General features: G+C 39.6%; 1 protein-coding gene across 2 annotated transcripts; it reads right to left on the bottom strand.

Annotated features, from left to right (window-relative positions):
* Window positions 1-1,659: 1,659 nt before the first annotated feature.
* On the bottom strand, window positions 1,660-27,358 carry SRP9 (signal recognition particle 9). 2 transcript variants are annotated; one of them, XM_020982161.2, is made up of 3 exons: window positions 27,153-27,350; window positions 7,847-7,915; window positions 1,660-2,748 (listed from the first exon to the last, which is right to left on the bottom strand). In XM_020982161.2, exons 1-3 carry the CDS (start codon window positions 27,222-27,224, stop codon window positions 2,629-2,631), a joined length of 261 nt encoding a protein of 86 aa, XP_020837820.1. In that variant the 5' UTR covers window positions 27,225-27,350; the 3' UTR covers window positions 1,660-2,628. The 2 variants fall into 2 exon arrangements, 1 of the variants encoding a protein (XP_020837820.1); XR_013487295.1 differs by lacking the exon at window positions 1,660-2,748 and adding an exon at window positions 23,128-24,308 and having other exon boundaries at window positions 27,153-27,358.
* Between the last annotated feature and the right edge of the window lie 44,731 nt (window positions 27,359-72,089).

The raw sequence follows: 72,089 nt of genomic DNA on the forward strand, positions 1-72,089 counted from the left end.
ATATAATTAAAGACTGCTGTTAAGTGCTAGGTTTTCTTAAAAGGGTAACAGAAGGTCTTATCAGCTATAAAACATTGCCAACATTGCCTCTAATGAATGACTAAGAAAAACATGAGCTGTGACTAATGCACTTAAGACAAAAAATTGGCAGGATAGGTGGGGGGGAGAGGAGGGAAATGCCATTTACATTCATGAATATATAGCCTTTAGTGGATTTTTGCTCCAAGGAGTATAAGAAAAAAATTGGAAGAAAAATGGAAATAAAAATGAAATTACTTGATTCTCCCATGTATTTATTTATACAGGTACCACAGGACCTTCTCAAAAGGGCTGCCTACAATACTGTGTCTAATATACCTGAGAGGATTCTGTGGCTATAGACATGGTTTTACTGAGGAAAAAACAAAGCATTAAAAATAAATAAATAAAAACCTTTCCAATAAAGAAGAAACTGCTCAGGTGAAGGGCATTGTGCTATTCAGAACAGATTAAAAACATTTTCACATCTTTTCTAATCTTCAAGATTAGAACTAATCTTGCTGTAAACTAATATTTGCTTTTTTTCAGTACTGCACAACTACAATGAAGAAGGAAAACTATTTAAAATAACATAAACTTAGTTTTAATCCTGTTAACCCAAGAATCTAATTGCTGAATTAAAGTTTATTATGTAATACATCTAATTTCAGGGGAAAAGGGAAGATAGGGTATAGATTAACACACTAATGCCTTTAAATTTTTTTCTTAAATTTAATGTGCTATCATGTAGAAAATAGCCAGTGTCTTCTACTGAAGTATGTGTCTATTACCACCTTGGGCTGCTTGGGGTACAAAAGAGACAAATGGTGCAATGGACCAATTTCTTTCACATAACATTTGCTAAGTTGTAAGAATGAAGTTTAAAAACAAAACTAAAGAGGACCCAAATAGCATCAAGAGTGAATCTGATAGTTTTATATTAATTTTAACCCTAGTAAAAGTATTATTCTGTATTATTTTAATGCAAGAAAATAATCTTGCCTATAACATGCAGGAAAAAACCCCAACATATAATATTTAGTACTGCGGGATGAGGACAAGGATATAAAAACACATACGTAAGTATTGTTCTAGTGGCATTACTTATCCTTTAGGCAAAATCGACTTTTAATTGATTTTTAAAAATCTGTAATTCCTGAAAAATAAAAGTTTCCAACAGAAACATTAAGATTTTTACATTGTTTTTTTCTTAATTTTTTTTATTTTTGCAGACTGCCAAAACTCAAATGGCTAATGGCACTTTACAATGCTGAAACAATAGCCAAGTTAAGTGTCTGACAAAAATATTTTAACGTGACATCTTTAAAGTTGAACCTTCATTCTGATGCTGGGCAATTATTTAAAAATTGAGGGTTTGGGGCTTTATTTTTTATTTTTTTGGGAGAGGGACAGAATACACCTGTGAATTTAATGGCATGGGGAGCTCCCTCTATACATAGCAGCATCTACTCTGTGACAGAGTCTCAGAGAGACATCAGAGGGCACCAAGACTTTAAATGGTGTACAAAGTAGGGAGATGGCCTGGGAGTCAGGAACACTGGTTTCAAATCCTGCCTCTGACACAGACTTGGCTGGGTGACCTTGGACAGGTGGCAACAATAGAGGTTACAAATACAAAAATTATCAATCCTCAGTGATTTACTTGTAGTTCATTAGCCATCACAATAGATAGTTACAAGAGCTATATCATTTTTAGCACCTCCGTTACTTCTAAGAAGTTAACAAAACCAGAAAAAAAGAGTATAAATAGGTTATACATAGCTATACTGTTCGATTCATCCTTAGCCCTCTGAGAAACTTTCTATAAGTAGACTAAGTATAACAGAGGCTTCTGTAATAACAATTTTCAGTCCTTTGGTGGATAGTGGTCACTCATATTCATTTATAAAAAAAATTTCTGATCACAGACAACTGGATTCAAAAGTTATGTTCTTATCTTGAATTATAAGTTCAATGAGATAATGGACTCTTTTAGGGTTAAAAACAGTATAAATCTGGAAAGCACATCCATATTTTAGGTATGGCTTCAAAGAAGATATATAACATTTCTACAAATAATTACCTTCATTATGATGCAAAATTAATTTCTGTTAGCATATCTTATGTTTATTGGTCAGAAATGTGTTTTATCAGACAAAATTATATCTGTAGAGAAATACATTCAATAAAAAGACCTTAAACTCTAAGTTAAAGATGAAAAACAAACTAAACAAACAATATTTAGCTTTCTTTAAAGGCCAGATGCATTTCACAGAATAAAGGTGGCCAATCTCTCCTCTTCAAATTAGTGGTACAAATTTACAAGAGATCATATTTACAAATTTTGCCCAACATCAAATAACCTGTAAAAACTTTTCAGCTTGTTTTAAATTTCAAAAATAAATAGAAGCTTTCAACTGAAAGCATATATATATTTATAGCTAGCTGAAGTTAGAATTTTTTTTAAGCTACACAGGAAAAAAATGCTCTCAGGCTTTTTAAAGGGCCCACTGAGTTATATAAAGCCTCTTCTGTCCCAACATTTTCTTGAATTCAAGTGATATTTTCTTCCTTAAAAACGTGACCACCAGAGCTTTCACTTCAAACTATTCAATCCGTTTCCATGGCAGCACTTCGGGATTCCTTAGCTACCATAAGTCGCATTAGCTGACTATGGAACTTCTCAATCTTTTTTACATCTTGGGCCTGGTCTGTCCTGTATACCAGACACTGCAAAACAAAACAAAAAGTAGAGATTAACAAAACATCAATTTGGAATGTGATTTCTTATCCTTTAATATTAGGTACTTACAACTTCCCCTTGAAAATGTAAGGTACTAACACTATATGAGATTCTGCCACTTATAATACTGCTATTCCTACTGAGGAAATATTAAGAGCTATGTACTTAAGCTTCCCCAAATTATAATCTATGCTCTCAATTCTTTTTCTTTAAATCTTGATCATCTTATAAAATTCTCAATGCCATTATAGCAAAAAAAGAGCAATCATATCCTAACACTTGAGAATACCTCCCTCAATGCTGTCCAGTTAAAAAAATTATTTAGATTTTGCTGTATCCAATGGAAAAAGGTCAATGCCCAGTTTTTCTTACCAAATCCATTAATGAGTCAGTAATGTTACCATGGGAGAAATCAGGTAAATTTTGTGACCCACTTTTCTTCTCTAAGAAATTAAGAATAGGACAAAATAACTAGAAGGTATTGGGTTCAAGCCCTAGGCCTGAGGTCAACCCAAGGCCTGAATTAAGGCAGATAAGTTGCCTATTCTACTATTTTGCCATTAGAAATTCCACAAGCTTCCTCAGGAGCCTGGATCCAGTATTTATTTCCCTGACAAAGAGTCCTAATTTTCCCTTACTATCAATTTCCTCTTATAAGTTTTCCTTTAATTAAGTTCATTTCTTTTTTTTTTTTTCATTATGGATAAAGAACTAGTTACTATTATAAGAAGTCCATCCCATATTGTATTAAGATTATCAAAACATTTCTTAGGTTTTTTCTCTTGTCCAAAATAAAAAATTCACCTTTACCTTCTGCTCAGAAAACTATTTTCTGACTCTCAGTAATTCTGAATGACCTCGTTTCCTTTGTAAGAGTAAAAACCGTGATAGGAGTGGGGAGCCTTAACTTAATTTCACCTGACCCACAAAGTGTTAGTCCCATGAATGTCTTAAGTGACAAAAAAAATTTTTTAATCTTTGGAAATCTGCTTTAAAAATTACAAGATGATACCATATACACTCAATTGGGTACAGAAATCTATCTTAACCTACAGGAAAACAGGGGGGAAGGGGATAAAAGAGTGGGGGGATGATAAAGGGGATGGCAGATTGGGGGATAGGGTAATCAGAAGCAAACACTTTTGAGGAAGGACAGGATCAAAAGAGAGAACAGAATAATGGGGGGGGCACGGAATAGGATGAAGGGAAATATAGTTAGTTTCCCACAACTTGACTACTATGGAAGTGTTTTGCATGACTACACATGTGTAACCTGTATTGAGTAGCTTGCCTTCTCAATGAAAGTGGGTAGGGAGGGAGGAGGGGAGAAACATTTGGAACCCAAAGTTTCAAAAAAAAATGTTAAAAATTGTTTTCACAAGCAACTGGGAAATAAGATATACAGGCAATGGGGTAGAGAAATCTGTCCTGCCCTGCAGGAAAATAGAAGGGGAAGGGGATGGGGGCAGAGATGGGGGGGTGATTGAAGAAAGGCGTATGTATTCAGAATGCCCCATTTTGGGGCAGGGAGAGAAAATTTGGCACTTAAAATCTTATGGAGGTGAATGTTGAAAACCAAAAATTAATTAATCAAAAATTAATTAATTAAAGAATTACCAGATGGAGGCATTATTCTATGAATGTAAAGGTCCTAGATACTGTATTCACTCCTTCCACATCCTTTCTCAAACTGGCCATAATATAAAATTTTAGCTCAAAACCAATTCATTGATCTGAGGTTATTCATCCAGCAACTTCCACCACATAGAACACGTTTGAGTATAGGGGCAACTAGCACAACCCTCATTAATAATGACTGTGGGCATTACTATGTTACAGCGTGATCTAACAAGATGATTATAATAATGATCCTTAGTCATCCCTTGATGTTATTGTCAGTATATTTTAAGAAGGCAGAGAAGCCTGTGATAGATTTTCAACAGATTTCTAACCAGAATGTTTCAAATCCCAGATCTACTGCTGAACAGCTTCTTATCTGTAAACTGAGTAGGTTGGATTAAATGATCTTTTAAGTTTTTTTCCAACCCTCAACTCTATATTCTTTTGAACATCCCAACCCTCCAACCTTCCACTCCTAAATAAGTGGTTCAACAGAAAAAAGGCTTGACACTTCTTCATGGACTCAATATAAGAAGAGTTCCCATGAGCCCTTGATCTTTTTTGTGTTATCCATCCCTTTGGCAGACTAGTGGAAACCTATGGATTCCCCCTTCTTGGCATGTTTTTAAATGCATAAAATAAAATATACAGAACTATAGAGTCAATTATATTGAAAAACAGTTATCAAAACAGTTTTGAAAAAGCTCTGGTTCAGACAATGCTGACTATACCAAGATTATTTTCAAGATGTTACAAGCCATGAACTCTGGTGCCTCTTAGTAACATCAAAACATTACCAACTCATTCAACTTTTGTTATAATATATCTCCTAAGTCTGTCATATTTTTTCTAACCAATCTCTCATGTCTATTTTGATTCCGTTCCTATTGAGTTTCATCCTGTTCCCAGAGAACAATTCTTGTCAATTAATCAAGATGCTGAATTTAATTTCTTTATTCTAAAGTGTATAGCAATTCCATTAAGTGCTATATGTAAACAATAAGCATATTATTATTTCCTTCGTTTAGGTCTCTTATACAAGTATTAAGTAACAGACTCTAGGACTAACCCTTTGGCCCACCACCTGATAGACCATACACTACTCTACCTATTGATGACCAAATGGTGTCATTCTATGTGGTTGTGCACATGCCTGGCAGGAACAGTTTCACAATTCTATCTTCTTCACTTTTTGAGAATGTCATCGAGGTACTATTGAACACTCTAATGAGGTACAAATTAAGTAAGTTATATTTATTGCTTCCCTCTTGTCTTCATAACCCAACATTCTAACCACAGAAGGAAATTAAAAACAGTGACTTAGGATTGTGCAATATTAAGCAATTTTTAAAGTACCCTGTAATTGCCATCAACTCCTGCTGACCAAGATATATTCAACTTTCTATATTGCATACATATATACTGCATAAGCAAGCACACGTGCACAAGAGTGCTCACGCATGCATGCATACGTGCGTGCGCGCACACACACACACACACACACACACACACACATACACACACACACACAGAGGATTATGACAGAAAAAGATCTTGGGACCACACAAGTCAACCACAAAAGCAAGACATTGGAATGCACAAATGAGAGTTTAGAATGACATGTAGAACTGAAAGAAATTATTCAATCTGGAAATGAAAGGCTTCAATAACAGCCATTACATATACAAAACACCACACAAGGAACTATCTGTTGGCCACTAAATCCAGAACAAAAGGAAATAGGTTTAAGTTGGATGTAGTTATTAGTAGATTTATAAGTGAGAATTGCATAAGAGTAAGAACCACTAGACAATGCATAGATTTTTATTATGCATAGATTTTTCACTGTCAGGGTCCTTTTAGGGAGATAGATTAGATATTTTTGGTTCTTTTAAATAAACAAAACCAAAACAGCATTTACATAGCACTTTTGGATTTACAAAGTGCTTTACAAATATTATCTCATTTAATTCCCACAATAATCCTATAAGATAGGTATTATTATTATCCTCTTTTTACAAATGAAGAAACTGAGGCAGAAAGAGATTAAGTGACTTGATTAGGGCCACAAAGCTAATAACTTTATCTGAAGCTGAATATGAACTTAGATCTTCCTGACTCCAAGTCAGGCACCCTATCCACTATAACAAATAGCTGCCCCAATTTGCAATACATTCCTCTGTGAATAGTTTTTAAAGTTCACTGAGAACATTAAACAGGAAAAATTCATCCTACCAAGCATGTCTTACCACATGAAACAACACATTTTCAATAAAAATCTTTTCTATATATAATACTTATATCTATAGTAGCCCTCTAGATTACTGAGATATTACATTATCATTATTAGGGGGAAAAGGTACTGCCTTTAAAGATTAAACTGTCTATATATTAATTATTTCCATGTCCATGTTCTAATTCTTATTACAGAACATATTTTTCATTCTGCTACTTATGTATCCTTGGGCTAAACATAACCTTTCATTTTCTTATCAGTAAAAAGAGATCAAAAAAGGACTTATCCAAGCTCTAAAATTCTATGCTTCCTCTTTAAGAGATGGAGCTCTTTGTTCTACAACAAATTAATCGCAAGTAACCATCAAGATTTTCTTTACATTAATATTCAAGGTTCTAATATATTCCACTTCTTGCTTTAAGGAAGTGAATCCTCCACCCCAATTTAACAGCCTGTTCTCCAAAGAGCTGATATAATCATTAAAAATACAAAACTTTGGGCATCACTGAGAAAGCATTATAAACACGAAATGTATGGTAACACACAACCAAGATAACATTAACAATAACTGAAAACTTCTAGGGGATAAGTTAGTCCCTAAGCAGAGGTTTTTAACCTTTTTTGTACCATGGACCCTTCACTTTGGTAGTCTAATGAAATCTATGGATATCATCTTAGAAGGTTTTGTTGCCTACATTCACAGTTGAAGGAAATGCTAAATTTCAGTTGGAGGTTAAAGATGTAATTTTTTTTTCCCCACCCAAATTCACAGACCACCTGAAATCTATCTAAAAGGACTATGGGACTTCAGGTTAAGAACCTCTATCATAGAGGTTAGAGAGTTCTAAGTAAGTAGAGATAAAAACCTGGTATCTGCTTCCTAACTAAATAATCTAATCCCTGTTATATGTTCTAATTACGGTGCTGCCACAGATTCTGTTCTATTTATTCTAGTGTACTTTGAGGTCTGGCTTCTACATTCCCTTACATGAAGATGGTCAAAAGACAGCAATTACTAGCATGAACGTGGCATGCTATAATAAAGAAGCAAGTTGAATTACTTTTCCAACACCCCATAAAAAAATTTCTGGAACAATGTTCTGAACTTGGAACAGAGAACAAAACAAACATCTTTACAGAGTAATTTGCATAAAGTCTATGATTAATTCTTAACAAACGGTTAACCCAGGAAACTCAAACTTGCACAATGAATAAAAATGTATACTTACAACTAAATCATCTGTTACTTTGATACACAGATTCCCATCTGAGTGCCTATATTTGAGAACCACACGTGCCTGAAACAATACAATTTTAGAAACAGTGAAGACAGTTGATTTTTTTTAATGAATTTAGCTATAATAAAACAGATCTTAAACATTATCTTTGGTACCTACTTATCACTCATAATCTCCCCTTCTCACTAAAACCAAACCATCTAAAAACGTATACTTTTTAGTAGAAACACCACCTTTTCTTATTTTAAGTAGATTTATATAATGCTGGTATCCAAATATAGCAGCTTTTTGGGGGGGTTATTTTTATTACCATAAAGACAAAAATTTTTACTGGAACAGGGAATCAAGTTTGAACTGAAAACAGACCTAACATTGCTGTGCTTTCCTAAGATTAGTGCTAATGAATGACATGGGAAATACAAAGTTTTTAAGCGGAGGATAGGTTCAGATGTCATTCTTAACCAATTCCTCCCAATTTAATGGTTGTGTGCCACATCCAAGCTCTTCTCACATTTTGCACAGCAAAGAAATAAAAAGCCAGAGATATAAATCAATTAATCAACAGCCATCCTTACTCTCATTCAGTTCTTTTAAATAAATGTTTACAGCTCTCACTCTTCCAGATTAAAGTCCCACCTAGATGATCCATCATGGCCTCAAAGTGACCCCAAATTACCCAACGGATAAATCAACTGAGCATAAATTCTGGTACACCCAAGTGGAAAGGCTTTATATGAACCCAATAATAGCCTGTATTTTTGAAGGAAAGGCTAGCTTAATTTGCAGAAGACCATTCCCAAAATGATGGCTATAAAATGAAATTTTTAAAATCAAGTTAACTAATGAACATCCTCTACCAAGGTGGAATGAGGTCATGATCCATGCCAGTGACAGTTAATAATCCTACCAAGAAACATTACTGATCTTCTGAAGTTGAAACTTTTCATTTTCTCCCATTATATATTTTATAAAATGTTAATGGAATTGTTATATTTGTATACCTATTCATGGTAATATTGTTCAATATAGTTAAGTTCTTTGAGAATTTGGATTATGCTTGCCTTAGTAAAAAATGGCATAGGTACATATATTTTAACTGAATATTATTTAACAGGTAACTGAAGCAACTATTTGGCTAGATGTTGTAACAAGCATTTATTAAACACCTACTGTATGCCAGGCACTGTGGTAAACTCCAGGGATACAAAAAAGAGAAAAATTAGCCCTGCTCATTCTAATGGGAGAGAAAACATGCAAACTATGTATATAAAGGATAAATTGGAGATAATCAATCGACAGAAAAGCACAAGATTAAGAGGGATCTGGAAAAGTTTACTGCAGAAGATGGGGCTTTAGCTGAGACTTGAAGGAAGCCAAGGAAGTTAAGAAGAGATGACCGAGAACTCTAGATATGGGAGACAACCAGTGAAAATGTCTAGAGCCAGAAATGGAGTATCTCATTCAAGGAAAAGCAGCAAGTAGGCCAATGTCCCAAAGAGTATGTGAGGGTTGTGGGGGTGTGAGAAGTAAGAAGACTAGAAAGGTAGGAAGGGGCCACATAATGGGTGGACCAATCAGAAGATTTTATACTCAATCCTGAAGACAATAGGGAGCCACTGGAGTTGACCTGAATGAGGGTAGAATTGTGAATACTTAAACCTGTGTTTTAGGAAGATCAATTTGACAGCCTGGAGTGGGAAGAGACTTGAGGCAGGGACCAAATCAATAGGCTACTGCAAAAATCCAATTGTGAGGTGATGAGGGCCTGAACCAGGGTGGTGACAGAATCAGAGGAGAGAGGAGAATACACATGAGAAACGTTTCAAAGGTAGAATCGATAGGAGTTGGCAATTAACTGGATGAGGGAGGAGGGTGAGATTGAAGAATGGAGAATCACACCTAGGTTGTAAGCCTGGCTGACTGGGAGGAGAAACAGGAAAGTTAGGAAGAGGGGAGGGTTTGGGAACTTGGGGAAGATAAGGAGTTCTATTTTGGACATGTTGAGTTTTATAAATCAGTTCAAAACATTCACTAGGCGGTTGGAAACACAAGACTAGAAGTCAGCAGAGAAGTTAGGGCTGGACAAATAAATTTGAGAATTATAAGCATAGAGACAATAGTTGGAACCCTGGGAGCTAATGGTACCACAAAGGAGAAGAGAAGAGCAGAGCACAGCCTAGGACAGAATCCATGGTGAAGAGACATGACCTGGATGAAGATCCAGTAAGTAGCAATACTTCTCAGAAAAGTAGGAAATCCAAGAGACAGCAATCTCACAAAAACCTAGAGAGAAGAGAATATCAAGGAGAAGAGGGTGATCCACAGTGTCAAAGGCTGCAGAAGGGTCAAGAAAGATAAAGATTGAGAAAAGGTCCCTTGACTTGGCAATTATGACATCATTGGTAAATGGAGAGAGTAGTAACTCCTCAGAACATGCACAATAAGCTTAGGCAATACATGAATTTTTCCAAGCAGGTAAAGCTGAAATTGGAGACAGGTCAGAAGGCTATTTCTAATACATATCCACATCAACCTAATACTGATCTTTAGGCTGGCTGTACTACAAGATGTACAATGTCAGTATATTATTTCCAAAATGAAAAAACATTCAAAATCATAATTTTCAAGAAAATTCCCAGAAGAAAAAAAAATCACTACTATGAACTCTCCCACTCATTACAGCTGACCTGCTGCTCTGTCTACTAAACACAAACATCAAAAAGAATGGAATAACTTCACTAATTTTACAGCCTACCAAAACCAATTCAAGTATGACATTCACATTTAAAGGACCCCTTTATATTTTATATATTACATTTTCTAAAGAAAACAGCTAGTGTCACATTAAGTCTATTATGTAATATATAATACTTATCGCATCAGAATTTTGAGAACTATAACCTCCAAGATTAACAACGATTTCTTTATTGCTAAATCCAGGACCCTTTTCTTAGTCCTCATCTTTCTTATCTCTTCTTTATTATTTAACACTAATCATCAATTATCTTCCTGAACACTCTCTCCTCCCAGGGTTTTCCTGATGCTGCTCTCTTCCTGGTTCTCCCCTCCTATCTGTGCAACTGCTTCTCAGCCTCTTTTGTTTTAGCATGCATTCCATGTCCCTCATCAGTAAACCTACCTCAGTTCTTTGTCCTTAGACCCTTCTTTCTTTTCTCTCCAGATATTCTTTTTTTGTTCATGTCATCAGCAACCATGAACTCAATGTGAAGTCTATAAATGACTCTCAAATTTACATATCCTGAGTTTACCTCCACATCTCACATCCATCTCAATCTCTCTACTCAGATCACCAATATCCTAGCGCAGGCCTTAGTTCTGATCACTTCTGACCTAACTGGTCTCCTTATTTCTATTTTCTCCTTTCCAATCCATCACCCATAGATAGGGCTGTCAAACTGAAACACAGTTCTGATTGTCATTCCTCCTCACGAGGCTTCAGTGTCTCCCTATTGTGCTTTAGAATAAAATGCAGGCTCGTGTCTTCTTTCACAACATGACTAATGTGGTATTGTTTTGTGTAATTGAACATGTATAACTCATACCACATTGCTTACTATCTCAGGGAGGGGGGAAGTGAGAGAAAAAGAAAATTTGAAACCTCTAAATTTTTAAACCTCCAAAATGTTAAATATGATTGCACATGTATAACCTATTATCAGATTGCTTGTCTTGGGGAAGGGGGAGGAAGAAAAATTTGGAACTCAAAATCTTATTTAAGAAATGAAAGGAAAAAAATGCTAGGGGCAGCTAGATGGGACAGTAGATAAAGCTCTGGCCTTGGAGTCAGGAGGACCTGAGTTCAAATCCAGCCTCAGATACTTGACACTTACTAAATGTGTGACCCTGGGCAAGTAGCTTAACCCCACTGCCTCATCAAAAAGAAAAAAAATGCTAGGGACGCAGTAGAAAAAGTACCCTCCCTGGAGTCAGGAGGACCTGAGTTTAAATCTGGCTTCAGACCAGACACTTGACACAAGCTGTGTGACCCTGGGCAAGTCACTTAACCCCAATTGCCTAAACAACAACAACAACAAAAGAATACTGAAAACTATCTTTACACGTAATTTGAAAAAAAAATACTATTCACACACAAAAAAATTAAAGTGTTTTGCAAACCTAAAAAAAAAGAAAATGAATGTTAAAAATTGTCTTTACTTGTAACCAGAAGAAAATAAAATATTTTAAAATAAGAATAAAATACACAAACCCCTCTATTTGGTATATAGAGCCCTTCACAATCAATATACACTCTTTCCAAACAACTGTATGTTACACCTTATGTTCCAACCATATCACCCTACTTGATATTCCTTGTACTGTTTATTCCGTCCTCCACCTCATGCCTTTCTTTGCAATGGCTGCCTGGAATGCTCCACTTCCTCATCTCTTCTGCCTCTTGCAATCTCGAGCTCCATTCAAGAGAGTTCAAACATCACCTACAAAAAGCGTTTCCTGATCTTTGCTGTATTTACTTTTTTATCTTTGCATATAGTGTATGCATGTTGTTCCATACTTTCTCTCTCAGATGCTGGCTCTTGAGCCCAGGGATTATTTGCCCCTCTCTCTTTGTACCCCAGTGTTTGGCATGAGGTGGGTGCTTAATAAATTTTTGTTGAATTGAATTAAACCTCTTAACTTAGGGAAAGGACAGAGACTGTCCTATTTTCCAAGGAACCACATACATGACAATAGGGAGTGTAGATACCATACTCGGCCTACCACCATCACACTTAGACAGGTTTTCACTAGTTCTCATCCCATCACAGGGTAATGAAATATGTGTACATGTGAAAAGACACACACACACACACACACACACACACACACACACACACACACACGTTTAATCAAAGCCCCAACTCATTCTTCAGAGCACTGTGCCAAGAAGACAGTAGGAGTGGTAATGTAATTTCATAAAAGACTAACTCAACTTTAATACAATGCTAAGGAATGTTTTCAAGTCTTTGTGAGGTAAAACAAATACAATTTGCAAGTACACTTTTACATACATATGAAGTCTTGTCTTGATAAGACATTTATCACTCTAACATCTTCAACTTCATTCCTCTATATCCAATCTAATGCTAAGTGTAATGCTTTTAACACAGTATAGTTAAGTGATCAAACTATAATTTAGATTTTGGCATGTGGCTCTAAAACGAAGCGTTTCCTACAGGAGTTCAGGATGAGCTCCACTGGTAAGGGTTAATATTCCTTGCTTTAAGCACTGCAGCAGTGCTAGTCCCATGCTTTGACTGCTTTAAATTGTTCTACATTCAGTGAGCTGTTTTTAAATTACTTAGCATCTACAAGTCAGTAACAGAATCTTTTAAAATGTATGTTACTCCAACAAAAAAAGTATAAATTGGTCTCAATGTGGATACAATAACTTTTGTAGCAATCCTAATGACTAAATTTTAAAAAATTAAGAGTATTAGAAGCTCTACATTCCTTTTTCTCCAAAGAGTGATAGCAGAAAAAGTAAGCCTTCTATGTAATTAGCACAAATACTAGCTGGAAAGCAAGAGGAGGGAAAGGAAGTAAAGAAGCAATACAGGTTAAGCACCTGAGATCTTTTAAGTGGTAAAACTATGATTTACACATGTGTTTAACACGTACTAAGTGTAAGACACTGTGCTGACGTCAAAAGACACAAGGCAAAAGGGAAACATTTCCTACTCCCTGGAGGTACTAAGCTTTTTAAAAATTTACTTAAAAATTTCCAAAACATTACACATTGTTGTTCAGTCTTACCCTATCTTTATGATCCCATTTGGCAAAGGTACTGAAATGGTTTGCCATTTCCTTCTCCAGCTCATTTTACAGATGAGGAAACTGAAGTAAACGGGTTAAGTGACTTGTCCAGAGTCACACAGCTAGGAAGTGTCTGAGGCCAGATTTGAACTCAGGGAGATAAGTCTTACAGTATTCTGTTACATTCATATATTACAACTCGTTCAGCCATTCTCCAGCTGATGGGCAACCTTCAATTTCCAATTCTTTGCCTCCACAAAAAGAGGCACTAGAAATATTTTTGTACATGTCAAAGTCAAAAGAATGAAAAAGTAGAAAATGTGAAATATCTCATTGGAAAAACAACTGACTGGAAAATAGACTGAAGAGAGATAATTTAAGAATTACTGGACTACCTGAATACCATGAAGTTGTGGGGATGCTCATCAATTGGGAAATGGCTGAACAAGCTGTGGTGTATTACTGTGCTTTAAGAAATGATGAGGGGAAAAAAAAGAAATGATGAGAGATTGGATATGGAAATCTATCTTACCCTACAGGAAAATAGGGGGCGAAGGAGACAAGAAAGCAAGGAAATGACAGAGTGGAGGGCAGATTGGGGAAGGGAGTAATCAGAAGCAAACACTTCTAAGGAGGAACAGGGTCAAAAGAGAAAACAATAAATGGGGGGGGCGGAATAGGATTAAGGGAAATATACTTAGTTTTTCACAACATGACTACTATGGAAGTGTTTTGCATGACTACACACGTATAACCTGTATTGAATTGCTTGCCTTCTCAATGAGGAAGGGAGAAAATTTGGAATCCAAAGTTTTAAAAACAAATGTTAAAAAACTGTTTTCACAAACTGGGAAATAAGATATACAGAAATCTATGCTGCCCTACAGGAAAATTGAAGGGGAAGGAGATAAGAGAAGGGGGGGAGAGATAGAAGGGAGGGCATATTAGGGGAAGGGATATTCAGAATGCATGCCAACTTGAGGTGGGGGGAGGGACGAGATGGGGAAAAAATTTTGAACTCAAAATCTTGTGGAAGTGAATGCTGAAAACCAAAAATAAATAAACAAATAAGAAATGATGAGGGGAGTGGTTTTAGAAAACACCTATATGAAGACCTACATGAACTGATGCAAAGTGAAGTGAGAAAAGCTGGGAGATCATCAAGCATAGTAACAGTAAAGTTGTAATGATGATCAATTGTGAAAGACTTGGGTACTCTGATTGATAGAATGATCCAAGACAATTCCAAAGGGCTCATGATGAAAAAATGCTTTGTTGTTATTCAGTCATGTTCAACTCTTCACGACCCCATGGACCATATAACACTAGGTTCTTCTATCATCCACTATCTCCTGAAGTCTGTCCAAGCTAGTATTCATTGTTTCCATGACACTATCTATCCAACTTATTCTCTGTCGTCCTCCTCTCCTTTTGCCTTCAATCTTTCCCAACATCAGGGTCTTTTCCAGTAAGTCCTGTCTTCTTATTATGTGGCCAAAGTATTCACACTTCGGCTTCAGTATTTGACCTTCCAATGAACAGTCTGAATTAATGCCTTAAAATATTGACTTGATCTCCTTAGGGTACAGGGGACTCTTAAGTCTCCAGCACCATAATTTAAAAGTGTCAATTTGGAGGTGCTCAGCTTTTCTTACAGTCTGGGCTCTCAAAGCCATACACTGCTACTGGAAAAATCATACCTTTTAACTATATAGACCTTTGTTGGCAAGCCAGTGCCTCTGCTTTTTAGTAAGCTGTCTAGATTTGCCATAGCTTTCCTTCCAAGGAGCAAGCATCTTTTAATTTCACAGTTGCCGCTGCCATCTGCAGCAATCTTTGAGTCCAAGAATATAAAAATTTGCCACTGCTTTCATGTCTTTTCCCCTCTATTTGCCAAAAAGTGAGGGGCCTAGTTGCTATGACCATAGTTTTTTTTGATGTTAAGCTTCAAGCCAGCTTTTATACTCTCCTCTCTCGCTCTCATCAAGGGGCTTCTTAATTTCTCTTCACTTTCTGCCATCAGAATGGTATCATCTGCACATCTGAGATTGTTATTATTTCTCCCCACAACCTTACTTCCCAGTTTTTGATTCATCCAATCTGACATTTCAAATGAATGTAAAGACATAAGTATAATATATAAGTATATATATGTAGGTATGTGTATATATGTAAAAAATGCTACCTACCTTCAAAGAGAGAACTTAGGAACTCTGAGTGCAAACTGAAGTATAAATTTTTTTTTTTTGCTTTTTAGGGAGGCAATTGGGGTTAAGCGACTTGCCCAGGGTCACACAGCTAGTAAGTGTTAAGTGTCTGAGGCTGGATTTGAATTCAGGTCCTCCTGACTCCAAGGCCAGAATTCTATTCACTGCACCACCTAGCTGCCCACAAAGTATAACTTTCTCTGGTTTTTTTGCCTTTTTTTTTTTTTTTGCAATATGGCTAATACGGAAATATGTTTTGCATTATTTCACACACATAACTGATATCAGTGTTGTCTTCTTGGTGGGTGAGGGAGAGGAAGGAGGGAGAGAATCTGGAACTCAAAATTTTTAAAAAATAGTCAAAAAATAAATTTGGGAAGGGAAAAAAGAATTAACAGCTTGGAATAACGGGTACAAAAATCTTACAAAAGAAAATAACTCCTTGAAAATTAGAATTGATCAAAGAGAATCTAATAACTGCATGAAATATCAAGAAATATTAAAACAAACTCAAAAGACTGAAAAAAAAAGAAAATGTGAGGTATCACATACCAAAAATAATTATCTGGAAAACAGACTGAGGAGAGAAAGATCATTGGACTAGGGGCAGCCAGGTGGTGTAGTGGATGGAACACCAGCCCTGGAGTCAGAAGGATCTGAGTTCAAATGTGGCCTAGACACACAACACTTACTAGCTGTGTGACTCTGGGCAAGTCACTTAACCCCAACTACCTCACCAAAAAACAAAAACAAAAAAATCATCGGACTATTTGAACTCCATGGTCCTAAAAAGAGCCTGGATATCATATTTCAAGAAATCATAAAAGAAAACTGGGAATTTTGTAGAATCCGAGGGCAAAGAAGAAAATAAAACATCTACTAGTCAACTTCCTGAAAGAAACCCCAAAATAAAAACTCCTAGGAACTCCCATTCAAATACCAAGAAGCCATAGTCAGGGTCACACAAGACTTAGCCACCACTATAAAGGAGAGAAGAACCTAGAATAAAATATTCCACAAAGCCAAAGAGCTAGGCTTACAATCAATAAAAACTTGCCTAGCAAAACTAAGTATAATGCTACAGGGAAAAAAATTTGACCTTTGATGCAAAATAGAGAACTTTCAAGTATTCCTGATGAAAATACCAGAACTGAGTAAAAACTTTGACATACATGCATAGGAGTTAAGAAAAGCATAAAAAGGTAACCATTCACAAGCAATCACAAGGAACTAAACAAAGTTAAAATGCTTACATTCTTTTACGGCAAAATGATATATGTATCCTCTCAGAACTTTTATCATAATCGGGGGTCACTGAGGGAATCTAGACAGAGAAGCTGGAAGTGACTCAGGTATGTCCTGATTAAAAGAAAATGGAAAGGGTGGGAAAGTGAAATATACTGGTAAAGGCTTAGGTAAGTTAGAGGAAGAATAGGTAAAGTTATCTAACATAAATGAAGTGCATAAACAGAAGTCAATACAATACTGAGGAGAATGTGGGGGGGAAGTAGGCAACATGAACTTCACTTTCATCCAGAAGTGGTCTAAAAAGAGTAGAATATATATAACTACAGCTGGGTAGAGAAACACATTTCACTCAAAAAGGTAACAATAGGGAAAGGGACAGAAAAAGAGAGAGCAGATTATGGAAGGGATTAGACTGAATCAAAACAATCTCTAAAAGACAGGGTGGGGGGAAAGGAAGGAAAAATACAATAGGATGGAGGAAAATGTACCAATAACAATCATAACTGTGAATGTGAATGGGATGAATTCACTCATAAAACAAAAGAGGGTAGTAGAAAATAGAATCCAATAGTATGTTGATTACAAGAAACACATTTTAATCAAAAAAATATAGTTAAAATAAGAGGCTGGAGCAGAATCTATTATACTTCAACTGAAATAAAAAAAGTAGGCACAACAGGTATGAACGTAGATAAAACAACAGTAAAAACAAACCTACTTAAAAGAGATAATAAACAAGGAAACTACACTTTGCTACAAGGTACCATAAACAATAAATTAATACCAATAATAAAAATATACGACTCAATGGCATACTGCCTGAATTCTTTTGTGTGTATGTCTGAATTCTTAAAGGAAAAGTTGAATGAGTTAAAGTGAGACAAATAATACTGAGGCCTCAATTTTTTCTTCAAACCTAGATATGATACATCTAACCAAAAGAATAAGCAAAAGAGATAAATGACTTGCATATAACTCCAGAAAAGTCAGGTATAAAAGACCTCTGGAGCATACCAAATGGGAAAAGAAAGGAGTATACACCCCTATTTCTCAGTGATGCATGTATCTTCACCAAAATTAACCACATGTTAGGACAGAGAAATTCCATAAACAAATACAGAAAAGCAAAAATTAAATACCACTTTTACCTACCACAATGCAATAAAAACTACATTCAATAAAAAGGCTTTTTAATAAAGATTAAAAATTAACTGGAAACTAAATAACTTAATCTTTAAAAAATGGATGGGTCATAAAACAAATCATAGAAACAATAATGTCATTTAAGAAATGACAAAAATGAGATACCATACCAAAATTAGGTGAAAATTTGTATTTCTAAACCCTTTCATCAATAAGAATAAGAACAAACTGGATGTGCAACTAAAAATACCTAGAAGCCCAACATATAAACACCCACCAATGTAAAAATCCTGAAAAACCAAAGGAGACAGTAACAAAAATGGAAGGGGAAAAAAAAGCACTGAATTAATAAATAAAACTAGGAGCTTGTTGGGTTTTTTTTTTTGAGAAATAAAAAAAACAAGAGAACAGATAAAGCGTTAGCTATCTTGATTAAAACAAAAACAAACTGACAATATCAAAAAATGAAAAAGGTGAATTCACAACCAGTGATGAACTAAAACAAATTAGGAGCTATTTTACCAAACTTTATGTTGACAATCTAAATTAAATGGATGACCATTTACAAAAATATAAATTGTCCAGATTAACAGAACAGAAAGAGTATTTAAATAATTCTAGAAAAAGGAATTGACTAGGGAGAAGCTAGGTGGAGCAGTGGACAGAGAACCAGCACTGGCCCCGGAGTCAGGAGGACCTGAATTCAAATCCAGCCTCAGACACATAACACTCACTAGCTGTGCGACTCTAGGCAAGTCACTTAACCTCATTGCCTAGCAAAAAGAAAAAGAAAAAAAAAGAAAAAGGAATCGAACAAGTTATACATGTAAGGTCATAAGCTAGCTACACCTGAACTAATGTGGAAGGGCAACAAAACTCGAACTGCTAGCTAGAATGCTTACCTCGATGTGTAGCTTCTCAAGTCCTATATCCCCAATAATAACGTATATATCATCATCTGTTTGCTCCTTAGGTTTTTGTAAATGCCAAGTGCCAGACTGAGCATGAGACTCCCAATGAAGTTCCCCTAGCCCCAGCACTGTCTACACTCAGAATTCATATGGAGAATTCAAGAGGAAAGTGGTAAGTCTTTAAAACAGAGGCTCTGTTGTTCCCTCTGAGGGACAAGACTCATGACCACTCCCTTCTTTGCGTAGGTCTCACAAACCTATAAAACTGGTAGAAAGCCACCACAGATACTACAACCCCCTCCAGGGACTCCTGACAGGGATTACACAAAGTACACCTAACTCAACAGAAAAAAAGTCATGGGGCACTAAAACAAATAAGTGCTTATTAACATATGATTAAAAATGATTATGAAGTAGAAATAGTTTGTTGCAGTCTGAGCTTCAACAGATTTGAGCAAAAAGGTCAATATCAACACCAAACTAGAGGGATATTGGTAATTACCAACAGCCACAAATTGACCTTTTTAAATAACAGAAAAGATATCAAAAGAGAAGTTTCCACAAAAATTAAATCAATATGTTACAAGGAGACCCAAAAAGCTGAAATGAGACATACGGCAACCAAAGACAATAATGACTTAAGAGTATAAATTCATTTGGAAAACCAAGAGCCAGCATTATCTGTAATGGGGATAAGCTAGAGACCATTTCAATAAGATCAAGGGTAAAACAAGTATTAACATTACTATTCAATATTATGCTAGAAATGTTAGCTACAACAATAAGGGAAAACAAATGAAATAAGCAGAGGCAAAGAGAAAATAAATTATCATTTTTTAAGAAAACATAAGGAAAAAAGGAAGATCATAAACAGTACCAGGAACATGCAAATGATCAATTTTGTGATTTCCTCAGGTCAGCCCAAAACTATAGCCTGAGACACATAAATTAAGTGACTTTCCCCAGGCTAATAAAGATAAGCATCTAAGGCAGGATTAGAATCCAGGTCATCTAGTCCAGCAGTCTATACACACTGCATTGTGAAGCCACATAAAAAGCAAAGAGTAGTAGAGGCAAAAACTCTTAGGAACCACAAGTCACCAACAAATCACCAACAGGAACACTTATGAGAAAACTGGAAGAACAAATTGAAGAAAAATGGAATAAATTTGCAAGCATTTTTATAATGAATTATTTTCATAATTTATTGCAATGGAATAACTATGTTTCTACTCTAACACCTTAGTCATTGATATGCTATATGAGGAAGAGAAATGTCATTTATAAAAACAAAATAAAAGCAACTTGAATGGGCTACGTATACAAACCATATTAGACACAACAATTTTAGAAAGATTGAAGGATTTTTTAAAAAATACTAATAACAAACCAAACAACTGAAATCAATGACATAATATTACTCCTGAAAAACATGATTTCTTCCTAAAGTGCAGGTACAACTATGTTACCCGCTACTGAACAAACCCCAATGGTTCCATATTGTTTCTAAAATTAGCTCCAGATTCCTACTTGGCATTTAAAGGCCTTCCCAATCTGGACCTAACCTTATAAATATATTAACTTTCTTCACACACTCTACAGTCAAGCCAAAATGGCCCATGCATAATTTAAGATAAGAAAAAATTCCTTAATAAATCACAGAAACGGCTATTCAATGATCCTTTGACAAAATCAAGGAAAGCATGAAATAAGGAAAATGTATGTTCACCCAAGGTCTTCACTTCTATCATGAAAAATGTCCTCGGTGAAGTCCAAATGGATGAAGTGCTCCCTTATAGAAAGTAAGGTTCTCTGGATACTCTTGTTCAAAGAATTACATCAAGTAATAAGTAATTATATCAAGCCCCAAAACACTATAGGACCTCATCAATGAAATTAATGACCACTCAAAAGAGATCAGTCTAACAACTTCTCCATGAAAAAATAAATGAATGAAGAATACCTACTGCCCAAATAAGCAGCTAGTTGGGAGGAATCTATGAATTAATGCAACAGTGCACCTGTCAGTTTGTTTTTGTTTTAATCAAGACAGCTAATGCTTTATCTGTTCTCTTGTTTTTTTTATTTCTCAAAAAAAAAATGGAACAAACTGAGTGAAGAAATTAACAGGAGGAAAACAGCACAGCAGGTTAGACTGCATTTGGGAAACTACAGCATAGACATTATTTAATGATACCAAGCTACTCTCCCAAAATAAAAATCAGTCATCTGATGATCGTTGAAGCTGTGTGGCTGAGTTCTGCCAGGGAGAAAGAATATAAATAGAAGACTACCAAGGACTGAGCACTGGACAATATTCTTAGGGAATAAGAAGAAAATATAACAAAGGGAACAGAAGTAGTTGGAGATGCAGGTAGAGAACTAGGAAAGAACGATGACACAAAGAACAAGGAGAATTTTTGAAACTTTTCTTCAAAACAACTTATTTAACACTTATATTCAAATGTCTGTATATCCTCAAGTTTATCAGCTTTATTTATATCTTAGATTATAGAACAGGACAGCATGTCTATATTTCTCTTTATGTGATACCTGGTACAGTGTCATTTGCAAATAGGTATTTAATAAAAGTTTTTATTAAAACTCTCAAGGCTCTTAGGCTAAAACTTAGGGAAGATGTATCAAATAATCAAACCATAAAGGTAACAAATGTTGATGCAATTGCACATTACTACACTCCCTACACCTACACTTTCTCAAGTTTGCTCCCTTACCTCTCAAATTATCATACCTTATCTACTGAACTGTTTCTTCTACTTGGAAAACAAAACTAATTGATGTGAAAGTGAGTGGTGGCACAGTGTATAGAACACCAGCCCCGGAGTCAGGAGGACCTGAGTTCAAATGTGACCTCTGACACACAACATTCACTAGCAGTGTGACTCTGGGCAAGTCACTTAACCACAATTGCCTCACGGAAAAAAAAAGTGAACACTTTTTTTTATTTTTACATATAAATTTATTTTTAGTTTTCAACATTTACTTCCACAAGATTTTGAGTTCCAAATTTTCACCCCATCTTGCCCCTCCTCCCACCCCAAGATGGCACGTATTCTGAATACCCCTTCCCCTAGTCTGTCCTCTCTTCTCTTCTATCTCTCCGCACCTTCTCTTATTCCTTTCCCTTTCTATTTTCCTGTAGGGCAGGATAGACTTCTGTACCCCATTTCCTGTATTTCTTATTTCTCAGCTGCATGTGAAAACATTTTTTTTAAACATGTGTTTTTAAAACTTTGAGTTCCAAATTTTCTCCCTTCCTCCCTCCTTACCCACCCTCACTGAAAAGGCAAGCAACTCAATATAGGTTACACATATGCAGTTATGCAAAACACTTCCATAGTAGACATGTTGTGAAAAACTAACTCTATTTCCCTTAATCCTATCCTGCCCCCCCCTATTCTATTCTTTCTTTTGACCCTGTCCCTCCTCAGGAGTATTTGCTTCTAATTACCCCCTTTCCCAATCTGCCCTCCTTTCTATCATCCCCCTCTTCTTTTCTCCTCCTATTTTCCTGTAGGGTAAGACAGATTTCCATACCCAATTGAATGTGTATGTTATTCCCTCCTTAAGCCAAATTCTAGGAGATTAAGATTCACTCCTTCCCTCTCACCTTCCTCCATTTCCCCTCCACTGTAAGACCCTTTTCTGTTTTTTTGAGATAATTTACCCCGTTCTACCTCTCCCTTTCTTCTTCTCCTAGTATAATCCTCTCTCATCCCTTAATTTTATTCTCCAGATATGACCCCTTAATCTTCAACTCACCCTGTGCCATCTATCTATCTATCTATCTATCTATCTATCTATCTATCTATCTATCTATCACATCTGTCTACATACATATAGTTTTTTCCCTCCAACTACCCTAATACTGACAAAGGTCTCATGAGTTATAAATATCATCTTTCCATGCAGGAATGTAAACAGTTCAACCTTAATAAGTCTCTTATGATTTCTCTTTCCTGTTTACCTCTTCATGTTCCACTTGAGTCTTGTATTTGAAAGTCAAATTTTCTATTCAGCTCTGGTCTTTTCATCAAGAATGCTTGAAAGTCCTCTATTTCACTGAATGGCCATTTTTTCCCCTGAAGGATTATACTCAGTTTTGCTGGGTAGGTGATTCTTGGTTATAGTCCTATCACCTTTGCCCTCCGGAATATTATATTCCATGCCCTGCAGTCCTTTAATGCAGAAGCTGCTAAATCTTGTGTTATCCTGATTGTGTTTCCACAATACTTGAATTTTTTCTTTCTGGCAGCTTGTAATATTTTCTCCTTGACCTGGGAACTCTGGAATTTGGCTACAATATTCCTGGGAGTTTTCCTTTGGTGATCTCTTTCAGGAGGCAATCAGTAGATTCTTTCAATTTCTATTCTGCCCTTTGGTTCTAAAATATAAGGGCAATTTTCCTTGATGATTTCTTGAAAGATGATGCATAGGCTCTTTTTTCTTGTTGACACAGGATGTCTTCTGTTCTGCTCCAGCCCTGGGTGGGCAAAGTCCTTAGTTTGGCATTGATCTAAGCCAACCACTCCTGCTTTGGGTCCTGGGGAATGGGCCCAGAGAGGGGGTAGTTAGAGGCAGCTTTATAGTTCTGGAGTAGGGGGCTAGGCTGCCTCCTCCCCAGCTGCTATCTTCCCAGGGCCAGGATACTCCCTGCCCCTTTCTGCTCAGTAGACAAAGGTCTCCTGGGAGGCATAAACCACATAGAGGAAACCATCTTCACCCTTCTCCTGCTCGTAGATCTCCCGAGATGGGTGTGGAGATGCTCACCATGCTGTGCTAATTCACCAGCAGGAAGAAGACCTGAGTGGGGTTAAGTTGGAGCCTGCAGAGGATGATAACTCATGTTGACATGGTCAGGGACCAGGAACTTGGTCTTGTCCAAGACAGGCAGCTGTTTTTCCCCTTTGTATCGCTCAATGATCACCAGCATCTTACTGCGGTGCTGCTCGCGGATGTGCTGCACTTCCTTGCATCTGTCGGTGAAGCTTCGCCACTGCTTGAAGGGCTGATTGGAGGGCATTGCACCGGGGTCCTGGGTCGGGGTAGGGTGGGAAGTTCAGGGCCAGGAATCTGGGTGTCGCCACTGCTGCTCCGGGTTCTCTGCTGCGCACACTCGGGCTCATTCTGGTTCTCAAACTCGAGCAGCTGTTGCCCAGAGGAGATGGTAACTGAGTTCAAGCGAATACATTTTTAAAAGTAACTATTAACACCCCTCCTCTCAATACTATCATTTCTTAGTCTCCCAAATGCTAATAAAAAACCCAGGAGACTCAGAAACAAGCTAAAAACAGCCCCGATTTTAGACCCAAAGTCCACTAGTCTCAAGAAATAACTTCTACTCTGTAGATAATCCTGGGTCTTTATAATGGCTGTAGACATTTTAACATCACACCATGTCATGTGCAAAGTAAAGCTAACTAAACTCTGGTGCCAGGTCATTATTTGTTTCCAGTTTTATCCCAAACTACGGAAGCAACAGAAACCACTTTGTTTTTCCTGACTATAGCCAGACAGCATTTACTGTCTTAGTAACCTGAAAAGATAATGCCCCCAGGCCTAGCCAATTTCATTCAGAAGGAACAACATTATATTTCTTGGGTACTAAAGAGACTTGAGTTCTATTCCCAAAAGAAATGGGCTATTGGCAGCCAAAGCTACACTCCAGCTCCTAGGAAGCCCAGAAAGTATTTTTCTACATACGCTCAAGTCCCCTCTTTGAGCCATTCCAAATTATTATTGCAGGGTATTAGAAACAAAATTTGGAATCTCTACCTGTGAATGGGAACCAATTCCATAATGTAGTATGCTGTGTTCTCATTCTTCCTTTTGTTTTAAAATCAAACCAAACCAAAACCTACCACCTTTCCAGCTTTTGAATTTGGAGGATAGCTCTTAGACCCTAAACAAATTTGCCCAGCTCTCTATAAACACCCTCAAACATACCAATCAATTAGTATTTATTATGTATGGTTCAGTCATTTGTACTTCAGTAAACACTATCTCAGAGCCAGTTAGGTGGCATAGTGGATAAAGCGCCAGGCCTGGAGTCAGGAATAATTTATTTTCCTTAACTCAAATCTGACCTCAGACACTTACTAGCTCTGTGACCCTGGGCAAGTCACTTAGCCCTGCTTGCCTCAGCTTCCTCATCTGTAAAATGATTTGGAAAAGAAAGTGGCAAACTATTCTAGTATCTTTGCTAAGAAATGGGGTCACAAAGACTCAGACATGACTGAGCGCGTGCTTGCACGCACATGCACGCACACACATTATCTCAAACAAAATATTAAAGCACTTAAAATACTTTAAAATATTATATATTAGTTATCAACATTCCTTGTTTAGAAATTTTAAGTTATTAGAACTTCTCCAATAAAGTTCTGCTCCAATGTCTCTTCCTGTAGGTGGTAACCCTGGGTTCTAGAAGGTTGTGTGCCACGGAGTACAAGTACTAGTAGATAATGGCAAAATAAAAGATCATCAAATTCCACCTGCAACAAGACTTTCTATCTTTAGTTTTAGGACTGACCTAGCTAAATTCAGAAAAGTTTATCAATAAAAAGGCTGGTCACTAAGTGATGAATTATTTTGACTACAGCAGCTAATCAAATTGTCCACAGAGAACTGCAAGTGATCTTCAAAGGTGGAGACAATAATGTGCTACCTAAAAAATGTACTACCTAAAAGGAAATCCACATCTGGAAAATGTGCTTCCTACATAAAAAGAATGAATTAATTGATCTTTCGCAATACTGAAATAGTATTATTAGAACCTAACTCATTAAGCTTAAATTTATTCTGAATAATTTTTTTTTCTTGCATAGAAACTATACTCTTAAAAAAGAGAAGAGAGGGAAGACTGGAATGTCAAATTCCCATCACCATCAAATGAAACTAGTCTTGACGACCTCTTGCTGTTTGTACTTCCTTCTCCAAGAGGACCATGACATCAAGAGATGATGCCATGACTTCCAAGTGAATTGGATTTAAGTGAGGCAGGGCTGTGCAAAGTCACCAGCCTCACTTTCTCCTCTGGAGCCATCTGGATCCAGTGGAAAGATATATATATCAGAAGGATGAGAGAGGGATGGCCCAGGATGCAGTGGGAGGCCATGGCCTTTTTAAGCTAAGGTCTTTAACAGGTCTCAGTTCGACAGAGGCAGCACCAATTCAGTGATTAGGACTAAATTAAAAAATGAGACAAAGAATGGCCTCTTTAAAAAATAAATAAATAAATCTGGGAGGGGAAGACACTCAGGGATTCTGGCCAAAACAGGAACATTTCTTATTTACAATCACTGTGAACAAATCAGGGCCCAAAGAGTGACCGAGTAGGGCTTGGTCTGGGACCAGAGTGATTTGGGGTTAAGGCTGGAGATGATCTCCTAGAACCCTTTCAACTGTAAATCATGTGATTCCAATCTGATTTTCCTGACTAGTTCAATTACTAACACTTATTAAGGTCAGTTGCTAGGCTTCTGAGAGGGATGCAAAGATTAAAATGAAACGGTTTTCCCTGAAGTAGCTTACTTACTTATTCTACTTGGGTACGCAGATAAGCACATAAAAGACCATTTGGGGAGAAATATAGCACCCACAAGAGGTGACACAGAACAGGAATATGCTTTGCCCAGGAGATGCCCCCGAGTTGTGCCTTCTGAAGGCTCATTTCGTACACTGTGCCCAGGCCTACAGAGGCAGTCTTGAAGGGCTGCGAGATATGTCTCTGGCTCTACCAACAGGAAGGGCTCCCACATCTAACGAATTGGTGGATGCGGGGCGAGGAAGGAGGACCGAACTACTGGAAGATAGACCCAAAATTAAGTAAAACCTTGTTACCGACAACAGACTTTGGGAAATAAATGCGCTCGGCCCCTGAAGGGAGTGGGGAGTGGGTGGTGGGGCTGGGGTAGGCCGCCCACCAGCATCTTCTTGAGCTGCACGGCAGAAGAGCCTTGGAGGGATGCCGCGGCAGTGGGCTCACATTACCTTCATGGGATCGGCGAGGTAGAGCTTCTCGGCCGCGCGGCTGAATTCCTCCCAGGTCTGGTATTGTGGCATAGTGGGACCGGAGCGGCACGAGTAAGAAGAAAAAAGCCAACACTCTCGAAAGCCGCTCAGCCGAGTCAGCGATTCCCCTCACAGACACTCCGCGGCAAGATGGCGACGCCACCTCTCAGTATTGGCCAGTACCAATGGACGGTGACGGAATGGGTTTGTCCAATCAAAAGGCATCATGTAAGGGGGTGGTGGTGGTGGAGAGTCACGTGTTTATATGACGTGAGACGTGTAGTACGACGAACTGCCGCAGAGGCGGGAGGAAGTAGAGAGGGAGGGGGAGAGGGAGAGAGAAGGAAGCGTTCTCACTTATTGGTCTGGAGCTGTTAAAAGTAATGTGCCATTTCCTGATTGCTTCTTTCTTAAACCTTGGTGACAGGGGACAGATTTGCCAGTTTCTCACCCTAAGGTGCTGCCGCAACCCGCAGACAGAGAAGGGTGAGACCGAGATACTGCTCTATTTAGTCATTGCGTATTTTTTTAAGCACTTGCATACAGTAGTCGCTTAATACATGTTTATTGAATTGAGTTCTCCCAATACTGTAATGAAAGAAGAAAAGAGAACTTCTTTCTCTAATGAAGCGGTTCTTCAACTTTTTGGTCTCAGGATCCTATTACACTCTCAGAAATTATTAAAATTATTACAAACCCCAGAGCTTTTATGTGAGTTATATGTATCAGTATTTACTATACTAGAAATTAAAATTTTTTAAAATAAAATTTTAAATATTAATTTAAAAGTAATCATAAACCTGTTCCATGTTAATAACACTTTTTGGTTTTTTAATATATTTTTATTTATTTCATTAAACATTTCCCAATTATATTTGAAAAAAAATTTTAACATTCATTTTTTAAAACTTTGGGTTTCAAATTCTCACCCTCCTTCCCCCAAGCAATATATCAATTAAACATGTGAAGTCATGCAAAACACATTTCCCTAAGTGTTGCAAAAGAAAACATACATACAAAAAAAAAAGAAAATGAAAAAAGTATGCTTCAATCTACATTGAGATCATCATTTTTTTACTCTGTAAGTAGATAGTGTTTTTTCATCATGGGTCCTTTGGATCAGTCATGGATCATTATATTAATCAGAATAGTTACTGAAGACTCAGAAAAGAAAATTCTCTCCATCAAAGTTCTTGGCACTGTTAAGCGGTTCAATATTAGAAAAAGAGAGAGATTTTAAATGAGTGGATTAAAGAAGACGATTTGCTTGCTGTTGTACCTTAAGAGCCATGAAACTTCATCATCTGACTTGCAGCTACGTCTGTTGTCTCCCTTTATTAGACTGAGTTCCTTGAGAGCAGAGACTATCTTGCTTTTCTATTTGTTTCTCTTACGTTTAGCACAATGTTTTACAAATTTTGTTGTTCAGTCATTTCAGTTGTGTGCAACTTTTTGTGATCCCATTTGGGGTTTTCTTGGTAAAGGACTGGTTTGCCATTTCCTTCTCCAGCTCATTTTACAGATGAGGAAACTGAGGCAAACAGTGTTAAATGACTTCCCAGGGTCACACAACCAGGAAGTGTCTAAGGCTGGATTTTAATTCAGGTCTTCATGGCCCCAAGCCCTTCCTAGCTGTCCTGTTTTATACATAGTAAGGGCTTAATAAATACTTTTTCATTCATTCTAATTCAGGCTACTCTTCTTATTTGTTTTCTTAGTATGTTAACAAATCTACTAGCTGAGGACAGAAAGATTTTGGTAGACACTCTATAATTCCCTCTGTAGCTGTTATCTAGCCTTCTTGTACCCCTAAATCTGTTGAGTACCAATATCTTGGGATTTTTATAGGTATGCAAGATGATGTGTTGGCAAAATAAATTCACAGTTTCGCCCAAGAAAATTTAATGGGAATTATCAGCACATTAGGGGGCACCTAGGTGGCACAGTGGATAGAGCGCAGGGCCTGGAGTCAGAAGGACCTGAGCTCAAATCCAACCTCAAACACTTACGGTGTGACCCTGGGCAAGTCATTTAACCGTGCTTACTTTTATTTCCTCATCTGTAAATGAGCTGGAGAAGGAAATGGCAAACCGCTCTGGTATCTTTGCCAAGAAAACCCCAAATGGGGTCACAAAGAATGAGATGCGAGTAAATAATCAATACATGACTGTTAAAGGAAACTTCCTAGCTCAATACAAATATACCAAGCTAGTAGAAGAAATATTAACTAAGTAATAAACATACAAATTTACCAAAAATGATTCCTTCATAATGAAATGCCATCCTTAACAATAAACCTAAAAATATAAGGCACAAAATTATTGCTGAAAAAAGATGACAATGGATTAGCATAATACCTGTCATCGACACAATGAGGGCTGCCTAGATGCAAGATCACATGGACTTTCTAACTTCTAACAGAGAAAAAAGAAAGAAGAAAGATACTTCTAATTATTCTGTTCACCCCCCAACCCCCACCCCATCCCTAAGGGTAGCTTTCTAACCACCTCTGTGAGCAAAGGAGGAACCTAAATAGAAAGTCTATTCAGGTTGCTACCGCCTCCTGTGTAGGCAGAAAGGAAGAGAAAAAGTAAGGTAAAGAGGAAATACTCCAGAAACTTGACATGAAACCTCACCTACAATCAAGCTGGATCCTCTTCTTCTAGAGGACCTTCTTAGCTCCTCTCTGCTAAGGGTGAGACAGTACCTCTCTGCCTTGGCAGATCTGCCAGTAGAAGGAGCTAGTTTGGAATGAGAGGACACAGACTCCAATTTTTAAAAAGCCACCTGCCCCAATTCAGTCCACATGTGTTACTGGGGTTACCACAATATTGAGTCAAGATGAACCTAGCCCATTTTACAATGGAAAATCATCCTCTCATAACCAACATGGAGCAATGAAATATTTGATCCAGGGTGCCAACATTCGAGGAGATGATGCTTTTCCTCCATACCAGTTGCATCAAGTGGCATAGTGCCAGTGGAGGACCACAAGCCATGAAGATCTACTAAGGGAGAGAAAGCACACTTTACCACATATCAGTGCCTTGGAAAAGGAAATATGCATTCCCCACTCAGGTTCTAAAGCAGTTATACTTTTATCTGTGGGCCTGCCTTTTCCTACTGGTGCTACTATACCTGAGGCAGACTACCTGCCTGACATTTGCCCCAGGTACCTACATCATATAGGACTACCAGGATTAGTAGCAACATACATACTAGCCTCAATGTATCCTTAGGGCTCTGTCTCACCTACCTCCTCTGAATTTGCTCCAGGTGCTAGAATTCTTTAGTACAACTTAATGTGACCCATTTCAGAAATATTCCTGTACTGGTGGAAGTTGTGTGAGAGAAAAAAGGGTGCTTCCTCCCTATTCAAAAAGCTGGCAAGTATTTGTTGTCGAACCTGACACCACCAGGAACGATGGGAAGTTGAGGCCCTGCTATAAGGAAATCAAGAGTTTTCTCTCTGAGATAATTGACTTTTTCATTGTTAATTTGTTTACATCAGTTAAACTCCCTTAGGGAACAATTATTGTGTGTATTGTCAGTTCTTTTAATCACTTCACATTTTTCTGTATCAATGGGATAGATAGATAACGGACTTCATTTGTTTAGGAAGCTCCCAGATTTCATGGCTCCTGGTAAGAAAAAATTGCACCTCTTCTGCAATTTATAATCTTACAGAGCTGCCTTGAGCACTGAGAAGTTAAAAGACTTTCCCAGGGCCACACAGTTCTGTCAGAGATCAAACTTGAATTCAAATTTTCCAGGCTCCAAGGCTGTCTATTATGCCAATTTGTCTCTTAGGCAGTGTGAATGGCTTGTTTAAGTAAGCTCAGTTGGAATTTTTTAAATTGTATGCCATACCTTCTAATTTTTTTTTAATTTTACGTTGATTTTGATCTTTGCTTTAAAAAGTAGATGGTCTGACTGTACACAAGTAGCTGATTCAGAAATAATTCCCACATCACTGTAACCTATTATTTCCCATCTATTAAAATATACTCTTTCATTTTGAGGAGTGTTGTGCAGTGACCCCTTGCTCTACTTCAGAAGCATATTTGTGACATATAGGCATGAAGATTCAACGCAGACATTTGGCCCTTTTTATTTCTAAACCTGAACCATATTTTCCAATATATCTTCTACCATCTTACTCTATGCCTACCTTTGCATCAAAACTGCCCTTTAAACTATATTTTGATTTAATGGGGAGAGTATTACTGACTTTCTGTATCTCTTCATGTTCTATAATGGATGTTGGCATATAAGCAGCAAATGTTGTCATGGTGATCTTCTTACAAATGTTCATCATGAACACCGCAACATTGTATTGGAATACTCCTTGCTCATCATTGTCATTTCCAGTCTCTCCCTCTACTGCCATTACTCAGTAACTTCTCCTCCCCTAAAGTTGATTCAATCCATATTTATCACCCAATCAGGATTCTGGTAGCTGTTATCTACTATCCCCTGGACATTCTGCTGGTCCCTTGAACCGTTCTCTTTCCTTCCTTGATTAGTCCTCTATCTCCTGTCTTTTGTGGCTAAACTTTTAGACAAAGACATCTACAACTGATGTCTCCACTTCCTTTTTTGCTCTTTTAAACTATCTGACTTCTAATGTCATTAGTCAACTGAAACTTGCACTGTTCAAAGTGTTAAATCAATGATCAAGTGATTAAGTAAATGAACAGAATTTATTGTCTTGCTATATGCTTGGCACCATGCTCCATGCAGAAGACAATGTCCCTGCCCTCAAGGAGCACACATTCCAAGGATGGAAATAACATGTAATCAATCAATTAATAAATATTTATTAAGCACCTACTATGTGCCAGGCACTATGCTAAGTTCTAGGGATACAAAAAGAGGCAAAAGACAGTTCCTGCCCTCAAAGACCTTGCAGTCTAATGGGAGAGACAACATGCAAACAAATATAAACAAAGCAAACTATATACAGGATAAATGTTGTTGTTCGTCCTTCCTTTTGGAAGAGGACTAATTGCAACACAGGGTGGTGTCTTGACTTACTCTCGAATTGGATTTAAGTGAGGCAGAGTTGCACAAAGTTGTCAGCCTACCTATCTCTTCCAGAGTCATCAAAGGCCAATGGAAAGACAAAAGTCAAGACAACTGATGGTGGCTCAAGATGCAGTAGATGATCTTGGTGTCTTCAATGTCAAACCCAAGCTCTAATGCCTGCTTCAGCTGCCTTAGTGATTGTTTGAACAAATTGTTCTCATCTGCCCATTTGGCCAGGGGTAGTCTTCACATGCTTGGGGTAGACATCCCTCTAACTCACTGATGTATTTGAGCCCTGTTGGTTACCTTCTACCTGGTTTAGCCCTGGGATGTGGCCACTGTACATGCTACAGCTTCTTGGACCCACAGGTAAAAGTCGAATGAAAAGTGGACACCAAAGGTGGATGAGCAAGCAGCCCTGAAAAGGGCTTAGCAAGCCCTCACACCAGTGATGATACTCTTCCCTGAACACTCCACACACTCCAGTGTTGTCTTCTAGAGTAATAGGGAGGGTAGGAGGGACAAAGGTGCAGAGGGAAAGATAATGAGTTCTATTTTGAACATATGGGGTTTAAGATGTCTACTGAACATCCATTTCAAGATGTCTGAAAGGCAGTTGGAGATGGGAAATTGCAGGTCAGTAGAGAGATTAGGGCAGGATAGAAAGATTTGGAAATCATCAACTTAGACATGGTGATTAAATCCACGGTTGCTGATCGAGATCACCAAGTGAAATAGTATAGAGGAGGAAGAGAAGAATGCCAAGGACAGAACCCTGAGGGATTGTACTATGTACAAACAAGATATATACAGGATAAATTGGAGATAATGTCAGAGGGAAGGTACTAGCAGTCAAGTGGATCAGGAAAGTCTTCTTGAAGAAGATAAGATTTTAGCTGAGGCTCAAATGAAGCCAGGGAAGTTAGGAAGTAGAGATGAGGAAGGAGAGAATTCCATGCATAGGGAACAACCAGTGAAAATGCAAAGTCAGAAGATGGAGTATCTTGTGTAATAAACAGTGAGGAGTCCAGAATTGCAGACGGATTGCAGAGGGCAGTAATATGTTAGAAGACCAGAAAGGGAGGAGGGGAGCAAGTTATAGAGGACTTTAAAATCTAAACATAGGATTTTATATTTAATCCTGGAAGTAATAGGGATCCACTGGAGTTTATTGTCTGAGGGATGTTTGGGGGGTGGGAGAGTTGACATAATCAGACTATGCTTTAGGAAGTTCACTTTTATAGCTCAGTGGAGGATGGTCTAGAGTGGAGAGAAACTTTCAAACAACTATTGTTAATAGTTGAGGTGTGAATTGATGAGGACCTGCACTAGGGTGGTAGCTGTGTGAATGGAGAGAAGGGATTATATGTCAGAGATATTGTAGAAGGTCATTTGAAAAGATTTGGCAAAAGATTGGATATGGGAGGCTGAGAGAGAGAGTGAGGAATTGAAGGTGACACCTGGGAAAATAGTTGTACCCTAGATAGAAATAGGGATGTTAGGAAATAGGATAATGAGTTCAGTTTTGGACATGTTGAGTTTAAGTTGTCTTTGAAATATCCACTTTGATATATCCTGTAGACAGATGGAGATGTGAGATTGGAGGCCGAGAAAGAGGTTAGGGCTGGATAAATAGATCTGAGAATCATCTGCCTGGAGATGATAACTGAATCCATGGGAACTGATGAGATCACCAAACAAAATAGTATAGAGGCAGAAGAGAAGAGGGCCAAAGATAGACCCTTGAGGTACATCTACCATTAGTGAATGTGACCTGGAGGCAGATTCTGCAAAGGAGACTGAGGAGTGGTGAGATATGTAAGAGGAGAACCAAGAGGGAGCAGACCAACCAAACCCTAAAAAGAAGAGAAGAAAGGAGAAAAGGTTGATCCGCAGTGATCACGAAGTCAAGAAGGGTGAGGAATGAGAAAAGGCCTTTAGATTTGGTAATTAAGAGATCATCCATAGGTAACTTAAGTGAGAGCAGTTTCAGTTGAATGGTAAAGGTGGAAACCAGACTGCTTAGAACTAAGAGAGTGAGAGGAAAGGGAGTGGAGGCCTTGATTATAGGCAGTCTTCTTAAGGAGTTTGAGAATCTTCTTCATCTTCTGGCTTCCTTCAAGTCTCAGCTAAAATCCCACCTTCTGCAAGAAGTCTTTCGTGAACCACCTTAACGCTAGTTTTTTCCCTCCAAGATTATCTCCAGTTTATCCTGTACATGTCTTGTTTGTACAAAGTTGTTTTTATGTTATCTCCTTTGTTGGACTGTGAGCTCCTCAAGGATAGGACTATGTTTTTGCCTCTTTTTGTATCCTTAGCACTTAGCAAAGTTCGGTTGTGTCTGACTCTTTGTGCCCCTATTTGGAGTTTTCTTGGCAGAGATTCTGAAGTGGTTTGCCATTTCCTTCTCCAGCTCATTTTACAGATGAGGAAACTGAGGCAAACAGGGTGAAGTGACTTGCCCAGAGTCCCACAGCTGGAGCCAGATTTGAACTCAGGAAGACTCGTCTTCCTAATTCCAGGACCTGCTCTCTATTTACTGTATCACCTAGATGCTCCTACTATATAATAAGTATTATTTAATAAATGCTTGTTGCCTGACCTAACAACAGAGATGAACAAGTATCCCATAAAGTGATGTTTTTTGTTCCATTGGACACATAAAATCAGCTATGGTTTATTTGTCTTTCCATGAAGAGTCTATAAGCCATCCTACCATTTAACTTGTCTTCTTGTTCAATTATATAGAGAGTAGCAATATTTATAAAATTAATATAATTCCTTTTCTCTAGTAGGTGTTCTTTAGGTCACTGAACAATGATCTCACATTTAGAGGACCAAGAGTTAAATTAATATTTATAGATGGCCTAAAAACTGTGATCTGTGCATAAAAATGTTTCTAGCAGGTTTCTAAAAAATAGATTGGGGCAAGGAAAGTGAAAGCTTAAAGACTTCTTAAGAGGACTAAATTAGCTCAGCAGAAAAAAGCCCTATTGAACCGACCAAATTATTCTTCTTACAGAGGAAGTGATTGAAAAAGATCATCTCAGTCTTCAGATGTGTTCCAAAAGCCAGTCTGAAGGCTAGAATACTTACCTATAAAAGCATTTCTCTGCGAGCTCTCTCCTTTGAAAATGAGGTACTTTTTTCAGTCCTATTATTGCCACAAGTGTTAGTAATTCAAATGTCTGACTCCTTGATTTTCACATGTCAGAGGGTCATGACCATTAAGGCTAAAGAGAACATAGAGATTATCATCTCTAATACCTATAATTTTACAGATGAGGAAATCAAGGCCTAGAAGGTTAAAAGACTTGCTCAACATGGCAGTTATTTATCCAATGGATTGCTTCTCTCTTCTCTGACCAGATCGCTACTGTGGCAGAAAAATATTGTTCTAAATATTATACTATTCTAAAATATTTCTCTCTTACCATTTTCCATTGTACCATTTCCTTTCCCAGTTATATATGATACAACAGTTCTTTTTCTAAGCCTACAAACAGACAAGAAGAGAAAGTTAAAAATAGTAAGAGCTGCTTCCATCTTCCTACTTCCTACTGGCATTAGTTTTTTATGGCCATAGTCACACAAAAAGTCTTTGAGGCCAAGAAGCAAGTACAGATTCTTAGTTGATTGATTTACCTTGCATCTTTTCCAGCTCTTAGAAACTTGGTGAAAGACACATGGGAAAGAAAACTGGACAATGAGACTGGGCACAAAACAAGCTTGCCTGGTAGCTTTGTCCTGTAATGGATAGGAAATGAAACAAGGTGCCCATACACAAGGAGGAAGGTCAGCTTCGGCCTTAAATTTCAGGAACAGTCTTGAAAATTCCATCCAGCAGAGGGCAGTGATACACTTGTGGTCACATTCAGACTTAGGAGTCACTGAGGACAGTGCCCTAAAGCAAACTCTCTGTATTTCTTTTATGAGTGAACCTTTGGGAGGCCTCCTTCTCCCAAGTTGTAGTCAGTGCAGAAACTCTCCAGCCATTCACAGTTTGGTTGGGGGCTTGAGAGGTTGGCAGCATCTGCATCAGTTAATTCCTTTTTCATATGAATCAATTCAATAAACATTTACTAAATACCTATTATGTATAAGGGCAGCTAGGTGGCACAGTGGATAGAGTGCCCGGTGTGGAGTCAGGAAGACCTGAGTTCAAATCTATCCTCAGACATTTCCTAACTATGTGACCCTGGGCAAGTCATTTAACCCTGTTTGACTCAGTTTCTTCATCTGTAAAATGTGCTAGAGAAGTAAATGTCAAATCATTCCAGTATCTTTGCCAAGAAGACCCCAAAATGGGTCACAAAGAGTCTGACATGACTGAAAAAAGGCTAAACAACAACAGTAAATTATATGTAGGGCTTTGTGCTAAATAGGCTATGGATACAAGATGAAATGAGATGAAGCCCTTACTTCTGAAGAGATTACAATCTAGTCAGTAGGTAAAGTAGAAACAAAAATGAACATAATATGGTTACAATATGCTAAATGCAAAGGAGGGATCCAGACATTGTCTTGAGAGATTTAAGAAGACAAATACCACTCAAGGTTGATTAGGAAAGGCTTCATGCAAGAGGAAGCTTCCATGGGCTTTGAGGCTGAGCCTTGAAGGAATGGAAAGATTTCAACAGGCAGAGCTGTGTGTGTTGAGGAGAAGGAATGACTTCATGCCTGGGAGAAAGGCACTGAATCAGGACAGGGTAGGACAAGATCAAGTAATGATGAGTAGTCCAGTTTGGCAAGAACACAGAATGCATGAAGAGAACTAATAATGATAGGGTTAGAAAGGCTATTGGAGTCTAATTGTGGTAGGCTTTAAATTTCCAGCTATAAAGTTTGGAGTAGCTTAGCAATATGGAGCCACAGGCAATTTATGAATAAGGGATTGATATGGTCAGAATAGTGCATTAAAAAAAATGTTTTGGTTTGTTTGGTTTTTTTTTAAAGTAGCAATGTGAAAAAGGACGGACTGCAGAGAGGAAAGGCTAGAGTTAGAAGTAATAATTATAGCTGTGAAAAGAAACACGTTCCCAAGGGAAGGGAAGCATTTATATAGTACCAATGATGCACCAGGCAGTGTGCCAATTGCTTTTTACAGATATCATCTTATTTGATCCTCATAACAACCCTGGGAGGTAGATGCTATTATTATTCCCATTTTTATAATCAAGGAAACCGAAGCAGACAGAGGTTAAGTGACTTGTTCAGGGTCACACAGCTAGTGTCTGAGGTCAGCTTTGAACTCAGCACCTCCTAACTCCAGGCTCAGGAACTAGTTGCCGCTGGTGGGAGAGGGCAAACCACAAGCCTACTCCTTTTGCCCTCCCCCTCCATTTAATAGTCTGGGATAGCCACCCCAGGTGGATCCTGCCCTATACAACACTGGCATTTCCACTTTTCCCAGCAGTCACCCCTTTAAGGTAAAACTGCTTTCAGTAGAAGACACACACCTTTCAAAACCTAGACAGCAACAATAACAATAACAACAACAACAACAACCACCATTTGTTTCTCAGTGGTGTTGAGAGAAATTGGCTCACGGGAAGCTTTGGGGATTTGAAAGGCCACCATCTATGTTGCCACTCCAGGAGCAGGCCAAGCCAGACCGGACTTGGCTTGAAACTGAAGCTGATCTTTGCAACAGAGACCCAGGTCTGAAGTACCAGGATTGGGAGGCTACAGGCTTTTTAGTTTCATCTGAAACTGATTAAAATGAAATGCAAAACCCAAGTAGCAGGGGAGAAAAGTTCAGAATTTTAGCCCCACATGCTATTGTCTCTTCTCCTAGTGCCCTGCTCTCTGGCCTGGGTCCCATCGCTGATCAGATTTCCCCTTGCCCAGGCAAACCCTGCCCTGCCTATAAACTCCACAGAATGGCCCCATTGTACAAAGATGAACCAAAATAGCAGCATCCTCTGTTTTCTGCCTCAGGGAGATTCACTTAAAACCCCAAAGTCCCAGATGTGAACGACAATGGAAGTTGTTGTTGCAAATTTGTGCCCTGGGAACAGATGAGAGATTCAGCAAGGCAGGTACTCGGAAAGCAGCCAGCAGGGCGGGTGGGTAGAGGAAAGAAGAGAACAATTAGGCAGTCACTCCATTAACCCAATTAGCAAACACTGGCAGGGATTCTGTTAATCACCCAAGAAGCATAATGGTGGAGGTGGGAAAAAGGGACAAAGGATTTAGGGGAAGCTGGGAGAGGCATTTCCAAGAAAAGAGGGAAAAGAATAAAGCTTATTTGGCAATTCCTATGATTTCTCAGCTGTTAAATAGGTTTGATATTTTTGAAATGTCCTGCATTCGTACCAGCGCTTGGGCGCTGGAATGAGCAATGTTTGCATTAATTAATAAATCAGATGGTGCCGTATCACTACAGCAGAGTTTTGATGTGAAAACTCTCAGGGTGGCCTGGGAAATTGTGGTTGGAGCGTTGATTGATCACAGCAGTCCTGTCATTGAGGAAAGCTTAAGTCTGTAATGAATGGGGCACAGGCTGGGGACTCCCATCAAGGCCTGTATTCTAGTCCTGCTGACTCACTATGTGGTCACGAAAAACTGAGTTTCTGCTGCCTTAGTCTTCCCATGTATATGCATACACACATATGCACATATTTTATATGTAATTATAATATGTGTATGCATACTATAATTACATATAAAATATGTGCATATGTGTGTATATGTGTATGCATATACATATGTGTGTGTGTGTGTGTGTGTGTGTGTATTTAGGATAGGACTTGAATCTGTGATTTTATTGGTGTAGGGAGCTCAGGGATGATGAACCACCTACCAATGTAGATCGGCTCCTTCTCTACAACTTAAGAATTTTGAAGTATTGCCTAGTTGAGTGGTTTGCTTAGGGTCAAAACAGCCAGTATCTGTTAGAAGTGGGACTTGAACCCAAGTTGTGGCATGCTTGAATTTGCATGCATACGTATATGTGTATGCATGTATACATACATACACACATATGTGCACATGCGCACACACACTCTCACATATATATAGATAGATATAGATAGTTATATCTATATCTATCTATATATATATAGATATATATCTGAAGCAGGTTAGATAGGTTTATGTGAGGGAGTCCCTTAATTTCTCAGTGTCCTAGGTAAATCTGTAGGACTATAAACTGCAGATGAGTTAGCTACCTGAATCAGGAAAGGAAGTTTCAGTACTAGGAATTCTCAATATCTATTGAAATCACAAGTTTCCCTTGCCCTAATGCAGAAAGTTCAGAAGATTTTTTTTTTTAGAAAGGGAAGGAGGGAATGGGTATGTTTTCATTATTGTAAGTAAAGGAAAGAAAAATCTGCCTGAAATGGGAGGGAAGGGGCAGAGGGCGAAGCAGGGAAGGGGAGCTTTAGAGAGAGGGAATGGTTAGACATTAGATTAATAGCTAAGAGAGTATCCCAGTCTTAGGGGACATGGTGAGGATGTGCCAGCCTTGTTCCTCATCTCCCTGACTCTCAACCTCCAAAGTCGTTGCCCATCAAGCTGCTTCTTTCTATTCCTCTAGCATTGTATTTACATTTGCTTACTTCCTTAACCAACTTCTCTCTTTTGTAATTCCTTTGTCATCCCCAATACACTTGAAAAGAGAAAAATTGTCAAACAGGAAGGAAGGATATAAGCATTTATTAAGTACCTACTACTCGTCAGGCACTGTGCTAAGCATTTTGAAAATATTATCTCCTTTGATCCTCACCAAGTCTCTGGGAGACAGGTACTATTATTATTCTCATTTTACAGTTGAAAAAACTGAGGCAGACAGAGGTTAAGTGATTTGCCTAGGGCTGCACAGCTAGTATTTGAACTCAGGTCCTTTCTGACTCTAGGCCCAGGACACTATACACTTGGCCACCTAGCTGTCAAACTTTTGTTTTCAATGTAAGTAATTAATGTTATGCCTCTTTTGTCAATCAATTAATCAAAAAAAATTTAAAAGCATTTATTAAATACCTACTGTATGTCAAATAATATGATAACTGTAGGGGATTGAAAGACAAAAACTAAACATTCTCTGCCCTCAAAGAGCTTACAGTCTATCAGGGGAGACCATAGGTACATATTTAAGTATTTTAAAATGTCTAAAATAAATACAGGGGTAGTTTTGGTGGAGAAGGAACTAGCAACTGGGGGATCAGGAGAAGCTTCATGTAGAAGGGGGCTCAAGCTGAGATTTGAAGGAAATTAAGGATTCCAAGAGGTAGTGGTAAGGAGGGAATGTATTCTAGGCGTGTGGACCAGTTGTACAAGGGCACAGAAATGAGAGTTGGAGTGTTGCGTGTGAGGAATAGCAGGAAAGTCAGTTGGCTAGACCATAGAGTACTTGAAGGGGAATAGTATATAGTAAGTCTGGAAGGATATATTGAGCCTGGTTGTGAAGGACATTAAATGGCTGAGTAGTTTGTATTTGATATCAAAGATAATAGGGAGCCACTGGAGTTTATAGAGCAGGGGAGCGACCTGGTTGATGCTATACTTGGAGGAAAATCAAATGGGCAGCTACCTGGGAGATAGATTAGAATAGAGACTTGAGGCAGGGAGATCAACTAAAAGGCAGTTTTAATAGTAAGCCAGAGGTGATAAATGTCTGAGCCAGGATAGTAGCCATATGAATAGAAAGAAAGGAGCAGCCTTGAGAGATGTTGTGGAGGCAGAAACAATGGTAACTGATTTGATATGTGGGGCTCAAGAGGGTGAAGAGTTGGCACTCTGGCGTACCAATCTGAGTAAATGGGAGCCCTTGACAAAAACAAGGAAGTCTGAAGAGGAGCGAGTTTGATGGGGTATTTAGGAAAGAATTTAAGATGTCTACAGGACATCTAGTTTGCAATGTTTAATAGGAAACTGAACCTCAGAGAGAGAAACAAGAGCTTCTCTGAGAGGCAGCTGGGCCATGCAGTGGATAAAGGGCTGGACCTGGAGTCAGGAAGACCTGAATTCCAGTGTGTCCTGACACCAATTGTGTATCTCTGGGAAAATCATTTACCCTGTCTGCCTCAGTTTCCTCAACTGTAAGATGAGAGTAATAATAGCACCTGCCTCCCAGGGTTGTTGTGAGGATCAGATGAGATAACATTTCTAAAGTGCCTGACACTTATTAGGTGCTTAATAAATCCTTATTTCCTTCCTCCTTTACACACAACAGTCCATCCATCTTTGGTCTCCCTCCCTTTGCATTGGTGGCCCCTTGTGGTTGAAAGGTACTCCCTCCTGATTTTTGCCTCATAAAATCCATCTATTCCTTCAAGCCCTGCTACATTAAGCCTTTCCCCGCAATTGCTTGTACCTTGCCTCCCAATCTAATTTTAGCTACTTTGTATTTATTTGCATTTATTCTTTTTGTCCTGTATTTATTTTGTTTATGTTTATTTCCCCTGGTAGAAGGTAAGCTCCTTGTGCACAGGGATTGTTTCATTCAGTGAATCCCCAGCACTGTACCAGATACACAGTAAGCACTTCATAAATGCTTGTTGATTCATTGATATATAGATGTGGGAGTCAGCTGCAGAGATGTGATAACTAAATGGTCTTTGAGAGCACCACATGTGGGCCTGATTGGTTGCTCAGTCCCTTGTGGCTCTGTCAGGCATTAATTTTAGTGAGTAAAATGCATAATGTTCTACCATCCACCCAGTTGTTTTACTATACAACCTCTAGAATAATTTTAGAATAAATAGGGAATAGAATAAAGGATGCTTTGTGGGATAATATAATTTAGCTTCCCCATTTGATGTAATAACAAAGAAAGAGAAGGCTTCTTTACCCCCAAGTTACGTTGCCCCATACCACACATGAACCTATATATATGAATAGATATCTACACATATATGTGTATGTGTGTATCTATACATACACATAAAATATACATGCACATAGATACATCTCTATATAATGGGGACTAGTATGTGTACAGAGCGCCTCTGATGGCGTCTCCCTATGTGGAAGAGGCTGGGGACCCTACTTCTGGAAGAGGTGTGATGATATGTAATGGGAATGCCTTGGAGAGACATTGGAGCAGTTAGCCGTGGTTGGCTAACCACCAACAGTGGTTTGGTTGCAGAGACATTCAGAAAGTACCAGTGACCAAATCCCCAGTGATTTTCTTCTCTGCTTCATTTTGTTTGCAGCTGCTTTGCTCTTGGTTTGATTCCTTTGCTTGTAGCATCTGGTTGAGAGGCCGTGCGAAAGCCTTGGACCCACCACACTGACGCTAACATGAGGCTTATGAAGCAGGTCTTGGTCTTTGGTCTCTGTGCTGTATGTTCTAGGAACACTGTGATCTTGGGAGTCTGGAAAGGTCAGGAGAGCAAGCCTCCATCATCATAGTGTCCCAGAGTGTCAGGTTTTGTAGCCAGTGCAGTATCCGCACCTGCACAAAGAATGATCAATCAATATTATGAAGCATGTGCTATGTGCCAGGCACTATGCTGAGTCCTGGGGATACAAAAAGAAGCAAAAGACAGTCCCTGCCCTCAAGGAGCTTACAGTCTGCTGGGGCGTGACCTGCATGAGTGACTTTCCAAATCCCATCCAGAGATACCCAGGACAGGACTCATCTAGCAGTCATGTTGCATGTGAACATGAACTTGGTGGGATCAATGTTATGCAGAAACTGTGCTAAGAGTGAGCCTAAACTCCCCAGAGTCTAAGGAGGGTGAAGAGAGTGTAGCCCTGAGGTATTGGAAGGGAATTGTACCTTTCTTATTCCTCTGTTCTTGAAATAATTTTTCCTTCCTAAAGATTTACTGATGTTGCATTCAAGGTGCTAGTCCAGGGGTGGAGAACCTTTGGCCTCGGCCTTGAGACCACTGTGACTAGTCACTATCACCTAAAGGTGAGGAAACACCGAGAACCTTAGGGGCAGATTTAGTAGGCCTCACTTTAAAAGAGTGAGGTCAAAACATGATTACTACATACAGATATACATATAGATTTAGATACAGCTATAGATGTAGATTACAATTTAGATATGAACTTTTTATGTATTTGAGGAGAGAAATAACATCAAAAATGCCATAAAACCTTTATTTTGGGTATACCTTTCACCTGGGAATCTATCATAAAGGAGGCCAAGGTGAATAGACCAGCTGTGTCATGATTTGGTTTGCCCACCACGCATGAATTTAGCCTCTGCCTCCCTGCTTCTTCAGAGGTTGGAATCAAGTTTGAGCAGGAAGGGTGGGCACCATGGTCAGGACCCAATTAAACAATACCATCCCTGTTCTCAACAAAAACACAGAATTACTACAGATTCTTCCTGCTCTTGTTTCATAACTCCCCAGTGAGCTGCACCTGGTTCTTCTACCCCTGGGGTTGTGAGGCTTGCTGCATCGTAGGTGGCCCCTGGCTACCCAAGGAAGTCTAGGCCCCCCAGGCCACTAGGGTTTGGGAACCTGACTCATTATTTTGTTGTATGATGGAGGGAGAAAGGTCTTGCAATCTATGACATCTTTAGGAGTGAGTCAGGAGAATGCAATCCAGATTTTCTTCCTTTTGTTCCAGGCAGGAGGGCTCTTAAACCCCTCACACTCACCTGTGGGCAGGCCAAGGCAGGAAGATGCTGTGGTAAGGCAGGGAGGAACATAATCCCTTGTGTGATGAATGGGCGGGAGGTCTTTCCCAGCATTCCCTGGAGTCTTCTGCCCTCCTTTCTGACTATGTATTTGTAAATGTCAGCTTTTCTGTGCCTGAGAAAAAAGGGCTCAGACTTTAAGCAAGCTGACACAAGCCATCAATGGGATTGTTCTTGTCTCTGAACCTGCATTGCTTAGGCAGTCATCTTAGCAAGAACAAATAGCCTTAAAAAAAAAGCATTTAAATATTCCTATTTTTGTTGTTGTCCGTTGTTGTTTGGTGCTGTTCCACTTTGCAGGCGCCACCTCCCCCACGTGCAGACTTTGGCTGCCTCCCTCTTTCCTCCTGGGCAAGGGGCCCAGGAGCTCCTTTGAAGCTCCCAGAATTTGAACTCTGGTGCCCTGCCATGGTGTTGAGAGTCCCTACAGCTGCTCTAGGCAGGCAGGGCCTCCCTTTCTTTTCTTTCTCCTCCTTCTTTTTCTGTCTTCTCCTCATCCTCTCTTCTCCTTCTCTTCTTCCTCCTCCCCCTCCTTCTATTCTTTCTGATGGTCCTATCCTCTTTCTCCTCTTCTGCCTCCTTCTCTTCTTCCCCCTTCTACTCTTCTTCATCTTCCTCTCTTCATCCTCCTCCTCCTCCTCTCCCTCTTTCTCCTCTTCTTCATTTTCCTTCTTCCCTTGTTTCTCCTCCTTTTTTACTCTTCTTCATCCTCTCCTCCTCCTCTTCCTCTTCCTCCTCCTCTTCACTGACTCCAGGCTTTTTGGATTAGGGTGTTGGTGGAGTGGAATTTGGCAAAAGCTATGGAAATTGCTGCCAGGGAGGAAGCTGAAAAGAGGTAATTAGACCTGGGTAATTGGTTGCTTTTTATTTTTTACAGGCAACTGTGGAGCTGAATGAGAGAGAAAAAGACATCATAATGTTCTCTCCTGGGGGACAGTGGGTAACCCACCCCTATTTGAAAGGAAGAAAAAGATGCCAGACTCTGGGCAGGCCTAAGCTTTCTGGCATATCATATCTTTCTGGAAGAGTTACATCTATCAGTACAATTGTCCTCCTCACTTCATTCCCTACAAGGCTAGTGAAGGTTCAACCTCATTTGTGTTCCTCCCCATCAAAGGAAGGAAAAAGAGCAATGCATAAAACAGTTATACCCAAGGCATTTTTAAAACTTAGTTTAAACCCTACTGTAGTTTAAATTCACATCTACCTAAATGTCTCAAAGAAGATAGTTTGCAGAATCTAATAAGGAAAAACATTTTGTTAAAGGTTATCCAGGCCCCCTTTCCCTCCTGTTTCTGTTCTGTCAGATTATGTCACCAAAACTATATATCCCATACTGGATTCAACAGACCTGATTCTCCACTTCCTGCCCCACATTTGTCACTGGTTGGAGATCCAATTCACATCATGCCTAGACTTGGAAAGATTGTGAAGTCCCTTCCACTTAATTCTGTATGCCAGTACAAAATACCATGCTGATCCAAAAGTTACTTGTTAGACTTCTGTTTTCTCCCAATGAGTGACTTTACTAAAGACTGTTATCACCAATCTTATGCCTCAGAGATAGTTCTAAGGGTAGCACTGGAGATGCCAAAGATTTACCATAGTGTGTGTGTGTGTGTGTGTGTGTGTGTGTGTGTGTGTGTGTGTGTGTGTGTGTGTGTGTATGCATTTGAGAGTATGGTCACTTCATATTTCACTCTTCATTAATGCCTCCTCCAGCTGGTGGGCAGAAGCAAGAGGGAAGAGTGGAAAGGTATAAATCAAATTAGTCAGTTTTATGGCTACTGAGCAGCTTGGATAAAGGATTTGGCAGGAGGAGGAAGTTCAAATTGATGGCCAAAATGAGCCTTCTGATTATCTATGGACTTTAATTGGACATATTCTCCTTACCTCCCACTGGGGCTCATGGGATCATGAGCACGAATAATTGAGAGTGGGCCACAGTGTCAGGAGACACATACGTGTTTGTCATTTTCAGGCAGCTGGGACCACTATGACAGTATTTTCCATATGATGCTTAATATTTTCCAGATAATTTAATCAATGATGACATAATCCTTGTGAATCCCCACCCCAAGGGGCTATTTTATTCTATGACAGAGGAAGAGACAGAAGCAGTGAGAAGCACAGGAACTGACATAGGCTTTCAGAGGAAAATCAGCTGAGAAGCTGTGTCTAGAACCAGGCTTTCACTCACTGTCCTAGACCTGGGTTTTCTCTCTTTGGTCACAGGGCTTCTGGGATTTCAGGCAATACAGTTTGTCAAGAGGGAGACCTAGCATAGACTTCTAGGCTTGATAAGATATGTAATAAGTGTTTATTGCTAGTGATAGGGAGAGGGACCTTGCAGCCAAACTGACCCAAACAGCTCAGAATCTTACGCTGCCTTTACAAGTCGGGGAATGGAATCCTTAATGAAATCTCAGAGCTTTTCTCTGACACCTCAGGACTTGTTTCCAGGGGTAGCCAGGTGGAGAAAGAGGTGGAGTGATGTCTGCTAGCAGAGAGACAAGGCTTACCTTCTCAGGAGAAATGCCAGCACTGAGACATCACCTTGTACTCTCTTCTCATTTGCCAAGAAGTTGTAAAATGAAAGTTAGAATTGAGCTTGATGGGGTTTAGCTGACAGCAAATTTCTCCAGGTGAATTGATCCTGATTTGTCTCTCTGTGGAGGTAGTTCTGCAGCTTTGCCTACAGACCATCATGGGGGAACTTTGATTTCCACAAGCTGTGTGTAGCACATGGCCTCTGGTGAATGTGGTCATAGATATCTTCAGGGTTTAGGAGAGTGATGGAGGGGTAGTCATTCACCCCAAAAGAACCCCTGAGCTAAACAACTGGAGTAAAGAAGGCAATAGTTCTTCCTAGTTGTTCCTTTAGCTTCTTTTGGACTTTTGGAACCATAGAATCTCACAGTGAGAGGGGACATTGGAGGTCAACTAGTCTACTTATTTTACAGATGGAGAAGCTGGTTATGTGATTTACCCAGGTCATAGAGCCAGGACTAGACTGCAAGTCTCTTTATTAATATTTTATTGTTCTATCCACTTGATTAAGACTCCTTTTTCTCTCCTCTTAAAAAAATAACCCTCACCTATCCCTTTGTAACAAAGACAAGTAGGTGAACAAAGTGAACTGACACAGTGACATCTGACAGTCTATGCCACATCCTGCAGCTATAGTCCCTCACCTCTCTACTGAAAGAAGGGAGTTACAGTTCCCCTTAAGTCGTTTCTTTAAGCAAGACAGCAGGGCTTTTATTTTTTTTTAAACATGGATCTCTATCATCAGCATACTGATGGTGAGTATTGCACTGTCTCATTGGAGACCTGGGTTTCATTGCCTGATGTGGCAAATTTTTCTACAGGTTACAGAGCTATAAGCCAAGCTAGGGTAGCGCTTGGATGTGATTGTTCTTATCAGTTGACCTGTAGATGCTTTTGCAACTGTTAGCTCCAAAATCTAGTCCGGTATGTCTCTGGTGGTATTAGTGCTTATCATATGAAATCCTCACTCCTTATCTAGAGTGAATTAATAATTTACTTAGGATATTTGGCACCAAAAATGGCTCTCCCAGGCTTCTTTCCCTTAATTCCAATGAATTTTTTTCATTATTCACTATCAAATAGTAGAGAAGGTAGCCTGTGATCCTCTGAATGTAAAAAGCTTGAGAAGCATTGATAATTTGATACCTTCCTTCTTCTTCATAGTAAGCATTGGCTCTCAACATAGGTATTCTGGGAAAATGGTCCTGGTCCAAAAAGGGGGGGGAAATAGCTTGGATAATTTAATCCTGTTTGGGTTTATGTAGTATTGTTCCTCCCAGAGAACTCCAAAGAATTTCACGGGTGTTATTTCATATGCTCCTTAATAGAGCAGTGGAATAGAATGCTAGGAAACATCTTCAGCAGACAAACAGACAAACCAGCAGACCACCTAGGAAAGCAGATCTCTGAAATGAGTGGCTGTTTTCTAGCAAAGATGTGAGGCAAAGAAATAGAGCCACAGCAAACAATGGACGTAGCAGCTAGAACTGAAAATCAAGGGACTGGCTATGCTTACACATACCATGTTGGAAGGATTGCTTGTTGTTCGGCCTCTAAAGCCTTTCACAATCAGACTCCATCTTACCTTTCCAGCTACATTACACAAATGACTCCCCTCTGTGGTCCAGCCAAACTGGCTTACTTCCTACATACACATATCATTCACTCTCCCACCCCTAGGCCTTTGCACTTGCTCTCCTGCATGTCTAGAATACCCTCTGATGATCATATTATAGCATCATAGATTTAGAGCTGGAAGGCCATCTTGTCCAACTCCTTTTTTTCAGATGAAAAAACTGCGACCTAGGGAGATTGGCTCACTTTTGCAAGGTCACATGGGTCACAAGCCCTCTTTACCTTTCTCTACCTGTTAGGATCTCTGGCTTCCTTCAAAGCACAGTTCAAGGGCCACTTCCAACCTGAGTCTTTGCTTCTTATATTTTATGCAAATGTAATAGTCAAAAATTTTGGCTGCCCATAACTAATTCCATCTTTTTGAATAGCATTGTGCTTACCAACCTCATAGTCATACCATGGATGGATAGAGATAGTTATAACGAATGGTCTGGTATGCTGGAGTCAGGAAGACCTGAATTCAAATCTGGCCTCAGATACTTAATAGAGTAACCCTGAGAAAGTCATTTAACTCCTGTTTGCCTCACTTTCCTCATCTATAAAATAGGAATAATAATAATAGCACCTACCTCCCAGGGTTGTTGTGAGAGTCAAATGACATAATAATGGTAAAGCAAAGCACTTAGCACAGTGCCTGGCACATGATGAGCCCTTAATAAATGGCAATTGACTGACTTACTGAGAACTATAAGATGAGGGAGGCATGACTAGCTAGTGGTTTTTCTGAAAAAAGATCTAGGGGTTTCAAAAGATTTCAAACTTAATATGAGTTAACAATATGATTGGGCTGCTAAGAAAGGTAAGGCCATCTTATACTATATTCAGAAAGGCTTAGAAAGAAGAGAGGACCATCGCATTCTACCTTTAACCATTCACATTTGAAGCATTGTGTCCAGTTCTAAAATGCACTCTGTTTTAGGAAGGACGTGGACAACCTAGAGAACATCTAGAGAAGAACAACCAGGATGGTGAAAGGTCTCAAGATGTGTCTCATGAAGATTGGCTGAAGGACCTGGGGATGTTTGGCAGGATAAGAGAAGGAAGACCATGTTAGGTGTTCGCTTCCTTTTTTTTTTTAATCAATAAACAGTAAATAGTGACCTAATGATAAGGAAAATGGAATAGAGAGGGGAGAGACGGAAGCTGGAAGACTAATTAAGATGATAATGAAGTAAGACAGTTGAGATGTGTTAAAGACTGTGAGACTAGAGAAGGTGAAGGATGTGAGATATCTTGTGAAGGTAGACTGGACAAGACTACAACTTATTGGATATAAGAAGGCAGTTAAGGTGAAAAGTTAAGGATGACTGGTATTGTGAAGCTAGAGGACTGGAAGCCCGATGGTGCTCTTGACAGGAATAAAGTTGGGAATCTTAATTCGCCTGAAAGCTCAGGCAATTAAATGGGGCATCATTGCCCCCCGAAAGTTAATGTAATCCTAATCTACATTAAGAAGGATGCATAACTTTGGTAGACTTAGCCCTTCTCAGCAATGCAAGGATCTAAAACATCACCAAAAGTATCATGATGGAAAATGCTATCCACATGCCAAAGAAAGAACTATGGAGTTTGAATGCAGATCAAAGCATACTGTTTGCTCTTTTTTTTCCCTTCTGTTTTGTTTTGTTTTCTCTTTCTTGTGGTTCCTTCTATTGGTTCTAATTATTCCTTACAACATGACTAATGTGAAAATATGTGTAATAGGAATGTGTATGTAGAGACTATGTTGGATTGCAAGCTGTGTTGGGGAGGGAGGTGGGAAAGGAGGGGGAGAAAATTTAAAACTCAAAAGCTTATGGAAGTGATTGTTGATAAATCAAAATAAATTAATAAAAAATTAAAAAATAAAAGAAGGATAGCGTCTAATGATACAAGACAATTCTAAAACACCCATGATAAAAAATGCTGTCTACCTCCAGAGAGCAAACTGATGGATCTTGAGTACAAATTAAAGCACACTTTTTTCACTTTTTTTTCTTGGAGGTTTTTGGGTATGTTTTCTTTTGCAACATAGCTAATATGGAAATGTGTTTTGCATGTCCTTGCATGTATAATCATTATCACATTGCTTGCCTTATCAAGAGGGGGAAGAAGTGGGAGGGAGAGAGAGAATTTGTATCTCAATTTTTTTTAAAAGCTAAAAACTTCTAAGTGTAATTAGGAAACATTTAATGAAATAAAAATATACATTTTTCTTCATGTATTTATTTATTTATTTTTAGTTTTCACATTCACTTTTATAAGATTTTGAGTTTTAATTTTCTCCTCCTCCTTCTCCTCCTCCCTCCCCAAAACAGTATACAGTCTGATATAGGCCATACATGTACAATCATATTAAACATATTTCCACATTAGTCATGTTGCAAAGAAGAATTAGAACCAAAGGGGGAAACCACAAGAAAAAAAAAACAAAAAAGGGAAAATAATATGTTTCGACCTGCATTCATACTCCATAGTTCTTTCTCTGGATGTGGATAGCGTTTTCCATCATGAATCTTTTGGAATTGTCTTAGATCATTGCATTGCTGAGAAGAGCTAAGTCTGTCAAAGTTAGTCATTGCATGATGCTGCTGTTACTGTGTACAATGTTCTCCTGGTTCTGCTCACTTCACTCAGCATCAGTTCATGCAAATCTTTCCAGGTTTTTCTGATGTCTGCCTGCTCATCATTACTTATGGAATAATAGTATTCCATTACATTCAAAATATGTGTTTTTGAAAAAGAAGTATGGTATCTATAACAAAGGTACCACTTATAGGCACGATGTTTATGTGTAGTCTACAAGTCCCCATACTATGTAGACTCCCAACCACTTCTGCATCACTTCAGTCCCTACCCCAGTCATAGGTGATGGAACTGGCAGCAGCAAAATTGAAATACTAGAGGGAGGAGAAGATAAATCTAACACCCTTGCACGCCATCTCTGCCATCATTGCTCCTCTTCCCTCGCCTTCTCATTGCTGATACTGCTTTCCTAGACCCAGTGCCTCACTTTCTGCCCAGGGGCCCAAATCCTGCTAATCATCCTGGAGCACTTGCTTTTGTCAATCTGATAAAACACCCAGAAAGCTTTGGGTCTAGCTTTCCCCTGAAATTTTACTTCAGTTCTTTGTATGCAAAGAAATAACATTACCATCTCTGTGTGATTTTTAATCCATTCAGAGCCTAGGAAAAGGGGGAAGAGGTAAGAGGTAAGTAGGAGCCTAAGAAGGAGTCCTTTTTTTCTTGTTTCCCTAGGTTACTAGCAGTAAAAATCCTCACCCAAGCCAAAAAGCCTGTGGATTGCCTCAAGGACTAGTGTGTAGGAGAGAAACTATGAAGTGGTGATTGGTTCACACTGCGGGAGAGAAGAGAAGCCTTAGTTGTAAGCAATAGGCTGGGGAAGTAGAACGGGAAATAGGTGTGCCAATCCCTGGAGCCCACAGAAGAAGACAAAGAGGATGACTGGGAGAAAAGGTGTGACTGGGTACATGGCCATGTGGAGAACTGCTTAAACCCTGAAAAATTGCTTACATCATTCTTTTTTTCCTTTCTAATTTCTTATATACCTCACTCATGCTTTTGTGTCGCCAAGCAATAGGGCTTTTCTCAGTTTTTCAAGTACTCTCCCCTACCCCCTTGCAACATCTTCCACTGGCAGACTCATTATCACCAGCTTTCAACTACCCTTATCCCCTCACCCACCTCCTTCTGTCTCTCTCTTCCCCTGCACACACATCTCATCTGACTGACTTGGGAGAAAGGTCCCTTGGGGCAAAGGCTTTGCTTTCTTTGCATTCTGTGTGTTTGTAAGGGGCCTTGAATGCAGTATGGTACTACATCAATTATTAACAGTAATAATGGTAACAGCAGGGGGCTGTGGGTAACAGGAGAAGGAGCTGGGGGTGGGGAAAGGAAGGCTTGGAAAAACACAAACTAACAAGATGATCATTTCTATGGCTTTGTTAGTTGGTCCTGTGTTCTGTTTTTGTTTTCTGCCCTTGACTACTTTGGCAGCAGAAAACAGGGCTGCTTCCCTGCCAGAGCCAGGGTGCTGTGGCAGATTACTGGCATCCTGGCAGCTAGATACAAGATGACTTGTATGTGGACACATACAAGGGGTCCTTCCAGGGTACAGCAATCAAGGAGATGGAGGAAATTCTGATCAGAAATGGTCCTCAGTCAATGATAGTTCTTTACAGAGAAGCCCTCCACCCTTAGCATAACAAATATTTTTTAATCCATTGGGGGAGTTTTGCCTATTTACATAAAATGCTGGATCATCAGAATATACTATTTGGGGAAGTTTGCTAAGGGGTAGGCAGGCTTCTAGCCACAAAAGGAGACTCGGGTTGGAGAAATAATACTTCACTAAGGCCTTGTTAAACTCAGACTGTATTCTTTGACCTTCATTCCAGTTTCTGCCTTTAGTACCGAGTTTATTATCCTTGCCAAAACCACACAGGGAGGAAGCCAGGGAGACAAAGGGCTTGGAAGTCAGAGTTGATTGCTATTCCTAGCCTGTTCTAGACGCCCTCCCTCCCCTAACCAAACCAAAACTTTATGACTTTCAATCACTCAAAAAACCTTTATAAGCATCTTCTATGTGCCCAGCATTGTACCAGGAGCTGTGAATGATAAAGCAGTGCTATAGATTAGGTTGTCCCCCTCAAGAGGCTTACAATCTCCTTAGGGAGATAAAATGACTGCTGAGAGATAATTAAAGAACAATTAAACCTTAAACTAGAAGCTAATAACTGTGAAGGGAAGTAAGAGTTCAGGAAAAGGAGAGCTTAGTATGGGCTAAAGAGTGGAGAGGCATCCTGAAAGAAGGGCTTTTGAACAGAATTCCCTTTACCTCTATACAAATAGGCAAGAAAGCACACATTGAGATTAATAGCTTATAACTCTATTTTCAATTAAAGTCCAAACTATTTAGCCTATCATTCGAGGCCCTCCTTATTGTTGGCCCTACCTTACCCTTTCAGCAGCCTGGCACAATGCTGGAGTCTGGGTTTTGCCTCAGTTTCCTCAACTGTAAAATGGGATAATAACAGTATATACCTTGCAGGGTTGTTGTGAGGATCAAATGAGATAATATTTGTATAAAGTGCTTAGCACAGTGCTTGACAACATATAAATGCTTATTTCCTTCCCCCTGAATCACACTTTTAAACACTTACTAGATGTGCAACCATCAGCATGCTAGCCTCTCTTATCTGAGAAAATGGGAATAATGTACCTGTCCCCGCCGTGAGACTCAAATAAGATAATGAATGTGTAAGGGTTTATGTGTAGGTTGCAATGTTTTGTTTTTTCCCATGTAGATTATATATGTCCACATGAGTCTGTTTAGACATGGCTCATAGGCAGGCAAGAATAGTTATTTCTAGCGTCTCCTTTGCTTACCCTTCTCTGAGGGAGACCTTGATTCCTGCCAGAAAGGGAATCCAAGAGGTTGGGACCAGAGCTTGGCCACTCTGGTTTCTACCAGAATTATATCTTTCTGCTCCCTTAAATATTGTTAGTGTAGGGAAAATAATTTTTAGGTTCCAACTTCACCCCTGATCCCTATTCCTTAATGAGGAAGGAGTGTCTCAAACTATATATCCAAGGCTTGGCTCCTTTCCCACCAAATGCCAGCTCCACAATGAACACACACAACAAATCACAAATAAACCCTTTTATCCGAACTCATAGCTATCAGAAACCAGAAAAAATATACATATGACACTGTATGGCAGACAATACAGATTGAATGAGCTCTCCCTTTGGGAGTGAGATAACTCAGGTCAATCAAGAGAAAGTTCCAGATCTCACCCAAGGGGAAATTCTCCAAAGTCTCTAATGTAGCAAGCTGGGAATAGATAGGAAAGAACATGTTAGAGACTGCTAGTTGCAAAAAAAAAAAAAGATTTCTAGTTCCTCTATACATTGGCGTCTTCTCAGAGTCTTTTTCTCCTTCCAGGTACCTGATAAGAGGTTAGAATGGCATATCTTCTTTCCCGCTCTCCTGCTCCAGTCTTCATGCATTGAGCAATCAGTCTCCACTAATGAGACCAATGGACTTTAAGGCTCTGATTACATATGTGAAGCATTTTGCGAATTGTAAAGTACTGTGAATTATCAGTTAACAAAATCATATCCCTCCTTCAATTCTCTACTTCATTCCCACCAACTCTAGGAGGCTTCTCCAGACTGCCTAGCCTTCTCTCTCTGTCCTTAGCTCTTTACAGGTTATCTGTACTATTCCCTTGGAAAATATTTGTACTTGCCTTGTGTATGGTCAGTCTTCTTTTCATAGTATCTAGATCGTAAGCTTCTTGACATCAGGGACCACTTATTACACTTTTTTTTGGAGGGTGGTAGTAACAGTATAGCTTCAGTATTATCCTGAATTTGGAGTCAGAAAACCTGACCATCAAATCCTATCTCTGCCCTTATTATCTCTGTGACCATAAAAAAAATCACCTAATCTCTCAAAGCTTCAGTATCCTCATCTCTAAAATGGGGATAAAATCCACCCTACTTACCTCACAGTTTTGCTGTAAGTCTCAAGTGAGATAATTTATATAACAGGGTTTTTATACCTTAAAGCAAGAGTTCTTGTGTCAGGGACCTCTTTGACAATCCAGTAAAGCCTATAGACCCAGTCTCAGAATAATGTTTTTAAATGCATAAAATAAAATACATAAGGTCACAAGAGAAACCAATTACACTGAAATAAAGATGTAATTTTTTTCTCATCCAAATTTGTAGACACCTAGGTTAAGAAGGTAGGGATAATATAAATGCCATTTATAACCCAAGAATACCCATCGTAGTACCTTGGGATACCCCATGCTAGGCTTCAAAATATATATGTTGGTTCACTGGTTTTTCCCACAGCAGAAAAAAATCACACACTTCCCTTCAGCTAATAATTCCCCACCCCCCAACTCTAAGGGATAAAAGTGGTTGGCAACTTGCAATCAGTCACCAAGTACTAGTCCATAGGTACTCTTTCAAGTGCTATCAAATTGTTTAAAAAGAGAAATAAAGTTTCTGTTTGTTCTAGGCTTGGTATTCAAATCCCTAGCCAGTGGGAAGTGGCAGATTTAGGGCAGGACCTCTAAGATCTACTCCTCTTTTTGTTTGCATTGTCTGATTTCAGCCAGAGCATGGTTTGTGCAGCTGGCTGCCAGGAGTGACTCTTGCACATAAATATTCTCTGCATTGCTTAGTTTTGTCCCCCAAGGACTGGGTTGGGTGAGTCTTGTGCTTGCATTGCAATCCCAGCAGTTGCTTGGATGCCACACTGTTTAGGGGGCATCTGGGTGGAGACAGGGCTCTGGAGTCAGAAGTGCAGAGTCATAATTTTGGCCTGGCCTCTTAAGGGAATCTCCCTTCTCCCTTGACCCATGCCCCAAAACATTTTCCCCCATATACCTGTTCTGATACCTAAAAATCCCACCAATGGAGTTATTCCTTTAGGTCTTGAAAGTGTACTAGTGCTCAGGAATCCTCTATTATGATTCCAGAGCCTCTGAAAGGGATAACGCTTTAAGCCAATTACACTGAAATAAAGATGTAATTTTTTGCATGAGCCATACCACTAATGCTTTAGGGGGCATTAGAGTTGGCAACTAAGTAGGAACTTGATTCTGCATGAACAAAACACAGAATGAATACCTGAAGCTAGGTCTCTGAGAAAGAAGTTAGAGAAAAGAGGGACAGGTTCAAGGAAGTAGAGAGGGGAGAGGAGAGTGGAAAGGAGGAAGATGAACTTTCTTCCTTCACAGTTTTGTTGAGGGTAATTCTTGATGGATAGGACCAGAAAAACAGCAGGGGATAAATCCCACAAGGGATTATAGGATCACAGATTTAGAGATGGAAGGAACTTCTGAAGCTGATTGGGTCCAACCCTTTTATTTTACAATTGAGGAAACTGAAGCCCAGAGGGGTAAAATTACTTGCCCATGGTCACAAAAGGAGCGAGTGTCAGGCCAATATATGAATGTTGGTCCTTTGAGTCCAAATCTAGGATTTGTAAACAGAGGATTACAGTCTGGAGACAGAATTGGTAGTTAAACCAAAAGTATGACTTAGGGACTGGTTGGGAAACCACAACAATGTGGGGAGAAGAATGGAACATGTCTACTCTTGTATGGGGTGGCCAAATGTTGTGGACCAGCAGTAGGAGTTTTTCCTGAATCAGGATTGTTTTATTGGTCTCAGGGTTCACAATTTTTTTTGTTAAGTCAGTTGGGGTTAAGTGACTTGCTTAGAGTCACACAGCTAGTAAGTATCAAGTGTCTGGTCTGAGGCCAGCTTTGAATTCAGGTCCTCTTCACTCCAGGGCCAGTGCCCTATCCCTTGTGCCACCTAGCTGCCCCCAGGGGTCACAATTTTAAAATTCATTCCCTAGCATATGATACCATGAGGAGCTTCCTAGTCTCAGTCTGGATCTTACAAGAGTTTGGGTTTTCTAATCATGGGGACTTTGACTATTTTTATCACAAAGGCTTCAGGTAGTGGTTCTTAACATTTTTTTGAGTATATCATGGACCATTTTGGCCACAGAGTAAAGCCTACAGACCCCTTCTCAGACTAAAGTGATATTCTTTTTGTTCTGTTTTGTTTTAAGTCATAAATAGGGCAACAATCCCTACTGCTAGGGTAGGCTGAGGCTGGTAGAATGCCTGAACTTGCTAGCTCCAGTCTGTACTATATTCTTCCCCATTAGATTGTGAGCTCCTTGAGGGCAGGCCCTGTCCTTTGCCTCTTTTTGTATCCCCAGAACTTAGCAAATAGTAGGCACTTAATAAATGTTTACTGACTGACTGACTAGTAGGACTAAAGCCAGTTGGGTGTCCAAACAGAATTCAGCACTAATATGGTGATTTCATCTGGAGTGGGGGGGGGAACCCAGCCTCAAATAATAGATGATAGATTAATAGATTATTATCTATCTATAGATAGATAGATAAATAGATGATAAATAGATAAATTTGTAATTGAAGGAGATGCTAAATTTCAGTTAGAGCTCAGGTATTTTCCCCTGTCTAAATTCACAGACCTCCCAAAACTATCCATGCACCTCAGATCAAGAACCCTTGACGTAAGGGCTTTGTGCATATCCTCACTGAGCCGTGGGCTCACTTCCTCATATCACTCAGCCCTCCCAGCAAAGGAGAGGACAGCAACCCCTTCACACAACAACATGAGCTGTTTGTCACCCGGCTTTGCTCTGTAAGCCCACGTGCAGCCTGTGTCTCAGATAACCCTCTCAGTGGGAGCCTGGTTAATATGTTTAATTAAGAAGCTTTTACATAAGGGGCTTGGGTGACTTGAAGCCTTGATAATGGGATCTTAGAGCTATTTTACTGCAGACTCAAATGCACACCGGGCATGTGGTCACTTAGTACAGTTGGTATCTGGCAGAACTTGTATAAGAGCAATTCAGTGTCTGTGTGGGGATTTTGGGGAATTCTTCTCCTCTGTCTGGAAAGAGTCTAAGGAGAGACTCAAAAGAGCAAATGGGCCTTGGGCTGACTTGGAGCTGGTTCTAAAGTCTCCTCTCACTGTTAGTGTTTTGTGGATTATCACAGAGATAGGGTATTCCCTAAAGGCAGGCACCTGTCTTTTGTTTCTTAGGAATTCCTCCACTGATTCTCCCAGGGCCTTGCCCATACACAGTGGGCATGCAGCACGTTTGATTGTTCAGAGATGTTCCATAGATATCTTGACTGAATGAGCAGGGGGGAGGACGTGAGGGCTGAAGGAGGTGTTTCTTTGCTGGATTGGAGGATTAATGTATAGATCCCCGTAGACTTCAGTAATTCCACCAGTTCCTTCCAAAGCACCCCAGTGTGCATAGCTGTCAGTCTTGCTTCTTCTCAGCAAGAGTGCCAACTGTGCTGCCTGCTGGGACAAAGGACAGGGTTCCCTAAGCAGTGCTATGGCTCATTTGGCCTGGGAACCCTTGCAACAGATGCCATGAGGTTCCCTGTCTGGCTTGTGCCCCCAGGCTGACTAACCTCTAGCTCCCATTCTTGTGGCCTCCTGTGCACCTGCTTCCCCTGAGGGTTTGGTAGTTTTTCTTGCTGCAGTCCTCCTGCATGAATTGAAAATAGTGAACAAGGTCTACTCTTCCCAGAGATCACAGCACACAGGAATTTGGGAATTATTGTTTGAATTATTCATTGTAAATCAGAGGCATTTGGAGCCTCGAGGAAACTTAGAGATCCTTTAGTTTAACCCCCTCATCTTATAGATGAGAAAAAAGTAAGATTGAGTAACTTGCTTCAGATCACTCACCTCATTAGCAACAAGATACAGCCTGCGCTCCAACGGTAGCTTCTTTTACTCTCCGCCTCAGTTATGCGCTCATCTGACACCTACCTTGAAAATCCTTTATTTCTGACATGCATGGTTTATGTTTGATGACTGTTTTGTTTTTTGGCATGTCAATGTCTTTGGCTTGTCAATCTAATTGATGATCTGCTTTTTTTCTAGGTGCTTCCAACAGAATGTGAACTCCTTGAAGGCAGGGACTATTTTGGGTTTATCTTTGTACTTCCAGTGCCCTGCACAGGATCTTGCACATAGTAGGCATTCAGTAAACACCTGTTATTGTAGCTATGAGGATAAGACAGGAATGTGCAGAGTCTGTGCCTCAGGCAAGAGGCAAGCCAACCTAATAATAATAATAACTAGTATTTGAAGCTAGCACCTTAAGAAGAAGAAACTGAAGGAGACAGAAATTAAGTGGCTTGCCCAGTTTGGAAGCATCTTTATTTGAACTCAGGTCCTACTGACTCCAAGTCTAGTACTATATCTATCCATTGAACCACCTGTCAGTCAGTAGTGATGTCCCCTCCAAATCTGACTGAATAATGGTTAGATTTGAGGATACAGAAAGACACAAACAAACAGGATCCTGACTCAACATGCCTATTTTTTCAGTCAGGGCATGGTTCCCAGGATACAAACTCCAATCGCAGGTTCACTGGGTGATGTATGTTAGTGGACAGAAGGATACCTAACATGGCTTGTATGAAGGTGCCTGGTTCATATTCCCTGGAAGCTGTTCTATCAGATCCAGGCTTCTTCACCTTTTTTATGTCATGGGCCCCTTGGGAAAGCTGGTGAAATCTGTGGACCCCTCCTCAAAATCAGTCTTAAATGCATGAAATAAAATACATAGAATAGCAAAGGAAGACAATCATGTTGAAATACAGTTATCAAAAATGTTTTTTAGAAAATAAGCTTATGGCTCCCAACTTAAAAACCTCTTCTCTAGAAGAAGCTAATGCCTGATATGGTAGATAAAGCACTGTATCTGGAGTCAGGAAAACCTGAGTTCAAATCCAGATACTTATTAGCTGTGTAATCCAGGGCAAGTCACTTAACCTCTATCAGACTCTTTTTCCTCACCTGTAAAATGGGGAAAATAACAGCACCTATATTGCACGATTATTGAGAGGGTCAGGTGAGATAGCCCAAGTAAAGCACTCTGCAAACCTTGAAGGGCTATCCAAGTACTAGCCGTTATCATCTCACAGTAATACCTTGATCTGCAACATGAAGATGGTCAGATCACCTGCTTCAGTCTTTATAGACTGCTACTCAAGGTAAGTGAATTTTGCTGCTCTTCCTCTGCAACCACACCTGTATGTCTTCACTTTCCTCCTGATTCCATGCTTGCCAGCTGACTCCACTGTGTATCTTTGTTCAAGGAGCTTAGGGGACCTTTTTATGACAGCTACATTCACTGTGAGTCATTCAGGAGGATAGTGGTTGTGTATCGCTAATGCAATAATTAACTGTGTCTCTGTTACCTGTATTGGCCCATAAACTCCTGGATGGATGGATGTAATTCTCTGATTCCTTTCGAAGGTGTTTAAATAATGAAGCACCTAAAAATGTTGATTGTGAAGGAGGAGGAAGAGGAGGAGGAGGAGGAGGAGGAGGAGGAGGAGAGATGATGGAATCAGAAGTCAGATATTTTTTGTTTCTGCTTCCTAAATTCTTGGCTCCATCTCCAGTCTCCCAGGTATCCTCACCCACATATCCAATTAGTTGCCAAATATTTCTGTTTGTACCACAATAACATCTCTCACATCTGACCCTCTCTCTCTACTCAGGTTCTGCCTCCTAATCTGTCTCTCCCCACTCAAGTCCATCCTCTGGACAGCTACCAATCTTAAGCACAGATCTGACCATTTTCCTTCCCTATTCAATAAACTCCAGTGGCTCACTATTGCTGGCAGGATCATAGAAACTCCTCTGTTTAGCTTTTAAAGCCCTCCCCAACCTGACCTGGACCTCTCTATCCAGCCCCATTGAACATTACTATCCTCTTTATACCTATGCCTGTATACCCTTCACACACAGCACTCTATCTGCACACTCAGTACCTCTGCACTGGTCATCCCCCATACCTGAAATGTACTTCTCTTTATCTCTACCTCATCAGATCCCTCTCTTCCTTTAAGAAACAGCTCAAGTATCACCTTCTACATGAAACCTTTATTCATCTGCACAAGTGTAGGGCCCTCCCTTCCTAACTATCTTATTTGTTTGCATTTATTCGCTTTATGGTGATGCCATGTATACCTCTAGAGGCACTGGTCTCCTCTGTTAGAATGTCAGCTCTTTGAGAATATAGATTGTTTTATCCTTTGTGTCTGAACCCCCCATACCTAGCGGAGTGTCTGGCATACATTAGATATTTAGCATGTACTTCTCGATTGATTGAGCTCTGACTTGGTATATATTGGCAATTAACTTGAACTGTGGTCTATTTCAGCCTTCTTATTTGTAAAACAGGAGTAATAATTCTTGGTCCTTAAGGAATTTGTGGGATAGGGTAGAAATCTATGACTAAGGATTATTAAAGTAATGTCAGAGTGTTCTACCAGCTTTTTAAAAGGAAGAACAGATGCAAATAAAAGGTATCATCATTAGTGAGTACTTTGGCCTCTTTGTACAAAAATTTCCTTCTAAATGTGTGATTATGTACTTAGGTTCTGGGAAACATCATCCCACCCTTCTCACTGGCTCTGAATAACATGTAATCAAAAGAGCCTTTCTAGTTTAATGTCTTTTAAAATTAAATGATTTGTTATAAACCTAATTTTGAACTCAGAAGAAATCAAACTTTCTGAATAACTATTTCCATGCAAATTAATGACAATGTGTAAAATCTCCTAACTTTTCAGTTATTCCCTCCAAGTTTCATCAGCATTCTTTGCCCACTCCTCATTCCCTTTCCCCCCATATCATTATAGCTAATGTGTATTCAGTTCTTCTGATTCTGCTTTTTTCCCCTCTTTTCATTATTTCCTAAAGATCTTTCCAGATTTCTTTCCATTTGTCATACTTATCAGTCTGAAATTACATTAGAGTATGCTATGCAATGTCTTTTTCATGTGTGTTTGTCTTGTCTCTCCCAGCTAGAGTGTAAAGTCCTTGAAGGAGGAAATGGGTCTTTCCATTTCTTTTATGTTCATCTAGAACCCAGTACAGTATTCAGTATATGGAGAAGCTGTTCATTAAAATGACTGACCTCTTGACTCATGCTTTGGGGTGGATGTTCATAGTTATATTTAGGATTTAAGGAAGGTACTCTGGGGGAATCTTAGCACTAGGTCTGTGCAAATACAATCCTTAGAGCTCAGGACCCAGCAAACAGCAGCTAGCCATTGGCCTAGCCAGAGGCCCTTGGGGAGGAGGCACCTAGTCCTGGTTAGACCTGGGAGTGGCAACGGGACCTCCCAGGTTGGGAATACTTTGAATTTCATTCTTTTCAGAAGCAGGATTACTTGAGCACTCCTTGCATCTGGTTTAGCTATTTGTTCGGCCCTCCAAGAAATAGAATGAGGGTTAATTACCTTCCTGCTCTGACTCAGACAGTATGTTTTCTGCCAGAGGATTCTGGCAGCCCAATACAAAATCTTGCTGTTACCTCTAGTGGGGGGGAACTGTTGTCAAGGATGTCAGGGGGAAAGCACCAGTGACAGGGAGGCCTAAATCCTCTTCTGCTGCAAGGACTGAATAGGATAGCATAGTGACAGAGGGCATGAAGGGGAAGGCACTGGTAGGTGGGAAAGAGAATGCTCTTAGAATACTCTCATTACCTGTTGATTGCCTTTCAGATAACTCACTGTGGGGGCATATTTCTCTATCAGATTGTTGATTGGGGATTTTATTCTTGATTACAGTTAATTGTCCTGTTGAATAGATCTGTTCATTTTTTTCCTTCCCCCAACAAAACGTTGGACTTAGAGTCAGGGAGACCTCCATTCAAATGCTACTTCAAACACATGGCGTGGAATCTCTCTAAGCCTCAGTTTCCTACTCTGTATGTTAGAAAAATCCGAAACAAAAATCTACTGCAGGAGTGAGTGAAGGAAAGCCTTTATTACACTTCTGGAAATAATCGGGCACGTTGCACTCTAATATGGCACAGCAGTAGAATGAACTTTTAAATGGTTAGTAAGATCCATACTCCACTCATCTGAGCCCAGGATTGCACCAACTCATCTGAGTTACACTCTTCTTGAACAGCCTATCCCATGTTCCTCCTTGTTCCTTCTTGTCATGCGTTCCATGTTCAAAAATGGTGGCTATCTCCGCCCTCCAGGTGTGTCAGTTAATATTCAATAAGCTTATTAAGCATTGAAATGGAGAAAAGCCTTTGCCCCGTCTAGGCCCCGAGGCCGTCCTTGACCTGACCGGGATGGGTTGCAACTGGTTTAGCCTCCTGGGCTCTGTCTTAAAGAACTAGTTGTTTGAAGAATGTTTGGGGTACTTTCTGATTGGTTGAGGGACTTATCCACAAGATCTTGGAAGTCCTTCTCAGAGTCCCCTTGCTCAGTTGTGGAAGCCTAACTCCTAATCCTTTATCATTTGTAGAATGGGTAGGGGCAGGTAGGTGGCGCAGTGGATAGAGCACTGTCCCTGGATTCAGAAGGACCTGAGTTCAAATCTGCTCTCAGACACATAACATTTACTAGCTGTGTGACCCTGGGCGAGTCACTTAACCCCATTGCCTAGCTAAAACAAACAAACAAAAGAACATGTAGAATGGGAATAATAATGGCACCTAGGGGTCTCTTGGGGATAGTTGGGAAGAGCAAATGAGATAATGTTTGTAAATCGATTCACAAACCTTAAAGTGAGCTGTCTTTTTCCCCCTCATTGTGTCTGTCTTTCCCCAGATGGTGTAGATTATTCATGCTATCTTCAACTTCTGAAGGCAGACGTGGCACCTCAAAGATGAAAAAAAGAAAAAACAACAACAAACAAACCTTGATACACAGGCCTGCCTTGCCCTGCAGAATAAGAATCCACCAGGCAGAGCAATCATAGGTGCCTAAAGTTTGGAGAGACACGGAGGTGGATGATCCTCTGGATTGAGGGGCACCTGGCCTAAAGGCAAGTGCAGGAGGATGGTATCTTGATAAGGACTTGGAGGGTATTTCCAACCGAAGGCTGAAAAGAGTCCTGAAAGGGAACAGAGGAAGGAAGATGGTAGGGGAAACAGTGAGGAAAAGACCGCTGAAGTGATAGAGAAGTTGTTCACACAATCACAGTTGAGAGGGGACCTTAAAGGTCATCTAGTCCAATGTACATGTGAACACGAATCTCTGCTTCAAGAACCCCAGCAAGTTCAAGAAGACAGCCTCTACCTGAAGACCTCTGGTGGAGAAAAACCCAACCTAGAATGCAGATTTAGAGATGGAAGGGACTTTAGAAGTCCAGTCTTTCTAAAGATGAGAAAACTGAGGAACTAAGGCTCAGAAAATTGAAGTAACCACCTCCCAAGACAGTCCATTTCACTTTCTGACCCCTCTGCAATTTCTGCTCGTTGTTCTTAGTTAATTGTAGTTATCATTTGATCTTTCAATGATGCTTTAAGATTTCAAAGCATTTCACTTACTTTATCTCATATCTTCTTCCCATCAATATTATGAGTTAAGCACTGTAGCTATTATTATCCCTCTTTTAAAGATGAGGAAACTGAGGTTCAGAAAAGTTAAGTAACTTGCCCAAGATTCTACTAGTAAGAGGAAAGAGTGAGATTTGAACTCAAATTTTTTTTACCTCCAGGTTCATTCTATTTCCGCCATAACACTGTAACTGCTTTTATGTGCAAGGGGAAATTATACCCTCCTCCTTCCACATAAGGGACCTTCAAATACTTGAATTGAGAAAGGATAGTTACCGTGTCCTTGTTGATTTTTTTCTTTTCCAGGCCAACTACACTTAGTTTCTTTTTCTGATTTTTGTAGAGCATGGATTACAGTCCTCTCCCCTTCCTAGTCACTGTTTCCTAAACACTCCATGTCTTGTCTACATGATCCCCAATACTGACAAGAGTACAGCAGATGGAGTCTGACCAGATCAGACTGTAATGGAACTATCGCATTCTTCATTCTGGATACTATGCCTTTCTTAATTCAGTCTAGGATTACATTTATTATATTGTTAACTTATATGGAATTTGCATTCTGCTAAAATTTTCAGATCTCTTTTGCACAGGCTGTTATCCAGCCATGCTCCTTTATTATTTTCTTCTCTGGTTGATTTTTAAAAATCTAATGGCAAGCATTTATACTTATATCTATTAAATTTATTATTAAGCTCAGCCCATTCTTCTAACCCATTGACCTCTTTTTCAATCTTGACTCTGTTCTTGGTTAGTTATCCTTCTTGGTATTGTATCATCTGCAAACTGGATAAGTATGTCATCTATGCTTTCACCTAAATCATTGATTAAAATGTTTAAGCGACAGTATAGTGTACTACACTAGAGTTTTTCCTCAGTGCTGATCCATTAATGATTACTCTTTGGATTTGGTCATTCAACCAACTTTGAACTTGTTTTGCTGCCATCTAGACCATATCTTTCCATATTGTTCATAAGAAAGGCATAAAAAACTTTGTGAAATGCTTCGCTGAAATCTAGGTACACTGTACAATATCAGCAGCATTCCACTGATCTGCCAGTCTCTTAACCTTGTCAAAAAAGGAATAAAGTTAATCTGGAGTGACCAGTTATTAATGAAACCATGTTGATCTTAGAGATCACTGTTTCCCTTTCTAAAAGCTCAAAAACTATTCCTCTAAATAATATGTTGTAGAATTTTCCAAGAGTCAGAATCAAGGGTATGCAGATTTTACCGCTTTCCTTTTTGTTGAAAATTGTTACATTTGCCTTTCTACAGTCAAGCAGCATCTTTATCAGTCTCCATAATCTTTTGAAGATCATTGGCAACGATTCAATAATTTTATTCCTCAGTTCTGTCAGTACCCTGGGATGGAATTCATTCAGGCCTGGTCGTTTAAACTCATTGATGGCAGCTAGATGCTTTCTTACCATTTCCTCCTTTTCCTTAGGTTTCCAATGTCCTTTTCATCATTTCTGTTCTGTCTTTCACAAATGAAATATCATTCTCCTCGGCAGAGAAAGAAGCAGTGGAGGTGTGAAACTTGAAACAGTGAGTGAAGGTTTGAAGTGAATGCAGGAAATTGGTTGAGACAGGGTAGAGATCTTAAAGGTCTGAAATGAAAAATGTAGACATGGCAACTGTGGGGCCAGTTGTCCAGCTGGTTAGATCACAGGTCAGATTCTTGGATTCAGTCATCCCATAGGCCAGTTAGCATTATTCTATTCCATTACCACGGACTAGAATGATAATCCTAGGCCAATTGTACTAGCAAATATGACCCCTTGGATACAAAGGGAGGCCACATGGGAGAATGTGGATGACTCACAACAAATCTATCACCATTACTTAAAAACACAGCTCCAAACACAGAGTGTATTCTTAATGGATCAATAGCATCACCTTCACATAAGGACATCATTTTTTATGAGGAAGCCAACAGAGGGTGGAAACACTATCTTGTCAGATATAATACTGAATACTAACCTAGCCCACCTCTCCCCAAAGACTCTAGAGCCCTTTGAAGACTATTACCTGGTCACAAAAAATAAGAAATCCTGTTTTGTAGAAGTTAAAACTAAAGCACCAAGAAGTGATATGATTAACTTTAATGTATAGAGGTAAATCAATCTCCTCTGACTCAGCACAAGAAATCTCATATTTCTCTTTCTGTCTCTGTCTCTGTCTCTTTCTCTGTCTCCCTCCTGAATTTTATTTTTATCTCTTTTGACCTTTCTTCTTTTCCTTTTATTCTTCTACTCCTTCTTTTGCTTTCCAACAAGGAATAGAAATAGGGAGTCTATAACATTTTGAGTTGCTACATCTCCCTGGAAGATTGGGTTCATGTTTGGACCAGAGTGAGTCCTAAAGACCCTCACCACTAAGAGTGACCCCAGGATCATTTCTAGTCATAAGGATTCTGGAGAGATGGGACAGCTCAGTTTCACCTCTCATCTTAGACCTAATAAGATACCTTGGACCTCAGGTTATTTTAAGAAGTAGGGAAACTAGAACCAACAAGTTATCATCAAACCTGGGGATGACTCAGCGCTAGTATGATGGCTTCATTGAGGCCATTGGAACATTCCCTACCTCCATCCCCTCCATCTTTCCGAACCCTATGTCCTCATCTACACACAAAGAAGGCTGAAAAGACTCATAGAGCACAAGTAGAATCACACCTTCCCCTAAATTTTTTTCTTCCTCATGAATCAGTCTTAATATCCCTGAAATATTTCTTCTTTCAAGTACACTTTTTAAAAAATGTCGCTGTAACATGGAATATCATGAGCATTTTGAAGAAAAAAATGAATGTCCCTCTAAATCACAGGCATAATTATATGGGGACATGATGCTTTTATGTAATGATTGTTGCTTCCCAGTCTGATTCCTGAAAATCAGTTCCTAGCCCAACTGGCAAAGCCACTGCTGCCATCAAAAATGGATCCTGTCATCATTTTCAGAATGCTATACCTGCTGATGACTTTGATGACCCTCTTCCCTCTATAGCATGGGTTCTTAATCTTTTTTGTTTCATGGATCCCTTTGACAGTCAGGTGAAGCTTATGTTTTTAAATGCATAAGATAAAATGTGTGAGAGTACAAAGAAAACCAATTATATTGAAATACAGGTATCAAAATAATTTTTTTTGAGGCCATTGGAATTAAGTGACTTGCCCAGGGTCAGACAGCTAGTAAGTGTCAAGTGCCTGGTCTAAGACTGGATTTAAACTCAGGTCCTCCTGACTCCAAGGCTTGTGCTCTATCCACTGTGCCACTTAGTTGCCCCCAAAATATTTTTTTAAAAAGCAGTTCATAGAACCCAGGTGTAGAACCCTGCTTAACAAATTACAAAGCCTAGCATCTAAAGTCCCCCATGATTTGCCCTTCATCTCTCTTTCCATTATTACTTCATGGTGTTTCCCTTCAGACACTCCACTTTCCATTCCAATCTAAATATTCCATTTCCCATCACTATGCCTTTGCAATGGCCCACCTCCATGACTGCAACCTGTGCTCCTTCCCCCCCTCTGCCTCTTAGAATCTCTGGCTTCCTTCAAGATTGAGCACAGGTGCCATCTCCTTTATGAGAACTTTCCTGATGTTAGTGCTCTCTCCATCATTAAATTACCTTGCAGCTACCTTTGTAGTATACTTTTTGTATCCTTCCTAATGAAATGGAAACTCCTTGAGGGCAAGAACTCTTTGGTTTTCGTCTCTGTATTCCTGAGCCTAGCACACTGCCTTGAATGTAGTGAGTGCTAAATAAATATCTGTTATTCTAGGATGCCTAAAAGGCCTTTACAAGTAGACTTTTCTAGAAAATCACATTCTTCAGACAACATTGGTTCTGGAAAATGTGTGGATAGTTCAAAATAACCTGTATTTCACTACATTTTTATTAAATTGAGTTGGGGGGGGCGGTGAGGTGTGGTCAGGGAAGTATAGTAGTGGAAACAGAAAGCGTTCAGGACCAGAGGACCAGCTAGATGTCCTAAGATATCTAGCAAAAACATCAAGAAGGCCCTCATTATTTTTGTTCGTTATAAATTATATAACATTTCTTAAAGGCTCGTAGGAAGTATTTACACTGAGAGAGAGATGACAGTGAAGCTACTTCAAGTGGCCTTTTCCCTTATTCTAACATGAGCTCCATTGTCCTTCACATTTCTACATGCACACCACAGAAATGTGAAGGACCCAACATTAATGATGATGATTATGATGATGATGATGATAATAATAATAATAATAACTCATATTTATATGGCACTTTAAAGTTTGCACAGCACTATCCTCACAACCACCCTGGGAAGTAGGTAGTACAAGATTATTATTACCATTTAACAGATGAGGAAATTAAGGCTCAAGTGACATTCCATTGATTGAATACCTGGTGTCTGGGGTAGCATTCAAATCTAGGATTTCTGTCTCTATGCCCACCACTCTAGCCACGACACCTCCACAGCCAACTTCAACAAAGTTGAACTTTGCTTTTTTCAAATGAAAGTTGAGCAAGTTTAGCTGTAGCAGGTATTACCTTTAAACTCAGTCTTTTGCAGCATTCTGGTAACGTGTATAAAATGCTCCTTGTGGAATGAGTAGCCTTGCTACCATGACTTTCAGGATGGGCCTTTAAGTCTTTCAGGGGTTGCTAGAACAATATTTGCCCAGGATTCATCCTCATGTGTTCCCAGGACTTGAATAAGAAAGACATCCCTTTCCTATTGCCCAGGGAGACAAAGTGATGGCCAGTAGCTTTACATCAAGGGTCTTCATCATAGCATGAGCAGGCATCCTGGATATCCTGACACTAGCCTGTCTGTAGTTTGATTTTTACCAAATCTGAAAGAGTCAAATGGTCAACAGTGATACCCTTGAAGAACAAACAGGGTGGAGAAGGATATAGCAGGGGGCCACAGTGAAGAATTCAGGGACAAGAAATGGGCCTTTCTCTGGATTGGAGAAATTTGCAATCCTAGCACTTGGCTAGAGCCCTGGAAAAGGAAATGGCAGCATGACCGGCTGCAGCCCTGAGACAGACCCAGCAGCCCCTGCTGAGTACATAATGGGCCACACCTATATTCAAGGGCAGGACCAGGCAGGATCACTCTCTTTGTAGTGATTTAGATACACTGCCTGGTAGGGGCCAGATTTGGACAAATATTGATTCTGTAGCTCAGAAAGTTCCCAGGCAGGAAAAGAAAATGTATTATCTTGTCATTAAGCATTTATGCCATGCATTATATTTAGCAATGAACTTTACAATTATTTTTTATTACTGTCTCCTCTGAAACCCCCTAGAAGCCATTCTCATTTTCAGAAAAAAAAGAAAGAAAGAAAGAAAGAAAAAGATAATGAAAGCCAGAAGAAGGAAAGTAATCTGTGTGACCTTGGACAAGTTAAGGGGCTGGTCTAGATGACTTCCAATGTCCTTTCCAGCTCTAATTGTCTATGATCTTAAATTACCATCAGCATGGCAGCAAATAGAAGGCATGCCTCAGTTAGAATGCCTGACTCATGAGTTTCTAGCCTGTTGCTTAACTAAGCAAAGCGTAGCTACCCTCCCCTTGCATGAATGCTAAGCAGCAGCCTTCTCCTGACCAACAGACAGAGCTCTGTGTACAGATCAGCTCTCTCACCAGTCAGTCACCAATGGAATGTTGACATGGAAAACTACTGAATGTGGAATTTATCAGTAACTCTCTTCCCAGCAACTTTGGACAAGAAGGGAAAAGTGATTATCCTACCCAAACCACTAATGGGTCTGAATGCAAGTTCATGAGCTGGAATGTTGGAATTCTTCCAGGATCCCCCAGGGTTGAGTTTAGATAGAAGCAGTGGTGATCGAGGTTTTGTATGTATGTGTGTGCTTGTGTAGTGTGTGTGTGTGTGTGTGTGTGTGTGTGTGTACATGCGCTCAAAACTTCGGGTTTGCAGGAGAGGATCAGAAAATAGAAAACAATACAAATGGAATCCCTGCCTTAACAACAGCAACAACAATATCAACAATAGCTAACATGTACAGAATGCTGTAAAGTTTGCAAAGCATTTTATATGTTATCTCATTTGAATCTTACAGCAATGCTGTCAGGTAGGTCCTTGTGGTATTATTGTCCTTTTTACCAATGAGTATCCACTATGCCATCACTTGCAAAGAAATCCTGGGTGGAATGGAGCTTTCCCGCCTTTTGGGGCTGAGGGAAGGAAGAGGGGGTAATGGCATGGTGATTTGTTTTTCCAGGGAAAAGCCAACTTACTAAAAGAGCTGTAAAACTAAAAGGGATCTCAAAGGTCATTTAGTAAGTACCCACTAATGTTATAGATGAGGAAGCAGAAGCTCAGGGTGGTTACGAATCTTGCCCAAGGTTACCAACTAGTAAGGAGCTGTTGCTGTTTGTTCTCCATTCTTGAAGAGGACCATGACATCAGGAAGGTGACTTGCAAGTGAATTGGATTTAAGTGAGGCAGGGCTGTGCAGAGTCACCAGCCTCATTCTCACCTCCAGAGCCGCCTGGGTCCAGTGGCAAGATATAGAGCAGGGAGACTGGAAATGGCCCAGAATGCCGTGGGAGACCATGGCCTTTTTAAGCTAAGGTCTTTAACAGGTCTCAGTTTGACTGAGACAATGCCCATTCAGTGATTAAACCTAAGTAAGAAATAAAGCAAAGAATGGCCTCTTTTACAGAGATGAACTTGAACCTAGGTTTCTTGACTCCCGTGCCGGTGGTCTTTCCACTAGGTTTCACTTGTCTCCTTGATGATCTGGTAAGTCCAGTGGCTTAGAGCAGAATGTTAACTAAGGGCAAGACACTCCTTCTGCATCCATTAGGGAACAACAACAACGTTACACAGAGAGATAAATGCTTTCCCCTTCCCCTTTCCCCCATCCCACAGACAGCCCCCCTAATCCTGGACACAGAGGTCTTTGTTTGATCATATCTGCATTGATCCTCATTGTGAGGGAAATAACTCAGACAGAGCCCATGTCCTACTTAGCATGTCACCTTTCAAAGCAGAGTATGGTTATTGAACTCATCTCAGGAAATCTGGAGAACACCGTCGACTTCTTAGTCCATTTTGGAGAGGACAGTTAGGAAGGCAAGTCTGTTTCATTGCTTTCCCTTCTCTGTGAAAGACAAGGAATGCATTCCACAATAATCTTTATCCTTCCCAGCACATTTTCACTGACCCAGCTAAAGTCCCAGCTAAAATCTTACATGCTGAGAAACTTTTCCCCATTCGCCTGAATGATTATGCCCTTTCCTCTGGCTGATCACCTCTAACTTTCCCTGCATATATCTTGTTTGCATGTTGTCCCCCAACCCCACCCCCTTTAGACTGTGAGCTCCTCAAAGGCATCTTTGGCTTTTCTTTCTATTCCCAGTGCTCAGCATAGTGCTTGGCACACAAGAGGCACTTAATAAATGTTTGTTGGCTTTTCCTGACCTGATCCTGTGCTAGGATGAGGTTCTCGCTCGTGTCTATACAAGAGAAAAACCTTTCATATTGCTTTGCTCTATGGCGGGGAAACTACTGCCCCAGTTCTTGAACATACAACTCTTTTTTCTTCCATCTGGCAAAATGACAGGGAACATCTGTGTCACATTACCTGCTTGGCTTTATTACCAGAGCCCACTAGCGTGTCTGATTGGGACGTCAGCTGGGATCGAAGCCTTCAGACAAAGAGACCACCTGACTTTGCTGAAGAATTGCCGCCTTGGAGTTCTGCCTCTCTCCTATTTGAATCTCCACAGATGCCAAGTTGATCTTCCTAATGCACAGGTCTGATCATGTCACCTCTCTGCTTCAGCATCTCACTATTAATTCTAGGATAAAATATAAACTCCTGTTTGGTATTTAAAGCCCATGCAATCTGGCTCTGACTTATCTAGTGATTTCATATTACTCCCCCTTACACATTTTCTTTTCCAATCATGCTGACCTACGAGCTGTTCCCCATACTCCCTCTCCCATGGCCACACTTTCCCATAGGCTCTCACCCATGCCTGGAATGCTCTCCCTCTTCATCTCTACTGCTTAGAATCCCAAGCACCCTTCAAGGCTCGGGTCACTTATCACTTTCCACACAAGGCCTTTCCTGATCCCCTAGTTTATCTGTATACATGTTATATCCCGATATAGATTTAGCAAACTCCTTGAGGACAGTAACTGTTTCATTTT

Source organism: Phascolarctos cinereus, unplaced genomic scaffold (genome assembly GCF_003287225.1).
Source record: "Phascolarctos cinereus isolate Bilbo 61053 unplaced genomic scaffold, phaCin_HiC Scaffold_5;HRSCAF=322, whole genome shotgun sequence".
In the NCBI taxonomy this organism is placed as follows: domain Eukaryota; kingdom Metazoa; phylum Chordata; class Mammalia; order Diprotodontia; family Phascolarctidae; genus Phascolarctos; species Phascolarctos cinereus.

What these genes read in the sequence shown, in the direction of transcription:
- SRP9 (XM_020982161.2), bottom strand. Translation starts at nt 27,224, where the DNA reads ATGCCACAATACCAGACCTGGGAGGAATTCAGCCGCGCGGCCGAGAAG. An exon ending in ACCTCGCCGATCCCATGAAG is followed by an intron (nt 7,916 to 27,152) that starts GTAATGTGAGCC and finishes GTATTGTTTCAG; the next exon opens with GCACGTGTGGTTCTCAAATA. An exon ending in AAGTAACAGATGATTTAGTT is followed by an intron (nt 2,749 to 7,846) that starts GTAAGTATACAT and finishes TTTGTTTTGCAG; the next exon opens with TGTCTGGTATACAGGACAGA.